Raw genomic sequence first — 60,948 nt, forward strand, 5'->3', positions numbered from 1 at the left:
ATAGTTCCTTTATGTTATCTCATTTAATCACATGTGACTTTACAAAATAAGAATTTTCAGATAAAAAAAGAAGCTCGAAGAAGTTCAGTAACTTTAACAGAGTCAACCACACGCTGGTAAGAAACTGATCAGAGATTTGTATCCAGATCAGCCTATTCCAAAACTCACATTTCGGCTCTACCATTCCACATCCCCAAACAAATCCTGGTATAAAAGAGATGCCACTAGTATCATTGTGTTTTACTCTGCCTCAGCCACTCTGCTCGATGTTTTCACACACAAGAGCAAGGTTAGAGGGGAGAGAACTGAGGCCCAGAGAGGTTAAGTGACTTGCCCGAGGTCACACAGCTTAGCAAGTTGTGACCTGCTTACCACCCCACCTTCCCTTCCTCATCTAATGCTCCACCACGCCACTTTCTCTCTTCTCACATGCAGCTGTTCCTGGGCAATTCGTAAACGCAAAATGGTCTTTCTCCTGTTTAACATATTGCTTAGATCCTTTTAGCATAATCAACAGTATCAAAAGTTATTCACAAAGTAAATAAGGTAGCAATTGTCTGATAATGCATTCACTTCCAAAAAATACATGAAGATTAAGTTAGAGGCACACAACAGTTGCACTTCATTGAATAAATCTCTAGCTCTTCTCGATGCATACAGTTTGTATTTGGTTGATTTATGAATTTCACTCTACAGATTAATTTGGCCCTCTATGAAGAGCACAAGAATTAATATTCAGCCAAGATATGAATCTTATTTTTGTTTTCGTTTTAGTGGATATCAATTTGTTAGAATATTGTTAAGTGCAATTGGTTATTTATTCACTCCCACTTTTCCACTGAAGTCGAGGCATTTGAAAATAACTGTATAAACACTTTCTGTCAATACTACCAAGATTTACCAAGTTACTGTGACTGGTATCTCTGAGAGCACTATGAATAATGCTATGTGATATTAGAGTGTATTGAACTTATGTAATAGAGAACTGATCGATTAAACAAAATTCACAATGAATTTTGTCTGCAGCAGGCAGTATGTAGCAATGACTTCTAGACTGAAGAGATAAACCAAAAAAACCGGATGAACCCTCCTCTTCCTGTTCCCTCGTGTGGTTTGGAGTCACGTTTCCATGTATTCCTGAACAAATTTCCTACAGGGGTCACTAAGCGGAATGCAGCACTAACAATACCAACTAGCCAGACCCTTAGAATCAGAATTTATTCAGCTCAGGCTCTCTCCCTCTGCACCCCCCACCCCTGCTCCCATAACAAAGTACCAAAAACAGAGGAGCTTAAACCACAGAAATGTATCATCTCACAGTTCCAAAGGCTACATGTTGGAATTTAAGGTATTGCCAGGACCATGCCTCTGAAAGTGCCAGGCAAGACTCTGCTCCACGCCTCTCTGCAGCCTCTGGCGGTTGACTGCAATCTCTGACGCTCCTTGGCTTGAAGACATTGCCCCGAGCTCTGTCTTCATGTTCATACACCATTCTCCCTGTTGGCCTATCTGTGCGCAAATTTTCCCTTCTCAAAAGGACACCAATCATATTGGAGTCTTAACTAATCTTAACTAACTACACCTACAAAGACACTATTTCCAAATAAAGGCACATTCTGAGATCCTAGGGCACAGGTGGCAAACACAAGGCCCACGGTTTTATCCGGCCCGGCACCTTGTTTCTACCCCATGGCAGCACCGGGCACCTTGCCCCTAGTTAAGGAGTAGTTACATTTATACAGTCCTAAAATTACATTCGGCCCTTTGAAGGCGACTGCGAGGCTGATGTGGCCCCCGGTGAAAAGGAGTTTGACACCCCTGTCCCAGGGGTCAGGACCTCAACACATGAATTTTAGATGACACTTCAACCCACAACCCTCTCACACTCACTCAATACATAAACATGCTCTACTATCTCCCTTCTTACAAATAAAACTAAAATATAATAATAACATAAGATCTTAATTTTCTCTATCCTTTCATAGCCAGCTCCTCAAAAAAGTAATCTCTTTATTGCTTCACCCGATTTTTCCTAAACCCACTTTCACGTGGCCTGGCACCAAGGTCCTCAGCACTGTCACCAACAACCACCTGACTTTGAAATCATCTTACATTTTAACCCTGATCCTGCTAAACCTCTCTGTGGCTTTTGCAACTGTGAATCACGTCCTCTGTCCTCCTTCAGGAACTGCGTCCTTTCTTGGTATCAACACTACTGCCCTGAGATGTCCTGCTTCCTGCTCCCAGGAGCCCTGGCAGCAGCCCCTGGAGGCACCGTGGGAACTCTGGCCACAGGCCACCTGTCTTCTCGCTACTCTGCCAGACACTGCCCGTTGCTCGATCACTGCCTATCTCCTGTCGATTGATGTCTCCAGCCCAGAAGCTAGCCCATCTCCCCGCTGAGTTCTAGGACATCCCCGAGGATCACCTCCTTCCGTGACTCCTAAGTGACCTAAAATTCAACATATCTAAATAGAAAGCTTTCTGGTCCTGGGACCTCTATATTGAAGAATGGCTCTACCGCTGAGTCCTGGTCAGAAATCCGAGAGTCACCCTGTCCCTTGTCAACCACTCTTACCCCTAAACAGAAATGCACACAGACGCTGGCAGGCCCTCCCCTTGAAAGGCACTGGAAGTGAAATGCACAGTTCAGAACGGGCGGAGAGGGGACTCCCCAGTAGCTTGGAATTTAGATTGTTCTCACAAGGACAAACAGGAAATTCGAGCTGCTCCGGGCCACCCAGTGGAGTGGATAGCATTGTTCCCCCTTGCCTGTTAGAACCCTACTCCTCCATGTGCTCCCCCCGCCCCAAACCCAGCTCCTATGCCCTGAGCCTCCCACCTGGGCCCGGGCTGACCCCACCACTAGGCACAGTTAGCGTAGTGTCTGGAACCACCATCAAAGGAAGGAGCCTACAACACTGTTTTACCTTAATCTCTTTTAAAATCAGAAAACAAACGTGAGTACAATCCACCCTGGATTCTATTCACACATACATCAACACAACCATAAAGTACGTTTTTTGATTTTTGATTTTACTTTTTTAAGGAAGAAGGGGCCCTCAAAAGCAAAAGTGCTTAGGGCATAAAACAGTCCGCCTGGGGCCGCTCTCCTTCTCTGACTACCCTGCCAACGGCCCTTCTCTTGGCTACAAGGGAAAAGATACACATTAATTCACACTGCAGCACCGAAGGTTGATAATTTAACTGGGTAGCCAGCCAAGGAAGATTTGCTTCAAATTTGAAGTCAAAGAAAAGGCACTTCAAAAACTATGCATTTACTCCTCCTTTTCCTTTAAGTACAGAGGAAATACACGAGCACAGTAGAAATTTCAGAAAACTCACAAAAGTTTAAAACTAGACGTAAAGGTCATTTATAATGCCAGAATAATCTCTACTAGTAATTTGATGTATTTTTTCCAGTAACCATGTGTGTGTCTGTTGGTTCTTAATCAAAAATGAGATTACGGTTTTTTTGCTTATTATTTTGCCATGAGCAATTTCCTACCGCACTAGATGTTTGTGTTTTTAATGACATAATTAACATTTTTGTACAAAAATTCTGTCCACAACAGTTGTTCCTTCAGTGCAATTTCTGTTCGTGCACTTCAGTTATGACACTGGGGTGATGATCTTTTCCACTTCTAAGGGCTCCCTATATGATGATGATAGCAGCTCTTATACGATTGCACATTTTGGCCCAAGTTTACATGCTTTTCCATGGGGTATTATATTTTTAACCGTAGAGAAGTTCTTAGTTAAAACTTAATGAAATCTTGGTCCTGCTTTAAAGTTATGCTTTAAAAGCCTTTTACCAACCTAATGTATTTCTTTTCTTTCTAATGTTTTATGGAGTTTTGTTTATACATTAAAGTTTTCTGCAAATGTAATTTATTTTAATATAAGCAGTGAGAAAATACTTTGTCATTCTTTTCCCCTAGGAAGTAGGAAATTATACAAAAATCATTTTTTGAATAATCCATCCAGTTGCTCCTTCATTGATTTTGTTCCCTTTAGTAAACTAAAAGTGAATCTGTCTCTTGACCTGCTAGTCTAATTCATCATCTGCTGCCCGGTTCCTGGCAGCAGAGACAGAGAAAGAGACAGAGAGGGAAAGAGAAGGGGAAAGAGGACACTGAAGATGAAATGGTTCTGGGGCCACCAGTCCCTCCTCCGTCTGACTTGCTCCAGCTGCAGAAATTCAGATTCCATCAACATTCAATGACTGCACTGTGTCCTAAGCACATTCATGTATATTACGTCAGTTCCTTCCCTTGTAGTGTCAATATCTAACTTTTAATCAATTTCATTTTTTTTTTTACATTGTAAGGCTGAGAGAGTACAGACACGGCTGTTATGTTTTCAGGACCATGGAATAAATTCATCAGAGCAGTGACCACCCTAAGGACCGATATTCCTAGAGTTCTCAATTTTTTGAGGTCTGACCAATGTACCTTGGTATCAGGGATTCACATCCAGGGATACAAAGCTTACTGGTGAGCACCCTTAATGTTATTTTATGGATAACAAAGTTCTGAGATTTGTATTATGTAATTTAAAAAAATCTATTTCACACCATAAATATCCAATCCCAAAAGAACACAAAAAGGCCAATGAGTTCAAGTCCTTAACTCAGAGCACTAGGAGCAAGTTTCTAAGGGGTTACCGGACGAGGGGCTTAAGTGAAGACAGGTTTCACAGAAGGCTCACAGGAGGTGACACTTCTCTGTGTTCCACCTAGATCCAGGCTCCCTCCCAAGCCTCCCAGAAAAAAACACCTTTCCCCGGCCTGGGAGATGGCTCGGCGCAGCACAGCAGCAAAGGGCCGGCACTGAGGCCGACAGCCTACCTCTGGCGCTCACCTCCACGGCTCCTTCGCTTTTGATGCCGGGTCAATAGCTCTGCTGTCTGTGATTCAGTTTCCATGTCCAGCACGCGAATAAATTAATGTCAGGTGTTGCACGGCTATGGCGATGAAAAGGGTTAACACATGAAAAATATTCATTCAACACAGAGCAGAGCAGGAAGCAGGCCTCCTACAAGTGATGACTTTTACCTCGGTTTTGCGTTTTCAAGAATTCGTCTTTTTAAATCAATCGCATTAAAAATGCAGGCTCTAGCACATTTTGTCACTCAACAAGTGTCAGGCAACAGTTTAACATTACCTCTCCAGAATAACAAATTTAAACATTCATGAAAATTTCTTACAATATCAGTTTTTAAAAATGCAAACATTAGGTTTTTTCCCCATTCACCATGTAATACAAAGGGAAAGAAGCAAAAATAACAAGTTCCATGAAAAGCAATGCTAATTTACAGTGTGTGCCTTTCAGCCTCAGTGTGGGCTGCAGGGGCAGTCCCTGCCTTCACTATCCATGTCCCTAAGGATGGGGTGTGAACACCCCGCCTGGTTTGAACAGACTTCTGTTCCCACACGGCTAAACGTATCATAAGTCCCCTATGGAACACTCACCTTTAATTCCGCCCCTTTCCTTCGTAGTTAACACAAAGGCCCGAGTCAACAGGCTTACATGCAGATGGCCCTGCTGAGGTCAGAACCACCACCACCTGCCTTCAGACGGGTTTCCATCTTTGTCTTAATGAAGCCCATAAAGTGCAGGAGATATTCGTTTTCTATCACTTTAATTTTGCCACTTGGCCACTCATTTTTATAATACAATAAGCACTATAAAACAATAATTTTCAGAAGTTTTTAAAACAGTAAGAACCTTTCTTTAAAACACACACACACCAAAAAACTCTACCCAGAAGCCGGACATGTAAGACGGATGACGGTGAGGTTGCCCTGGCGGCGGCCAAGTGGGAGACAAGGAGCCCTTCTCGGAAGCGCCGCGCCGGCCCAGCCACCCCGGTCTCTGCCAGCCCCGGCTCTCGAACAAAACATAAGTCAGATCACATCAGAGATGTGATGCTCCGGACCCTCCAATGGCTGCCCCTCCTCACACAGAGATGGAAACCCGCAGTCCGCAGCTTGCTGACTGTTCTGGTCTCTGGCCACTTCTCAGTCATGTATGTCCTAACACGTCCTGCTGCCCACCCACCACTGCCTGCACTACCCCCACCTCAGTGCCCACGCCCCCCTACCTCACCGTTCCTCAGGCAAGCCAAACACACTCGCTCCTCAGCTGCTTCGCATTTGCCGTTCCCCCACAAAACCACAGGCCTCGGATTAAATGTTATCTCCTTAGAGAGGCCTTCTGGGCTGCCTGTACAAGCTGGTACTTTCCCCCCCTGCATGGCTCTCAAACCCTATCATTTTCTCTTCTTAGCACTTACATTATCGACTTACATTATACTTCTCTACTGATGTATATACACTTACGTATTGCCTGTGTCTCTCAACTAAGTGTGAGCTCATTAGGATAGGAAATCTGTTTTGTTCACCGCCTGTTCATAAAACCACACCTGACACAGAGTAGCTGCTCAGTAAATACGTGCTGACCGGATGGACACCTATGCCTGCTTCACGAGGCAGTTTTAAACTTCTGCGATGTGTAAGTCAATACTATTCTATAGACAAATACGGGAACTCTGTTAAAAAAAAAGGCATAAAAAAGAAACACTGGGGGTGTCACAAACACCAACACCAAAAGTACAAGTTGTTTGGACATCCAAATTTTGTCTTAGCTTAGATTCAGGGTGGGTTCATGAATGACGGAAATGAATTTCATGGGTCCAGATTATTTTTAACTCAAAAGCTTCATGGAGTATCAAAAAGGATATGAGAATGACAGAATCAAAGGCTATTGTTGGATGTTTCTTTCTGATGTCCACCAGGGTTGTAGTCCATGACGCGTAAAAAATCCACCAGACCCAGAGATCTCCACACACAGGTGGGAGGAGGATCCTTGGCTTCATGCTTCTACCCACCTGCTTCCGGAAAAGTCGTGTGAGTCCCAGAAACACTTTATTCCTGTGCATAGATAGGACACTCACCGTGCTTATCATCAAGCCGCATCGTCCAGGACTGATGTCCAGGTCTCCACACTGAAATGAGTGCTACGTCTTTCTAACACAGTGTCTTCTTCCCCCGTCATCTGCACCTCAGGATCCAGGGACTTCCTTCTTATGTGCACTTGGGGGCTTCCGGGGGCTGATCCGGCCTACCAGAGCACAAAGCTGACGACCACTTCGAAAACACACCTAGAGAACACGAAATCCCATGGCTTAAGCAAAGGACTAGATTAAGTAAACGACTGAAATAATCAAAACAAAAAAACGCTCAACCAAAAAGTCCTGCCATTCTCATTAATACTCATAGGTTTAACATAAGTCTTACCTTAACATAGGTTTTGCCAGAGTAGGAAGCAGGTGCGAAGTAACGTGGACCAAGTCAGTAGGAGGGAGGTGGGTTACTTTGGGACTTACCACCACCCATGTTTAAACTGAGGCTGACATGCTGCAGCCTGCCATTGTGCTATTGTTACATTAATGTTTTACATATGTTATTAGTCCCTGAAACCTGGATCTTAAGAAATGTTGTTGATTCCAGGGGAGGGGCACAAGGGGGCTAAATGGTAATGGAAAAAAGACAATAAAATTTTTTTGAAAAAAAAGAAATTTTGTTGTCATGTTTTTCTGCCCAGAACATTCTTCTCCTCTGTACTCCAAATAATTCCTACCCACATTGCAGGTCTCGGCCTCCCTTTCAATGAGTCCCACAGGCCCCCCTTGACTCCTTTCCCACACCCCAAGAGGTGCCCTACTGCCCCCTCCCATGCAGTCTCAGGAAACCTGTACTTTTCCTTTAGTGCTCTTAACTCATCCGTAATCAACGTGCAGCATTTACCTGTTCAATGTCTGTCTCCCTCACTAGACCTCAGAGAAGCTCCAAGTGGGCAGGAGCCATGTTTTATCGCTCTCTGCTGTATCCCCAGCATTTCACGTGGGTAAGTGTGCAGGCAATGTATGAATAAAGGGATGAATGCATGGAGCACATCCTACAGTACATGTCGACACTACCATAGATACTTGCACCAGCCCCGCTTTGTTAGGATCATAGGTCCCCTGCACAGGCAAAAGCAGTGAGACTTGGAGGAAGATGTGAGTCATTTTCTCAAGGTTCCCATTCCCAAACCTCCCTAATGAGATCATTCAATCCTTGCAGGTGCACAGACAGGGTCAGGAATCTTGGGCTTGAATTCTGATCAACATACAACCTTAAAATTTTTGAAACATTAGTAGGAATGGTAGAAGTCTGGTCAAACATGATTCCAAAACCTTCAATTAAACAATAAACAAACACACAGCAACCAAAAAGAAAAACCCAAGCAGTGCTTTTCAATGCCAAATGCAGCAATGCCCTTGGCATTGGGCCACTGCCCCACATCTCAGAGGTAAGAATTCCTTAGGCACCAGGAGAACTGGCAGCCTTGGGAGCATCAGGAAGCAGCAGCTCCCGGGGAAACCACGGCCACTGATGAAAATGAGAGTCCGCCGAGGGGCGTCTTGGGCACTGGGTATCAACTACAAAGAGTCAACGCAGGAGAAAAAAACATGGGGTCTGTATCTGACATCCAAGTTGTGGGGCTCACTTTGAGGGTTCCAAGAACTATTGGCTAGGTGAGGTGTTTTCAGGGCAAGAGACTGCAGGGCAAGTGAGAGTAAGAACAGGAAGGCTAAACGGAGGGACGCTGTTGGGACTTCATTTGTAACTGAAAGGTGATGTGCTTGGTAACCTTTGGATAATGCCACTGCATTTCAGGCATAAAGAGAAGGAAAGAAGAAGAAAGTTCAGAAGGTTATGAGTACAGAGTGAGAAGATTCTGGCGTGTAAAAAAGTCCCCCTTTTGGGAAGAGAGAGACGGCATTAGAGTCACCACTATGGGCTGCAAATGCCACAAGGAGCAGGAACTGATGAGTAAGCGCCAAAGCAGCAGTCACATAGCATGACAATGCCGCCTGGAATGTCAAAGGCTTGGAAGTTTTCCTAAGCCTTCTTTAATCTCCCGGGAGATATTTTTCCCCATAGAAATGCATCTTTAATTTTGTAATGAAAATCAAGAGGCAAACAGATTTGAATTTACAGCCAACTGACGAAAAGATATCTATTCCATTAGTGCATGGACGTCTGTATTTATAAAAAGAAGGGGTTCTAGATGTTTAGCCTCTGAGGAAACTGTCTTCAATTCATTCATTCACCAAATGCTTATTTGAGCCAGGCACCAGTTTAGGTGCTGGGAACACAGCAGAATAAAGCTCTCTGCCTCTGTGGGGTTTACATCCTAGTGAGGAGAGGCACCCCACAGACAAAGGAAGCAAGCAGAAGGAGGTATTAGTTACACCGTCTTTGGAGAGCAATCAGGGAGGGTGGTGAGTGTGGGGGCAGTGCAGGACTCACTGAGAAGGTAAAATTTTGATATGTCACTCAGGGATATGCTCTCACTGAACATTTAATCACAGACTTAAAGAAGCTGAGGGAGCAAGTCACGTGCATCCGGAGGGCAGAAAGGTCTAGGCAGAGGGAAGAGCAGGATGAGATGGGGATGCTCCTCACCGGCCCCCAAAACAGCAAGCCTGGTGTGGATGGAGTGGGCTGAGCACCAGAGGGTGAGATCAGGGAGCAGGGGTGAGAGGGGTGGGGCTAATCAGGGTCTTTGCAGGCCTGAGTGACTGGGGAAAACCGTGCCAATCTGCACAGAGAAGTGACACGACCCGACTTCTCTTTAAAGACCATCACTGTGGCTGCGGCAGCACAGGCGTGGGACGTATTTGACCTGACGCCCCCGAAGTAGATTGAGACTGGAACTCCCAAAGAGTTCCTACCTGTCTGCCAACTCAGCTTCAAAATTCCCACTGCGATTTTCAAAACTAGGCTGAGAGGTCATTTGGCACAACTGCTGAAAACAGCAATTGTGTCATTTTAAATACATTGCGGAGACACACAGGGAAGTACAGGATGGAACAGAGCTGCCGCCCCACAGTAAGTCGCTTACACACGTGTCTGAGTCTATGGCTTCTGGACCACACCTAGAACTCAATTTCGGTCCGGTCAGATGTTGGGTCTGGTCAGTGGCCGAGGGGAACCTGGAGCAGACAAAAGGAAAAAACAGAACTGCCCCTGGCCCGAACCCTAAAATTCCGTCCTGATGAAGGAACTAGGGACCAGTGCCCCAGACTGAAGTATGCCCTGTCTGCCAGCACCTGAGCACCTACTCTGGTGTTTGATGGAGATTCCAGGACAATGATTTCATATATTGAGTCCCACTGACCCCACAAGTCATTAAAACGTCCCTGAAGACCTTCCCACATATCTGCAAACAGCAAACATCAGAGGTCTCTGTCACAGAGAGAAGGGAAGGCTGGGAGAAGAGACCCTTCCAAAAGGAACTAACTCTGAGGGGTGACAAGGAGGGGACAGGGGAGGGGCAGGCAGTGTGCGGCGGCTGAGTCCTGGCTGGGACCCCCGTCTGTCCATTTCTGTGTCCCTGGCGTCGGGACCCTGACTAATGAGATAACATGCACGCACCCAGGCACTCAACCAGGCTGGCTCTCTCCCCTCTCCTTCAGTCATCCCATCATCTTTCACAAAGGCGGGAGGAGAAAAGCAGGCTTTAGACGAGTTGTATGATATGACTCCACTTTTGCTAAACATACGCACCCACACACGTGCACACATTAAAAAAGAACATCCAGAGGAATGTGTTTACAGTCACGATCTCTGGGTAGTGGCACTCGGGGTAATGATTTTCGTTGTTGTGTGTCTGTATTTTTCCTTACCCGCAATGAACACAGATTGCTCATGTTTTTTTAGAGGCAGAGAAATATGTATTACATTATAGAAAGGTTTCCCATTCTAGTGGTTTACATGAAAAAGAAGGCCCTGATAGCTAATGTTTTGTCATCTGAACTTGCCAGAAAGTTGTCATCGCAAGGAAGGCAGCTTGGGTGTGGAACGCACGGCCAGCACATCGCCCAGCCCACGGTCTGGCTGGAGGAAGGCATGGACCCTAGGGATCAGAGCGTGTCTGCCGCACCCCCTCAAGGAAGTGTGCTATGAGCACCCTGTTGCTTAATTATAAGCTTGCCAGTCAAAACACTTCAAATCAAGTGACTGGATTTTTGGAGGGGTTCCACTGCCAAGGAAATGACTCCTTGCTGTCTCTGTCTAGCGGGATACAGAAAAGTCTAGGATCGGTGATTGCTGCATTTTGCTTTCCATTTCCCCTTTTTTCTAACTGGGACTTTTTACTGCGTTCTTCTTCTTTTGCCACCATTATTATATGCTGGGTATTTTGGAGATGGTAAGTTATGGGGTTGCCAGTCTGTAAACAGCCACATTTGAACTTGACTTAGAGGAAAAGGCATTGCCCAGAAATGCTACCCTTGGAACTGCATGTAATAACTGGATGTAACATTAGGTTGTTTTGAGGTAGGTTAGTAAAAAACTAGGCAAGTTCCCTGGCAAGTGGAATGAAGAAACTGAGCTGAATGGCTAAACAAATGGCCAGAATGGCTGAGCAATTAACAGCCAGCGAATAAGTCATAAGACCCTATCCTTTGTAAATGAAGATGCCTAAGAGCAGATGGTTTAAAATCGCCATGGTCAGGAAGGTAAATAACAAACGCCAATTAGAGCCAGGCTAATCCAAGATAGAAACTGACCGGAAACAACCCCAAAGCTCATTAGACCATCACTTTAACGAAAACTGACACCACAAGTAGAAGGGGGGCAAAGGGGGACAAGCACCAAGACACTTCCAGAAAGGACCATATTAGAACAAGACCTCCCTTCCTAACCGAAGGCAGAGTCAGAATTTGGCACCACTAAGCTCGGAGATACCCTCCCACCTTGCAAACACATAAAACCCCGAGAACTCACTGGCCACACGTACACCTCACCTGTGAGCTGGTCCACATCCACTCAGACGCGAACTTTTCACTTCTTTCATGGCAGCGCCCGCGCGCTGGCCTCTCTCTTATTCTCTACCAGAATGATACTTGCTTTGCTCTCACTTTCACCTGGACTCGTGTCTTGAAACTTTTCCTGCAAGATTCAAGAACTTGGAGATCACCTGACATGAGTCAGGTCCCAGACCGTGCCCAGGCAGGGCCAGTGCCCTGTGCGGTAGCAGTCCAGTAACAGTTTTTCTCAGACGGAGTATGTGTGACTGTGTTTTGGTTGAACACGGGACAGTTATGATAAAGGTATGCATTCTTGTGATGGTATGATGTGTATATAAGGCCATCAAGGGACGGACTGACCTCGTGGAATTCCCTGGTAACTCCAGTGACAACTATCTCATCCCTCTTCTCCTGGGAACACACTCTCTGCCACTGGTTACAGGAAAGCATCAGACCCGGATCAACCAATCATAATATCCATCCTTTGGCAACAGAGATTGATTGGTCCAAGGGGTGGGCACATGTCCCAGGGTAAAGCAAATCAGCATCCTTGCCTGGGATTCCTATATACACACCAGGTGAGAGAAGCTGAGGTAGAGGGTGGCTGTGTGCTCTGACCGGTGGACGGAGCAGAACTTCAGTGGAAGAGATTGAGGGCGACACGAAGAGAAACAGAAATAAGCAGGGGCGAGGAGTGGGTAGGGAGGGAAGAAGGCCTGCCAGCACTGAGGACTTGCTTCCCGTTGCCACGGCCTTGACTGCTGTAGTGAACCTCTCACCCCTGTAACCTTGCTAGTGAGGTCAGTCACCACGGCCCTTTGCCCCTTCAATGCTGAGTTGGGTTTGTTGGTGACACTTGTACCCAAGCAGTCAGCTACAACAACTATTATCAAAGAGGCATTAGGTCCAAAACGATGTTTCTTTATCATGAAGCCCAACTAGTTTATTTTTCATTCAAATCCATGTTGCTCTTTCACAGTGTCCTGTTCTTAGTCTACCTTCATTGGTGTTAAAAGGCCTCGGGATTACAATGACACATCAGAAAGAGACTGTAAACATTGTGTCATCGGGCCAACCACTTCAACATTTCTCCCAGCAACAACTGTTAAGACAGACTTATGTTTCCTCTGTGGAATCCCCTGGTAACACAACATAAATAAAGAAATCAGCCCTGAGATGGGGGCACCACGGGGCAGCTGGGGCGGGGAGGGAGGGCGCTCAGGGCTCCTACCAGAACCCTGTTTAATGTGTTAGCTCAGATACTCAGGACCTGACAGCAGTGCCACCTTGACAAATATGCAGAGAGTAGTCTCTCACCACAGGAATTACCAAAGGAGCTAAAAGCAGAAACATGCTCTGCATAAAATCTCTAACCTCAGGGGACAACAAAAACAGAGAGCTGCGTGTCAATCTCGCTCCCCTGTTAGCTGCATTATCGTGAGTACGGGCCTTTCTGAACGCCACACTCCGCTAACATCTACCCGGCTCTGCTTTCGGGAATATTAAATTCCATAGTAATTTTGGTTTTTGCTTTTGATCTTTACTATTTTGCTCATTTGTCCATACACATGAGCTACAGAACTGAGTTTAAAATAAATAGTTACGATTAAAACCTGAGTCCACCAGATACGACAAAACCAGTAGCCCAAGAAGGGAATTCACTGTTGAAATGGGTAATAATAATAACAGATGATTAAAATTTTCTATCTTTGGATACGTCCATGTTAGACTATTCGGTAACAGCCAATGTCTTGATTTATCCCGATGCTCTGATAAATCAAGAGAAAGGGAAGGGATTTATACGACATAAGGGTTTGCCTGAGTGTGGATGGAAAGAGCAGTTCTCATAATGTGGATTTTCCAACCCTCTCCTTTCGTCAGAAAGCTCTTCTTACGATTCTGAGGAGGGAAACTGCTAGGACCACTCTGCACAGCAGAGCTCTGTATCACTTGACTAATTTTAAAAGTACCTGTAGTTCATTCAACGAGTCTTGGTAACTGGACTATTATCTGAAATCTGGAATAGCAAAATCTTGAAAGCAAGACAGGGACAAAATGGGAGACTATTAAAAACAAGTCAGAGTGCATTTTAGGGTGTCTTCCACTTACTGAAACATTACCAGTAGGAGAAAAAGAGAGGCTAATGTGTATTTGAACTGGTGGCCACTCACTGATGCTGAGCCTGGGGCAGCTGGCAAACACGGTGTCCTTGATCTGCCCACCCAGCAGAGGAGTGAGTTCAGTGTCATTATCCTGGATTCACAGTGGGACTCAGAGCCCATAAGTGCTGGAGGCTGAATTGGGGCCCAGGGCTGCTGGTTCCAAGGTCGGTGATCTTCTCACTGCTTAGAGTCGGGCCAGGAGAGGAGCCTTGGCTACACAGATCCCTCTCCTGGACTTTTGTTCATTTGGGATTAAGATATACACAAAGGACTTCGTGTAATTATTATCTAATGATGATGAAGCCAATGATCAGAGTTAAACTTTACCAAGTGCCTTCTGTGCGCCAGGTTCTGTCTACGTGGCATGTATTAATTCATTTCGTCCTCAGAACGATACTCCCTAGTGGGCACTATTATCATCCCCATTCTATAGATGGGGAAACCAAGGTACTGAGGGTTAAGCAACTGGTTCAAGGACACCCAGCTGCGAAGTGGAAGACCCAGGCGACTGGCTCCAGAGCTCACACTCCTAACTTCTGTGCTCTCCTGCTTCTGAGACCCACAGATGATGGCTAGTTAGCACGGCCTCCAGCTGCGTGATTCCACACTGTGCGGCGCAGACTCATTCAGAACGGCGCTCCTGCTCCCTCCTGCTGGCAAAAATAAGACCCTTGGGGCATGGAGCAGCTTACAAGTTTCAAAGAAAAAAAGTAAGATCTCTTTCAACTTTACTCCGTAGAAAAACAAATCTAAACTTGAAACCAGTATCTATGCTCTTGGAAACCTGAAACACCTATGACAGTTTCAACCGGCTGAAACCCCATGACCCCACAAGTTCAAGACAGGGGCTCCCCAAGGCAGGGCCCACACCCAGGAGTCTGTTCTTATCTTCTGAATTTGTGGATGACCTTTATTATAAAGCCGGCAGACCCACTTGGAGAAAAAACCAAACCAAACCAAACCAGTAGGCTCTTTCGTTAAATGGAAAGTAACCTAAGTAACAGCTGTTGTTATGCATATTACAGAAAATACAGTACCTGCTTTCCAGAGCAGAATGTGTGAAGAGCAAGTCGGGTCATTGTTTGCACAGGTATATCTGTCCGTGAGCAAACAAACGCAGATCAATCCGCTTGAATTTCACCAACTAGAAAAGACAGATAGCAAAGCATAAAACCATCTGACTCTTGCTTTTGACATTCAAGATTGTCTTCCTTTGCCATTTCATTTTTCTCTTACAATGCCAAAGAAGGTGTTTTTCTTAACTTAAGGAATATTTTTATGCCACGGAAATGCCTTTTAATAAAGGTTGAAAGAGGAGCTTATTAGTTCACTCTCAAAGACACAGTACAGAGCAGCTGCTTCTGTCTACCTAGCATCCCTTCCTCAGGGATCCACACCCCCTGTGGGTACCAGTGGGTGGCCCTGGGACCCAGGCTGGCCCACAACAGACCCTTCTCTCCCAAGTGATAAAAATTATTCCAAGGACAGCATAGGACAGCTGTCTTTCTGTTGTGGATTTTAAGCTAGGAAGATGACACTTTGTCTCTGCTGGTCATCTTTCCTGAAACATGGAGATGCTTTAGGTGGAGAGAGAGAGAATCCTGGAATCAGTGAGCCCCTTTATCTCTAATTCTTGCAGTCCTTTTTCCCTTCCTTAACATTCAACTCGGAGGCTGTGAGATACCTTAACCACCTCTGAGTTGAATGAGCCAATAAATCTCCCTTTGTACTTAATCTGGTTTGAGTTGGATTTCTGTCTCTTGCAACCAAGAGTCGTACTATGAAAGACTAAAAGTTTAAATCGCTGCCTTGACCACTCACAGAAGGTGCCTGCCTGAGCTGAGGGTATTTCCCTCTTACAAAGGACTGAGTTTTATACTCAGCAAACCTGTCGTCTTGCTAGTCTCCACTGTCTTCTGCATTCAATCCATTGTTTCTTTCCCACTCCTCACTTAGCCCAAAATTCAAGCCAATGGGATTGCTCTCTAAATGTAGTAAATTAGTTGTCTTTGAAGAGGCAGGGATGTACCTTGCTTGCTCATAAGCAGCAAAATTCTCAGACACCCCAAAGTGGACTGCTTTTCCAAGTGGTTACCTTGATACTAAAATGTGTTTATTTCAGTCATACTGCCATTGCTTCAAGCAGTGGTGTTCAAGATAGCTGTATATTAAAACCACCTGAAGAGATTTTAAAAACACCAATGCCAAGGTCTCATCCCAGAGATTCCATTTTCATTGGTCTGGGGAAGGGCCTGGGCATAAACATTTTGCAAAATTCACCCAGCTAAGGTTGAGTCAGCCAAGGTTAAGACTGGCTGACCAGCCCTGACCAGGTAGCTCACTTGGTTAGAGCATCGTCCAAATACACCAATATTGTAGGTTTCATCCCCAGTCAGGGCACATACAACTATCCACCAATGAATGCATAAATTAGTGGAACAAGAAATCAATGTTTCTCTCTCTCTCTCTAAAAATCAGTTAAAAAGCAGGAAAAAAGACTAAATATATTATATATATATGTTTTTAATAATTTTTATGTTTGACTTAACTAGAATAACTTGTCTGACCATGCTTTAGCGGGCGGGGTTGGAGAAGGCATGGAAGTGTTAGCCCTGTGTAACTTGCCTTCAGCATTTCCTGGGCTATGTTTGAATTCATTAAAATATTTTGGGCTTTCTGCACACTAACAGGCCCAGCAGGGGGAGCCACATGCTGTGTGGATCACTGTGAGTTCCAAATAGGTTGACCAGGGCCAGTCACGAGCAGCATCTGACAAAAGCCTACACCAGAGTCTTTGCAGATCTACCTAATACATAGAAACAAGTAGAAAGCAGCAGCCAAAATGTGAAGACAAAGAAACAGATCCCAAGTGAAAGAGCAAGAGAATTCTCCAGAAGAAAAGCTAGATGAAAGGGATGAAAGCTATTTATCAGATAGAGAGTTTAGAGTAATGATTATAAGGATACTCAATCCTTATAAGGACAGATACTCAATCCTTATGGATACAGCATGAAAAAAGAAATAAAAACCATAAAAAAGGTCCAGTCAGAAATAAAGAATGCAATATCTGAAATCAATAACACACTGGAAGGAATAAACAGTAGGTTAGATGAAGCAGAAGACTGAATCTGTGATTTGGAAGACAAAGTTTAAAAAAAAAAAAAAAAAAAAACCCAGACAAAGAAGGAGAAAGAAACAAGAATTTAAAAAATGAGGAGAGCTTAAGAAACATTTTGGATAACATGAAGAGAACAACATCCATATCATGGAAATACCAGAAGGAGAAGAGAGCAAGCAAGGGATCGAGAAACTATTTGAAGAAATAATGACCAAAAACTTCCTTAATCTGATGAAGGAAAAAGACATACAAGTTCAGGAAACTCAGAGAGTCCCAAACAAGTTGGACCTAAAGAGGCCTGTACCAAAACACATCATGATTAAAATGACAAGGCTTAAAGACAAGGAGAGAATCCTAAAAGCCACAACAGAAAAGTAGGTAGTTACCTGCAAGGGAGCACCAAGTAGATTGTCATCTGATTTCTCAAAAGAAGGGAGTGGCATGAAATATTCAAGGTGATGAATAGAAAGGACCTACAACCAAGGCTACTTTACCAGCAAGGTTATCACTTAAAATCGAAGGGGAAATAAGGAGCTTCCCACACAAGAAAAAGCTAGTTTGTTAACACCAAACCATGTTAAATGTTAACAAATGTTAAAGAGCTTGCTTTAATAATAAGAAGAAAAATTAAAAAAAAACAGAAGAAAATAGTCTAACAATAAAATGGCACTACATACGAATCTATCAATAATCACCTTAAAGGTAAATGGCTTAAATGCTCCAACCAAAAGACACAGGGTAGCTGAATGGATAAGAAAACAAGACCCACATACACGCTGCCTCCAAGAGACCCACATCAGATTGAAAGATACACATAGACTAAAAGTAAAGGGATGGAAAAAGATATTTCGTGCAAATGGAAAAGAAAAAAAAGCTGGGGTAGCAGTACTTATGACCAACAAAATAGACTTTATTTTTTAAATTTTGTTTATTTATTTTTAGAGAGAGGGGAAGGGAGGGAGAAAGAGAAGGAAAGAAACACCAACTGTGAGAGATACATTGATCAGTTGCCTCTCCCACACCCCCAAGTAGGGACCTGGCCCACAACCCAGGAATGTGCCCTAACTGGGAATCAAACCAACCACCTTTTGGTTCTCAGGCCAGTGCTCAATCCACTGAGTCACACCAGCCAGGGCAACAAAACAAACTTTAAAACTAAGGCTATAGTAAGAGACAAAGAACGATACTGCATAATGATAAAGGGAACAATCCAGCAAGAGGATATAACCCTCGTAAACATTTACGCACCGAACATAGGAACACCTAAATATGTGAAGCAAATCTTGACGGACATAAAGGGAGAGATCAACGGAAATACGGGCATAGTCAGGGATTTTAACACCCCTTTGACTTCAATGGATAGACCGTCTAGGCAGAAAATTAACAAGGAGACAGCGGCCTGAAACAACACACGAAATCATATGTATTTAATTGATATCTTCAGAGCATTTCACCCCAAAGCAGCAGAATATATACATTTTTCAAGTGCACATGGAACATTTTCTAGGATAGACCACATGTTGGGACACAAAACAAGTCTCAATAAATTTAAGAAGATTGAGATCGTATCAAGCATCTCCTCTGACCACAGTGCCATGAAACTAGACATCAATCACAAGAAAAACAGTGAAAAACAAGAAAAAATAGGGAAGCTAAATAATATGTTATTAATCGATGAATGGGTCAATAACGAGATCAAGGAAGAAATCAAAAGATACCTTGGAACAAATGAACATGAGGACACAACCATCCCAAATCTGTGGGGCAGGGGGAAAGCAGTTGTAGGAGGGAAGTTCATAGCATTACAGGCCTGTCTCAAAAAAGAAGCTCAAATAAACACTCTAACTTCACACTTAAAGGAACCTGAAAAAGAACAAACAAAGCCCAAAGTGAGTAGAAGGTAGGAAATAATAAAGATTAGAGCAGAAATAGATGAAAGAGTCTAAAAAAATGATACAAAACTATCAATAAATCCCAGAGCTGGTTCTTTGAAAAGATAAATAAGATTGACAAACTTTTAATCAGACTCATCAAGAAAAAACAGGATAGGACCCAAACAACTAAAATCAGAAATGAAAGAAGAGAAATAATAACTGACACCAAAGAAATACAAGGGACTGTAAGAAAGTATTATCAACAACTTATGTGCCAACAAACTGGACAGCCTGGATGGCATGGATACATTCCTGGAAACATACAATCCTCCAAAACTAAATCAGGAAGCATCAGAGAATCTGAGTAGACAGATTACACCTAGTGAAACTGAAGCAGTAATCAAAACACTCCCAACAAACAAAAGGCCTGGACCGCATGGCTTCACGGGGGAATTTTACCAAATGTTCCAAAAAGAACTAACACCTCTCCTTCTCAAACTATTTCATGAGATTTAAGAGAAGTCTCCCAAACTCATTTTATGAGGCCAACATTACCCTAATTCCAAAACCAGATAAAGACACTACAAAAAAAAATTGTAGGCCACTATCCCTGATGACACTAAAATCCTCAAAATATTAGCAAACCGAATACAGCAACACATCAGAAAGGGCATACACCACAATCAAGTGGGATTTATTCTGGGAATACAAGGTTGGTACAACATTTGCAAATCAATAAATGTGATTCACCACATAAACAAAATGAAGGATTAAAACCACATGATCATATCAATAGATGCAGGAAAAGCATTTAATAAAATCCAGCACCCACTGATGGTAAAAACTCCAAGCAAAGTGGGATTAGAGGAACCATACCGAAACATAATAAAGGCCATATGTGACAAACCCACTGCCAGCATTATACTCCACAGACAAAAACTGCAAGTTCCCCTTAAGATCAGAAACAAGAAAGGGATGTCCACTTTCACCTCTTTTATTCAACATAGTACTGGAAGTCCTAGCCACAGCAATCAGACAAGAAGAAAAAAAAGGCATCCTAATTAGAAAGGAAGAAGTAAAATTGTCATTATTTGCAGATGATTTGATACCGTACATAGAAAACCCCAAAGATTCCACCAAGAAACTACTAGAACTGATAAATGAATTCATCAAAGTAGCAGGACACAAAATTAATATCCAGAAATCAGTCACATTTTTACATGCCAGTAACGAACCAGCAGAAAGGGAAATTAAGAAAACAATCTCATTCACAATTGCTACAAAAAGAATAAAATACCTAGGAATAAACCTAACCAAGGATGTAAAAGACCTATACTCAGAAAATTATAAGACACTGAAGAAAGAAATAGAAGATACAAATAAGTGGAAGCACATACTGTATTCATGGATAGGAAAAATTGGCATTAACATCATTAAAATGTACATACTACCCAAAGCAATCTATAGATTCAGTGCAATTTCTACCCAGACTCCAATGGCATATTTCACAGAACTAGAACAAATACTTCAAAAATGTATACGGAACCACAAAAGGCCCAGCACAGCAACAGTGATCCTGAGGAAGAAGAACAAAGTTGGAGAAATCACACTACCCAATATCAAACTCAACTATAAGGCCATTGTAATCAGAATAGCATGGTACTGGCATAAAAACAGATACATAGATCAATGGAACAGAAGAACACAGAGCCTTTCTGGATTTTACTACACAGAGGAGGAAGACAATGGGGGGCCAGGGAGAGACATGATTATATTTTATTTTTTTAAATGTCCACTCATTTCAAAGCAGTAACAGTTTAAAATTATAAAACCCTTTCCACTGTTGAACATGTTTTACAAGGTGAGGTTATGACAGGGAGGCTGGGCCAGAGGTGGGGGTTGAGGGGTGGGGATGGAGGAGGAAGGGTGGGAGATTGAGGGGTAGAGGCAGGGCAGCAGCTACAAGTGCCCAGCATCCCTCTGTGCCCTTCAAGGGGTATCCCTGGGGGAAGGCCGGGCTTCCTCCTCAGCCTCTAGGCAGTGGGACTTTTGAGTATCTGCCCACAAACGGGAAATTCTCTTGAAGATTTTATTTTTAAAGAGAGGGGAAGGGAGGGAGAAAAAGAGGGACAGAAACATCAATGTGTGGTTGCCTCTCATGCGCCCCCTACTGAGGACCAGGCCTGCAACCCAGGCGTGTGCCCTGACTGGGAATCAAACTGGCGATTCTTTAGTTCTCAATCAACTGAGCCACACCAGCCAGGGCAAAGCCATGATTATATTTTAAAAGGCTCACTCGGTCCCTGTTTGGAAAACAAATGGGCTCCCTGCTGCCAGTCTGCTCCTCTACAGTCCATTGTCAACAAGGCAGAGTGAATCTTGTAAAACACTCCCGGACACTGACTCCCAGACAAATAAAACGTAACCACCACACAACAACATGCCCGGGGCTGTTCAGAGCAGCTTCTTTTGTGATAACCCGAAACTGAACACAACCAAGTGTCCAGCCACAGGTGAGTGGTTAAACAAACTGTGGCCCACAAAGCCATGGAATGCTACTCAGCAATAAAAAGGAACAAACTATTGATACAACAATAAGAATGTATCTCAGGGACATTAAACTAAGTGGGAAACCTCAGAAAATCATATATTGCAGGATTCCACTCATATAACTATAGGTACCAAACAGGGCCCATTGGAGGAAGTAGATGGATGCTAATGGGGACCTCTCTGTACTTACTATCTGAGCAACTTCCTGTGAATCTGTAACGATTTCAAAATCAAACATGTTTTAAAGACAGCATTGTAGAAAATAAATTGTGTTTCAATGGAAAAGTATGCACTGTCTACATACAGCACACCCTTCCCGGTTATCTAATTCCACTCCTTTCGTTGACTTTGAACTATTTTCACAGCTTGGGAAGTTTAGACTGGTAACTGATAGACCTGCCGACTTTCCTGTCTGGTAGCGGTTCCCTTCCCCTCTTCACCCACAGCTCTCATGAAAAAACCCATTTATGCATTCAATTGAACATTGCTTTATTTCAAATAAATCCGTGCTTTTTTGACTTTCTCTTTTGAATAATATGAGGGCAGGGAGCAAGTTAAACAAAATCTTTGGCGTCCGTTCATTTCTCTGTCTGTATGAGGGTCACGGCTGTACCTTTTCTGACAACCACCTTTTGGGAACATAAATCTCACCCCCCAGTGTTACACCTCCGAGGTTCTCATTGGATTTAGAAATCCCAAATATCTCCCCGGTATGAGGCCTGGTGCTAGCCAGCCCCTCCGGCCTCATCTCCTCACTCAGCCCCTGGCCGGTCCCCTCTGAGCATTCACCATCCTCTCGGCTCCCTGAGAACATCACGTTTGTTCCTGCTCATGGCTCCTGCCCCTGCCGTCCCTCAGCCTGGACTGCTCGTCTCACGGATTGAAACAATCTGCTTCGTAGGCTTAAGTAAACTCTCAGCTCAACTGTTCTGCCCACTGAGGTCAACTACTCTACCAAAAGTAACATCCCCACCCTAATGTTTTCATCAGTTAGTTCCATCTGACACAGTAATAGTATTATGTATTATATGTTTTATATATTATTATATGTATTATATAAGTATACTACATTATATTTCTTTTATACATTATATGAACATATTTATTATAGATTATATAAACATATTAAGTGTTCAGTTAGGTACTAGTTTGTTTATTATCTGCCCACCCCAATTAGCTGAGATTGTATTAGTTAGACGTTATTCAGCTAATACAATCCCAGGCAGGAATTGGTGGGCCAGTTACAATTTTAAAAATAGTAGGATTTTGGAATCTGGTTCTATTATATACCCCAGTGCTTAGAAAGGCACCTAGCATACAGCAGACATTGAATAATTCCCTGAGTGAATAATACCTCTAGACGTAGCAAGGTCCCCATCACTGGAGGTTTCTAAGCATGGTTTATACAACCACTTAACGGGGTCATAGAAGAGCTGTCGGCATAAACTCAGTCACAAGAATGAAGGCCTGTTAAGGCCCCTTCCAGCACTATCAGTCTATGCTTCCACGGCCACCACCCCTTTCTGCAATGGGGAACACAAAGGAGTATTCCTCATTTTCCACCAAGTGACAGTACGCATACCCCTGTTCCTGCTGCAATATCATCTCAGCATTAAAATGTTGAAGCTAATCAGACATTTAATTTCAAAGTAGAAGGTCATTATCTTGTCACAAAATTTTATTCCAATTACTTTTTTTTCCTATTATACGAAATGAATTAAAAGTAGCACAAAACATTGGGAGATCAAACAGTCAATCAGAAGCTCATTAAATATCATTGAAATTGGTGCAATAAAAAGCATTTCCCATGGCTGACATTATTTAAAAGCTATATTCTGGATGGCTCAAGAATTGACGTGCTGCCAATCAAAAAATCACCCTGTCCATAAATAGCCACTTGACTTTTAAAAGTTCACTATCTATTTTTCTGAGATAAAGAGTAAATATCTAAAAAGATTTAAAGCATGAGTGCAATTACCATCCTATCAGCCCCTATGAGACCCCAAAGAGAAGGTATCAGCAAAGTCACCATCTGATAACTTAGAGCAGCGATTTTCAACCGCTGTGCTGCAAGGATTTTTAAACATGCAATACCTGACGATTTAGTCAGGAGCCCTGCCGTCTTTCCCCTTACACTGTTAAATTAAAAAAAACTACAACATCCAACACAATAGCCATCCAGTGTGAATGAATCAAAATTATCCTATTTTTTGGTCAGATCGGCAAAAATATATTTTTTGGTGTGCCACAGAATTTTAGTAATTAGTTTATGTGTGCCATGAGATGAAAAAGGTTGAAAGTCACTGATTTAGGCTATAACCTAGAAAAAGAGGCTTAGAAATGCTACCAGTGATTTTATAAACACTTCAATAAATACATTTTTGTACATTGTTCAACTACTACAATCCCAGGCAGGAATTAGTGGGTCAGTTACAATTTTAAAATTGAGTTCAACTCCACACTTGGAATAAATGCCCACTTTATTTTCTAAAGAGTGCTTATTAAAACACTTCCTTTTTCTACGGACCCAGACTTAGGTGACAGCTAGCGTGAGGATCTGAAAGCCAATCCTAGTTAACGTTACAATATTCTTCCTCTAGAAGCACTCCTCCACCCACCCCCACTTTTTTCGAAAAGTTAAACTACTACTTTTTAGCTTTCAGTTTTATAGAAACAACCAGTGTTTGACACACAGACTGGCAGGCCCTTTCAGTTGCTAAAATATAACAGAAGTACTATTCCCAGTACTATTCTCTTAAGGTGATTTAAGTGATGGGATGATGCAAATTAAAAATACATAAGCAAAAGAGAAAGAACCCTACCCCTCACCACTGCTCACACACACTGCCACTACCCTAATTTCTTTTCAAAGCCTGGACTTACTGGCAAATTATCTGGGAGTAAAGTGGGAGGGAAAGATTTCAATGCAAAAATCAGAACTGCTTTATAGAAAGAAAAGTGTGGGGAGGTTTGTTATCATTTATTTCCTCCAGTATATCATTCAATTTCAGCTGTCTCATATCTCAGGAGAAGCTCCTCCATTTCTCACTTATGTGCCTCAGAAACATCTTCCTGGCATCTCATTCTCTCTCCCCGTCTTTCACCAGCATTTCATTATTTTTTAACTGTCCCTCTCATCCTTGTCTCCCTTTTTCCTAGTGATCCACGTGTCCTCATTTAGCAGTTTTCAGAAGCCAGGGAGAAACGTTGCAAATAATGTTAAATATGATTAATATCTTGAATTCCTTGAAATATGACATGCATGAGTTACAATGAAACCTCTTTTATTTCCCCATGAAATGCTTTTGCATAATGAGAAAGAAAATGTCCTCTATGCCCTAATCAGCCCTGACAGTTCCTGGACTCCCAAATACTTTTATTTATGGCATTATTTATTTCATCTCTAATAAATGGAGGTTGGGGAGAAACCACAGCACGATCTGAGGTTGCAGGAGAGTGGGAGACTCTGTAGGGTGGAGGAACATAGCAGCTGAACCAGGAGAGAGAGAAGGCTTCCAAAGGAAGGGAGGAGCTCTAGGAAATGAGAGGCCGAAGACACGAACCCCCAGAAAAAGAAAATGGGTCACTTTCCCAAGATTAAAAGGAAAGCTATGAAAACCAATGTAACTCAGAGTGGAAAGATGAGGGTTTTACATCAAGGAAGGAGATGTACCCAGAATTCAAACCTGAACAATGAAGATTGAAGGCTGGAAAAACAAACCTGGGAGGAGGGTATGCTGGTATTGGAGTTCGCCTAGGAGAGAGGTGATCTGCTCTAAAAAGTGGCCAGGAGAGGCCAGGACAGTCCTCCAGATTTGAAGATATCTCTACCACCATGAGACCCTCCTCCAAACGACAGAGGCTCACTAGGGAAATTGTGTGGCCTCCAGAAACCATAGCCTGGTGGCCCCGGATGCAGAGAGGAACTGGCTGGACAATACAGAAAGTGAGAGAGCTCTCGGGGCTGCCTTAGTCCTACAAGAGTATACACATATATATCAAATGACGGTTTTGAAAATATCTAATCCCCACCCCAAAGGGATGCATCAGATCATGGTTCACTCTCAATTGCTCAGAGCATCTATATGCTATGAGAAGTGAGAATCTGAACTCAAATGCCCTAGATGCATCTGTGTGGGTGTGGGCTATTCCCTCGAGGAACCTCGGTTTTCTCATCTGCACAATGGGGAAAATGATTTTGTTATGCACTCGCAGGGCCCCTATGGGGAACTAACCAAGTAATGTGAAAATCCAACGCCCTGTGCGCTTTTGGGGTGAGCATGAACTCGAAAGCCACTTGTTGGGTATGGGCAGAACCCCGAAGGCGCAAACAACGCACGCCACCTAGGGTCAAGACCTTCGACAGGCGCTTTCCAGAAGCCTGAGGGAGCAATTCCCGATCCGGGAAGAACTGGCTGTAACACCTTCCCAAGGCACGCACGCACGCACGCACTCTAGCCACCCCGCCCAGTCCGTCCCAACTATACCACCAGCCACGCGTGCAACGCCGAGAGTTTGGGGTAGTGCAGGGGGCGCCAGGAGCTCGTTTCCGAAGCTGGACGCCGCCAGGGGCAGAAGCCTCGACTCCATCTCTGGGACTCCGAAGTCTCGTCTTGGTGGAAACCTCACGCAGTTACCAGGTCGCCCCCCCCCCCACCAGTCCCTGCTATCCCCTACCCCCTTCCCGTCGAAGGCGTACACCCGCTGGCCCACCCTGCGGGCGGTGGCCGCGCCAGGCTCCGCCCCTCCCCCCATTATCATTAGCAGATATTACCCTAAACACTTGCTCTTTACTTCCTTTCTCCCTCCAGGCATTGGCGAGGCGGCCTGTCAATCAGCTCTCGGGCGGCAGCCCCCCGCGCGGGGGCTCAGCGATGCCAGGCTTAGCGACAGGCGGCAGTGACGGCGGCGGCGGCCACGGCACAGACACACACCCTCCCACACGCGCGCACTCGGGCAGCGCCGGCGAGCGGGCGGCGGAGGCACCCTCGGAGCCCGGTGCGGGTCGGGGAGGGGGCGTGCGACCGGGGACCGGCCCCGAAGCGCAGCATGGAGGAAGAAATGCAGCCGGCGGAGGAGGGGCCCAGCCTCCCCAAAATCTACAAGCAGCGCAGCCCCTACAGCGTCCTCAAGACGTTCCCCGGCAAGAGACCCGCGCTGGCCAAGCGCTACGAGAGACCCACCCTGGTGGAGCTGCCGCACGTCCGGCCGCCACCGCCGCCCTTCGCGCCGCACGCCGCCGTCTCCATCAGCAGCAGCGAGCCGCCGCCGCAGCAGCAGTTCCAGGCGCAGAGCACCTACCCCCCGGGGCCCGGCCGGGCAGCCGCTGCCGCAGCCGCTTCGTCGTCATCGCCTTCCGCCGCGTCCCAGGGCCACCTGAGGACTCCCGCCCAGCCGCCCGCCGCCCCCGCCGCATCTTCATCTTCGTCTTTCGCCGCCGTCGTCCGGTACGGCTCGGGCCCTGCGGCTGCCGCGGGCAGCAGCAGCGCTGGCAGTGACGGTGCCAGCCTGGAGCTCAGCGCAGGTACCAACTCTTGGGCGCAACTTTCCTTCCCGCCCAGGCCGGGGGAGGGGTGGAGACCGGCGAAGGGGAAGCTAGGGACAGCGGACACCCTCCGGCGCCTGGGGCCTGGCGGGAGGGGCGGGAGTGGCGGGAGTGGAGGGGGGCGGTCACTCGGCCGAGAGTCTGAGCGTCCGAGCGCACCGCGGACACCTCCCCGCGCGGGCAACAAGTTCTGGAGGATTCCGCGGCGCTGCCGCCGCCGCATCCCCGGCTTCCGACGGCGCGCGCGCGCCTTTTAACAGGTGGCTCCGCCACTGGGATCCGGCTTGGCGCCCAGGAAGTGCAGCGGCAGCCAGTCGGCTGCGGGCGTCGTGCGGCCGGGGACGCGGGAGGCAGCCCTGGAGCCGAGGCCGCGAGCCGGGTGTGGGGATCGGACAGCCTAAGGTGACAGCAGCGGCCGCTCCCGGAATAGCTTGAACTGCTTCGGCAGCTCCCTGGGACGCCCTTACAGCCAGTGCTGCCCCACTTTTTTCCTTCCATTTCTTTCCTTTCCCTCCCTCCCTCTCTGTTTTTCCATCTCTTTCCTCTTTGCCTTCTGGTCTTCTCTTTCTCCACCTCTTTGATGCACTCAATGTCGCGGTCTACTCGGCTGGCTTTTATGCGCGCGTGGTCTCTACCGCTCTTTTTCCCCACCGACCCCAAAGTCCCAGTCCGTGGGTAAAGACTCCGGGATCGTCTGCCCCCGCCACGAGGTCGAACTGGCGCTCGCCCCTGCCGCCGACTTCGGGGAAGGAGACATCCTGCCCCTCGCCCCAGCCCCGAGAGTCTGGGCGCTCCGGGCCCTCTTCCCACACCCGCCACCCGCCGGGTGGGACACTGCTGCTCCGCGGGGGTCCCCCACCCCGCAGTATCTGGGCCCGGGCCTGCGGAAATGCCCCGTGGGGCGCATCCACCTCAGGGAATGAGATTCCTCTTCTTTACCGGGAGCTGCGGGCGGCCCTTAGGAAAAGGCCAGCCCTCCTGTCCCTGCAGCGTGAAGAGAGAAGGGCTGGTGGAAAGGCCAAGGCCTGGGGCCTGCGTACAAGGGCGCGCTCTACTCCCCGAGGACGCGCAGCCACGTTTTTCTGGCTCCTCAGAACTAAAAGTTCCTGCCTCGGGCCTTTTATGGCACCTTGGAGCCTATCCCTACCTCCGTCCCCCCCAAATTCTGCATATCAGTGAATCTAAGGCTCTATTTCTAATGCAAATAGGAGTATTGTCTCTGAGTTATAGGTTCCAACGTTAATGTTCTGTTGTTTGTCAATATTTTGACACATGAAGAATTGGTTTTGAGAAAGAAAATCTGATTACAGGTTATAGCGAAGACTTGTTCGGTTACATACCTCACTGATTTGGAGGTGTTTGCTTTGAGTGGGGTTCTTACGTGGGTGTCCTTATTTATGATGTGGGGTTTTTTTTTTTTTTCAGTTGCTCTTGGCCCTTTTCTGTTGTGTTTTTATACTCATTCTCAGGTTACTTGCCCACTTTTATTTCTCCTTATTTTTCTTCTGTTTTACCCCCTTAAGGGGTTTGTGTGCCTTCTCCCTGGGCTTGTTTGTGCCCATTTGTATTCCCCAACTCTGCTTTTTATCTTTCTATAATTTTATTTTGTGTTTTAGTGGTTTGGGTCCTTTTCCCATTTTCTATATTTTGCTTAACTCATTTGCATAACCTCAGTTCCACCGTGTTTATCGGGGTTTTCCCCGTCCTTTTCTGTCCATTTTAGTCTTTACTCTTCTTGCCTTCTCCTTTCAGTCTTTGCTGAGTTTGTCTTTTACTTCCTTTTATACATTATCAGTCTAATCCCTTGCCTTTTCCTTCTTTTCTCTGCACCAGTCACTTGCTATCCTGTCCACCGTCTTTCCTACTCTGGCACATTCCATGCTGCTTTCATTCATAAGCAGTTTTCCTTTTCTTTCTCGCTGTGTTGTAGATGCTCTTTCAGTGTTTGTCTTGACATCCTATTTAGTCTATTTTGTCTCCAGGTGGAAATCACATCACTGAATCTAAAGAAGTGAAAAGGGGGCTCGTTGATGGCCCTCGAACAACATGCATTGCTTACTTTCTTTTATTGTCAACTCTTTTTTTGTTGTTTTTTAAAGAGGTCAAGTCATAGAGAGATAATCTTAATAACACGAAGGGCAGGATGCTACATGCTTGTTGGAAAGATGAGGATTAAATGATAGGTGTCTTCCACGTAGGGAAGAAAATGGTCAGGGGCAAAAAAAAAAAATTGCCCAAAGTACTAGACATCATGAAATGTGGTCATATTAATCACTGATGGACAAAGCCATCTCTTAACAGACACAGTGATGTGAGTGGCCATCAGAGGGACAGTACCAGAATAGCTGATTGGTTCTTTGAAGAACTAGTGGTTCCACTTTGAACCAATGAGCTTGTGCGCACAGAAGGAGGGCCAGTTCAGCATACTGGGTGGGGGTGGCGGGGCGATTTGATTGTTGCCCCCTCACAAAAGTGTTACTGCAGTGTCTCACACCACCTGGTAAACGGAAAGTAGTCAGAACATCAATGTGATTAAATGAGTCGAGGATAGAAGAAGAGGGATAAGGGTGTCCAGAGTAAATGCAGTGAGAAGATGAAAGGGTTGAAGTGAGTCTTGTTTGCCATTAAAGGGCCATAAACCATTGAGAGGAGGAGAACTATGTGATTAAAAATAGATTTTTTCAACATTCTTATAAAATCTCATGAACAGTATAATTTTCCTTAAAAGGGGTAATATACCATGGTTTTAAAAGCATATTTTTTCTCTGTGGGAGGCTTAGAGTTAAAACCCACGTAGATCTTGATATGTGGCCTAAATTTGGCATCAGGAAATGGGAAATTGCATCTTTAAGCAGAGTACAATCAAAAATGAATTACAATAAATCCTATATAATTGCATAGGTCATTCTCTTTAATGAGATTTTATTAACCTGACTGTCAAGCTTTTGAGTCAGGCAGATATTTTATCTTCTTCAACTGATAAAAGTGTCAGCTATAAACCACCATATAAATATTCATAAATCTACACATCTGTGGCAGCCTATCAGCATCATTCTTTTGGACATTAAAAGCATTCTAATTACTTTCTGTCTAGCAGAGCTGAAATGCTGCCTGTTATAGTATGTGCTTGGCAGGCATGATTGCTTTTGTTTGCCATCACAAATAGCAGCATCCTATTTTATATACCGATGGTCCAGAAAATATTCAGGGATTGACTGAGCAGGATGAATATTAGGAAGCACCATCTGGTTTTGAAAGCACCAAGTATATTAACTCATCTGTTAATTTTTGACACATCATTGATTTATTTATTTAGAAAAATTGCATCCTGTTTTGCTGTATTGATGTTTGCCATTATGAAAAAAAATGGGATGGCATTTTTTTTTTTTAAAAGACATAGTTCATTGATTTAACTCAAGGGTGATGCTTCCAAAGAGGCTTTCATTTTCTGACTTCTGTTTTCGATGCCATGGAGTCCTTTCTTGAAAAGAAGTTATATTAATGTTTTAAGGAAATTATCAATTTTGAATTAGCTGGAAGTCCTTTGGGTTGATATACGATATGGCTACATGATAGTAGGTCTCAGAAATTTTTTCTGCTTCTGCATTTTTAATATTAATATATTTCACCCTTTGCTAGGCTAAAATCAAAAGGTTACCACTAATCTCCACTACTGTGATCGCCTTCATAGAAACAGAATACTCTTGGGGATATGCTATGATGGGCAAATTCCATTCAAGGCTTTACTTACAAAGAAGGACATTAAAGTAGGGAGCCAGTGTTTGATTGCCGAGTTCCCTTCCCTCTTCTTACTCACTTACCAGATGGATTAAACCACTTAAGTTCAGAAAAAAATGTGTAGACGTGAATCGTTTCGATTAAAAAAATAATCATGGGTTCAGATTTTGGAGTCAGACTAAGTACAATTTACAGTGTGATTTTATCTCCCAATAGACTGTAAGATAAGTTAGAAAGAAGTGGTTATTTTAGAGTGGTTTGTGACTGACATTTTGTGTGATTTTAGAGAAGTCCAGACACATAAGTATTTTAAAGCCCTTTTATAAACTGTTGACTTTGTACTTCTCTGCCATCATCTGAGTGGAGCATTGTGTGACTAGGGGGCAAAGCAGTTAAAAAATTTCAGAATCCATGTTCACACTTCGCACAATTAAGAATCATCGATCAGTGGCCATTCAGTTGCGTTTGTATGAAAACAGAACTTTTCTCCACTTCTTAGCGATAATGGGCACCACGCAATGCTTGAATTTCTAATTATATGCTGTCTGGAAAGCTGAAAGCATTGCTGGCTGCAATATGTATTAAGTAGAAAGACGTACTGTTTTCTCCCAACTGTAATAGTGATATTTTTCATCATACTCTTCAATGTATCGATGTTAACATTCTATTCAAGTATTTTAAGATACTAAAAAGAGAAGAAATTCAATTTTAAGGCTTATATTTGCTATTTTTGCATATGTCAATTCTGAGGATAAAGCATTTTTTAAAAACTGCTAGCCAGAACAGTTTTATGATTGGAACTGTTCTCTGGTATTCTGAGTGTGCTTTAGTTAATACATTATCTTCATAATGTAAGTTATTACATAATGATTTTTTTCTCAGTATATTACAAGTTTATTCTTCAATTAAGAAAACAAATTATACTTGTCCCCGAGTCAGATTCTTTTCTCTTAATCTATACCCTAATGTGATTCATCAATATGATTAAAACTACTAAGTGTTTTTTAGGACTTTGAACAAATGTGTTGAGAATTCTTTCTAGACAATTCTACTTTAGCCTTTCCTTTCGTATTTTGTTCCTTTTATCAAGGTTATGGTAACAGTGTGTCAGCTGTAAATCAGTGGGGACTGTGCTGATTAAAATGCAAACAGTAAATACAACTTCAGGTCTAGAATGGGATTATAGGATTAAAATGCATGAAAACTGTTAGTGTGTTACAATTGAAAATTCCCAATCAATATCGTCCTTTGATTTGACTAATAAAAGAATAAAAACCTGGAAGTAAAAAAATGAGAGGACAACATCTTAAAACCTCCCCACTGTTCAGCTGTTTATTCTCTTGGTTTTTGTTTTTGCTTCTTATAAAGAAATGATGCCCAAACAGTTGAGGTCTTTCCCCGTTAAGTTTTGGGTTAAATCTTGAGCTCAGTCCTTTATTCCACTGGGCAGGGGCAGCGACAGGGGCATCATCAGTTCCAGTAGTTGGTGGAAGAGATACTTCTCGTATCTACATTCCTTTTTCTCCAAGGTCATACACGGACTATTTTGGCAGCTTCTTCAGCCCAGTTCTCAGTCCGTGAGTCAGTTCTAGCCTGAAACGGTGTCTGGCATGTGGGTCCTCTGTAGCACTCAGAGTAATTGTGTGAAACAACAGGCCCTCACCTGTTACCTGTGGGATTCAGGACAAGAGCACAAATGCAGGCCCATCTGTCGTATATCTAAGTAACCGAAAGGCCTGGATCAAGCTCTCAAACTGTTAAAATGCGTTCTGTCCACCTACCCTGACAGAGACACTGTCATAGTGATTGCATTGGACTTCGGTGCTGTCACCCAGCCTGGGGCCTTCTCTGAGCACCTCCAGCTTCATCTTCCTGTAGGAGGGACCTCATGTGCACACACACACACACACACACACACTCACACTCACATATGTGGATGCCCCAGTTCAAACTTCCAAGCTGCCAGAGCTTGGAAGACCATGGTCTGTCTGCGGGAAGATGACTCAGGGAAGAGACCAGCACAGGCCTTCAGAGCAGTTTGAGCAGCAGATTCCTGGGTCTGGGACAGCTCACCCTGGGGAGGAGCAGGGCCCTCCTGCCCGGGTCCGGGGCAGTGCTACTCCCTAAGAGTGAGGAGACACCACGCCGAGAAGGAAATGTGGTGGGTGCACATCCCCCTCAGAGTGGTCCTGCCAGCCCCACGCCAGCCACGTAAACCTGAAACTGCTGTGAACTAAGACCCTCTGCGTGCAGCCACCCTGCGCGCACTCAGTGAAGATTTCCTGGGGTGCTGTGCTGGCCCGCAGACTGCTGTGCCTGTGGAGGTTCCGTCTCCCTTCCTCTCCTGAGCCAGGGAGCACTGGCCTCCGCGTGCTGACTTCTCATTTCTTCAGAGGGATTTAGGGACGGTGGCATTGCATAGGTTCAGGATATGTGGAGGGTGCTTCCTGTGTGCCAGGCACTGTGCTCTGTGCTTCATGTGTGTATTATTAAATCATTGAAAAAGGAGACTGGGCCCCCCGCTCCCAATACCTTAGTTGTTTCAGGAAAGATTCAAAAAGCACAAAATGGAATCTGAAGTGCTGCTGCGAGGTTTCTGAAAAGGCACTTTCCTTGGTCGTACATCCTGGGTTTTCTGGAGAAATCTATTTCTCGTCACAACTAGTCTAGGTCCTCGTTCCCATAGAAGCCGTTGAGGATTTCGCCATTTTTCATGTTAAGAGTTACAGGTTTTTTTGTTTGTTTTCAGAAAAAGATCCAGCTAGTCAACATTTTCGGAGACAGCAAGTAGTTACATTTCTGTCATGAACGATCGTTATTGGCACCAAAAATCTACACTGTTTTGTTTGTTGCCATTATTCCGGGGTGGGAGGCATCCTCCTACCACTCTGTGAGCCCTAAAATGTGCCTCTCTCTGTATCTGTAAGTAGCTCGTTCTGGGCGGTGCTCGGGAAAGAAGGGGCTCCGCCTTGTGACGTTTATATTGAGGGTACATTTTCAAGACCTTTAGACTGATAATACTAAATCACACTTTCACCATTTGGGTTTTCCCCCCTTTGTTTTTTGCAGTGAATTGATTGCTTTCTGCTTGCTTTTTGCCTCTGCCGATTAACAGTTAATGTGCTTCACGATTCATCTATGTGAACTGGCGTTCTCAGCACACGCCATTTGAGGAGATTTGACAACCTAATGGGAGAGGCTCTACTGCTTTTCAGATGTTGCTGATATAGATCAGCCTAAACATTGGCCTTGACGAGAAATCCAAGTGGGCAAATAAATTGAAAGAGTCGTGGACACGGCTATTGGAGAACACGTACAGTTTTGCTTTGGGGGTCATCGTCTGCCCGATGGGCCCACTCTTTGTTTTACCTTCTATATCTAGTGAGCTCTTATCTTTTATTCTCCAGTTTGCATCTGGGAGCAACTACTCTCGGCAGGGATCGTATCAGCTGATTAATAGCAAGGGCACGAGGGCACTCCAGAAATAGAAGTAATGATTGCTCTAAGCCCACCTTTCAATGAGGAATTGAGTCGGCAGTGGCTGGCTCGATTCATTAGAGTAAAGACATTAATGAAGCCATAGGTGTGAGTTCAGACCTGTGCAGGCCAGTTACTGCCACAAAGAGGGAAATCTGTACAGTGCCCAAAGTCACAGTCCAGCCACTTCCCAGAGTTAGGGGCTGGGGCAGCCCACACGGTGCCCCACCAGCCAGAACAGCAGGAAGCTATGCATCCTATTAAAAGGGGATTCTCCATACCACCTTGATGTGTTTTTAAAAAGTGCATTTTTTAAACATTTTTGAATGTTACACTCCAAATTGAGGACTTGACTTATCCTTCGTCTTTGGCTGTTGGTCTCTGATGTGTCCTTCCGTGTGTTTCAGAGAGTCGCATGATCCTGGATGCCTTTGCCCAGCAGTGCAGTCGAGTTCTGAGCCTCTTAAATTGTGGAGGGAAACTTCTGGACTCCAACCATTCTCAGTCCATGATTTCTTACGTGAAACAGGAAGGCCCAAGTTATACTGAAAGACAGGACCAGTGCCACATCGGAAAAGGGGTCCACAGTCAGACCTCAGACAATGTAGACATAGAGATGCAATATATGCAAAGGAAACAACAAACTTCTGCCTTTTTGAGAGTCTTCACTGACTCCCTACAAAATTACCTGCTCTCTGGGAGCTTTCCAACTCCGAACACCTCCTCGGTCAGTGAGTATGGCCACCTGGCGGACGTGGACCCTCTGTCAACCTCCCCAGTGCATACGCTGGGGGGCTGGACCTCCCCAGCCACGTCCGAATCCCACGGTCACCCGTCTTCCTCTACGCTGCCGGAGGAGGAAGAGGAGGAGGAGGAGGAAGGCTACTGTCCTAGATGCCAAGAACTGGAGCACGAGGTTATTTCATTGCAGCAAGAAAATGAAGAGCTCCGAAGGAAATTAGAGAGCATCCCAGGTACAGGCCAGCTGCACCTCATTCCTTTCCATTGTCCGTCTGTGTGTATGTGTGTGTACATGCATGCGTGTGTGTGTGTGTATAGTTTGTGTACTTGCTTTTGGCCAGTGAGGGTGAAAAATTGGAAAAACAGGTATGCACAGGGTACCCTTTGCCTGCCCACACGTAACAGAATTTCGGGATGAGCCACCAGCCTCGTCCTGTGTTTAAGCCACATTCTTCTTGGGTACAAGCCTGAAGAGCATAGCCCCATTAAAAGGTGTCTCGCCCTGGCTGGTTGGAGTGTTGTCCTGAAAACAGAAGGTCACTGGTTCAATTCCCAGACAGGACACATGCCTGGGTTGTGGGTTGGAGCCCCAGTTGGGGTGCATGCAAGAGGCAACCGATCAATGTTTCTCTCTCACACTGATGTTTCTCTTCCTCTCTCTCTCCCCCATCCTTCCCATCTCTTAAATCAATAAACATGTCCTCCGATGTATTAAAAACAGTAATTTAAAAAAGATGTCTCTCATTAGTACACGTGACCCCTAGATGAGGAGCAGTGAGGTCGGAATAGGACCAGGGCTTTGAGCCTGAGATTCCTTCAAAAAAATGGCCCTATTCCTTTAAAATGGCTTTTGTATTTTTAAAGACTTTGATAATGTGTGTTTTATTAATCAGTGATAGAAATTAAAATGAAATGATACCTTCAGAGAGATAGGACTCAGGTAATAATGAACAAATGATCTCTTCTATTCCATTAACTTCTCATCTTTCTTATTAAGTTACAACAAGCAGAGTCTGTCTGTTTTTAGTGCACAGACCCCACCCCCCTTAAAGTTCATAAGCAGCTGTAAACTAAAAGGAACAGATCCAAGACAGACCAGTAACCAGGCTGATCCCAGACTGTTTGTGCCCCTGGCTGAACACGAGGCCTTTCCTGCCTCTTAGAGACACTGGATTTGCAGAAAAGTAAAACTCACCTTTACGACAAGGTCTTCCCTGGGTTGCAGGGCCTTTTTCTTACTAGTTGCAATAGTATTGATTTTGCTTATTTCTTTGAATTCATTCTTGCATGTCTGTGGTGGCTGATAAAAGATATTAATATTAAGATATTTAGCTAGAACAATGTCTTCAAGCCTCTAATCATATAGCCATTCATAAAAGTTTTTGAGCATGTACCACCAGCGTACACATTTATTGGTGTCCACTGTACCTAGTAGATGTTCTATACTAACATATTATGTTCAAAATAAAGCTTATGTAATAAACCTAAATTTTTAAAAGCTGATACATAAATATAAGTAGAAGCTACTTTTTTTCCTAACTCAGTGTCTTTACCGTCCAGTTAGGCAGCTGACCCAGAAAGGACTTGCTGAAGAGAGTTACCCACTTGTTTATTAGCACACACAGGAAACGAAAACAAGTGTTAAGAATTGCCAGATCAGAAATCTGTTTTCCTTTCATTTAAAAGAATTTTCCAAACAGACCTCAGGTCTGGTTCAGAACGTTTTGGAATTAGATTTAGAGCAGTGGTTTTAAGGGACAGAAGCAAGAGGCCAAGTAAACCCATCCTCTCCTTTGTGTTTGAGCCTTGGGGTTAGATGCAGAGTCGGGTGTCTTCCGCGGGTCCAGTACTGACTGCAGGAAAGTGACTGGCTGGAACCCGCAAAAGTACGGTGACCCAGAGCATGTCCGGCTTCTCCACGTCAGAGAGAGACGGGCACAGCGGGCGCACTGTGGGGTTTTACGGCCCATTGACTGGGTTTTACCCCCACGGGGGTGTTTTCCATGTTACTCCCCACACCTGCTCTTTCATTGGGGAAGAAGATAGTGGCCTGGAGACCAGCTAACTGTGGATACTTACTCAGCTCTTCAGAACTGTGGGTGAGAGTTCAGAGTACAAGGACAGGGACATAAATGTCCAGAGGAGTACTGCCTCATTCCTAACCCTAAATATTTGACAGACCATTTGTCCTTGGTAAGTTCTAAGCGACTGTGGGCTGCCTGTCCACCTCCCTCAATCTGTACCAGATGAGATGTCTCCGTTAGGAGAACGCATCACTGACCGGCCACTAGTCACTGTCCTTCTCTCCTTCCCAGAAAGGCAAGAAAAAGGTTTCTTGAGTCCTCTTGATGACCAGACATTGAATGACACAGGTTGATACTGGGCTAGTAACTATCACTGTAAACATTTCAGCCCTGTTGGTAATCATGAACTTGAACCTGTAGACATTTTACATGGAGAACCACGATTGCTTTGAATGATTTATACCAAAACCCAGCTGTATAGCTGGAAAATAGTTTGTCTGTTATGAATAGGAAAAAAATTAAAGTACAGGAAATACTACTTTATTTGTGATTACTTCCTACACATCCTCACTACCCAGGGACAGCTTAGCATTGGGCATCAGGTTGAATGTGTCACTTTGAGATGAAAACCTGACATAAAGAGACATCGTTGTCCTGTTGCCCTCATTTCCCAACCTCCGTTTTGGCTGAACAACCAACCAGATCACCCAGGAACCCACTTTTCACTCTTATTAGCTGTCTCTTTTGAGAGGGGGAAGCTGTTATTTTTAGTTGCCCATTTGAAGAAAAGTACAGCAGGCAACACTCTGGTTTTGCACGAAAGGAGTACTTCACGAGCAGTAACTCCCTGGTGTCCTGTGGGCTGGATTTCCCCTCAGCCCTGTCACGGCTTCCCAGGGGCCCCCGTAGGCCTCCGTTGTCCTAGTGGCCAGCACTTCTCTGTGGGAGGCCTGGGGCTTTCTTCTATGGGACCTACCCTTCTGTTGGGGGCCATTCTTACAGCCAAGCAGGGTGGGTGATTGCAAAGGAGAGGGTAGCGTCCAGCAGGGGGCAGAGGCGACAAGGCTGACAAGGCGACCGGGGCCCCTGCTGTAGGCCAGGGCCAAGACGCTGCTCCTCAGCCACTTCTCCACCCTCCGGAGTCATGCTGCTGAGCACCTCTGATATTCCTATTGCTTTCCCCCCCGCCCCCCCGAAGTAAAGCACTCATACCTGAAAGCAGTCCTTGAAGTAAAAGTTCAAAAGCAGTGAGCCTATCAGTTTACCAGAAAAAAAAAAAGATTTCACTTGGACAGCTATAAAAGGGGGAAAGGGAGGTGACAGACCTTAGCAAAAATAAAGGTTCTTTCCAGGGCCACTTGAGAGGGTCTGTGTTACTGTATTATTTGTGAAACATTCAACAATGTCTCCCTAATTATCAGCTGCGTGCAAGCAAGGGGCTTCCGAAGAGTACCTGCTAACTTACTTTGCAAAGTTAACTTGCAGATGTAGGCAATTGAATGTGCATCCCAAAGAAGCAGCGTCAGCACATTTTCTTCTGTATTAGATTATCTCACTAGAAATTAGTCTGTTTAAAACTTTAAATTTTTTTAAAGGAAGTGAAAATAGGTCAAAAGAAAAAAGCCACAAAAAGAAAAGATACTTGGATCAGGAATACGAAGAGCTGTGAGACTATTAAAGGAAGGACAGAGCTGGGGAAGCTGCTCAGTGGGGGAGGGTGTCAGGGCGGAGCACTCATGTTCAAGTTGAGAGAACCTGCAGTCCGCACTAGGTGAAGAGAGGGTGGGTGTAAAATACCATTACTTCATCTAAGTTTCAGCCCCCGGTGAGTGTGAGACACACCAAGGCTGTAGCTTCCACTAAGAAGAAAAACACTGCAAGTCGTAATTGTGCATTGTAATTATCTTTGAACACCAAGTTCAGAGATTTTAAAATATCAAGAATATAGGTCTTAGAACTACATAAGGTGGTCATTTAAAAACAATTTCCTAAGTAAAATAAGTGTGACACATTATAGGGAAGATAGACTTGTTGATACTATTAAATAACTTTCTTCTCTTTTTTTTATCCTCACCAAGGATATGTTCATTGATTTTAGAGAGCGAGGAAGGAGAGAGAGAGAGGGAAACATCAATCGGTTGCCTCTCGCACGACAAGGGAATAAATCTGAGACCTTTTGGTTTACAGGACAACATGCCAACTAACTGAGCCACACCAGGCAGGGCAAGAACTTTTTACTTTTTAAAAAGTATCCTTATGATTCATACTTCAGTTTATCCTTGTCACTCCAGTATTTCCATTTCACATACAAAGCGGTTGAACCTGGGCAGGTGATGTCTGTGGCAGACCTAGGAGTATAATTCAAGCCTCCTGGCTCCAGAACTATTTAGTCCCCCTTCCACCCTCCAAAACAGTTGATTCTCATTATTCACGGTGGTTACGTTCTGTAAAGTCGCTGTGAACACTGACCCATTACTCTAGGGGAAATACAGAGCTGGGTTCCTGTGAGCCTCTGGCCACAGAATTTTCATCAACCGATCGATACATAGCCATGTTTTTATTTAAAGAGGCCTTATTTAATGTGTAGTGTTGGTTGATTAACATTGAACACAGCACTGTAACTAATGCCTGAATGAAACTTAACTAACACATATTTTCTCCATGAGGCACATCGCAGCCTTCTTGCATTTGGGAACACTAGACGGCACTCAGTTGTACATTTGGAGTACGTTTTAAACAGCGAAATCACCAACAGTGAGCACAGAAATGGGAAAACCGTAGCACTGAATAGATTACGGAAAGGATACTTGCTTGTGGTACAGGAGATGAAATAGGGCAGAGCGTTACCTTGTTCAGCCTCAACTGGGAATGGGTGCATCAGGCTCCTCTAGAGTTTTCAGTGACCTGCAAATGACTCCCAGAGCCCCACAAATACTGATCTGACCGGGACAAATACATTTGAGCGAAAAGGCACGTTTTGCAAGTACAGAATCCTCAGACAAAGGGGGTCGACTGCTACAAACTAGAGAACTAGCCTTGGAGTATGCAGTTCTGAGGCTGGTAGTCCACAGTTGTCATTTTCTAAGCAAGATGATTTTTTAAAAAGAAATCAGTGTCAGCTTTGGGGTCATAGTAGTTTTGCCCAAACAAAAAGCCCTTGGAGTAAGCGCAGTGCAGATTCACTGGTACCCACCACCACCATCCCCACCCCCCAAACTCACACGGGCCGGAAGTGCCTGTGGGAAGTGCTCAAGTTGACACGGGGTGTGAGGACATGTATTCTGAGTAAAACAAACAGAGCAGATGCTGGGAACAGAGAGGAATAAAGAGTTGAGTTCTGTTACTCAGAATTTGGTAACAGTCCTCACGAGTCCTGTTGCAGCTGCAGGTGCTGCTGAGGGAGACAGAACGACGTGAGGGGAAAAGAATGGATTTTGAGTCCAGCCAGAGTTTGGATTTCCGCTCCTGCTACAGGCTAGCTGTGACTTCCAGCACATCACTTAACCGTTCTGAGCTCAGTTTCCTCTTTCTGTGTGGGGAGGTTAATCATACTCCAGGAGTGTTGGAAGTATTAAGTGCATGAAGTAGCAGCTGAGTGCCTACCACGTCTTCCAGTAGGCACTCAAGAAATGGTGGCCTTCAGAAAGAGAGGGAAACTGCTGTGCCTAGTGATACGGAAATCTGACGTGGTTTTCTTAGATTGGAAGTGGTATTCTTACCTTGTTAAGTGCTCACCAGTCAGGTAGTTCCCCGGGTTAGAAACCTCAGGTCCATCCATAAAGCATCTCTCCCGGCTGTTGGCAGTCAGTCTCTTCTCCTGTGGATTCCAGCTCTCAAACGTCTATCAGTCAGTTTGGGTTCCTCCTCTTGCCCCTCTGCCTTCATCTGGGCCTGTCTTACAACACGGGCTATGGCAGTAGCCACTCCACTCCACTCCTCTCCCAGACAGACGCCAAGCTGTCCCCACTGAAAAGCCCTGGAACACCCACTGCTAAAGAGCCTCTGAGGGCCTCACATGGTCTGTGGGATAAGGTCCAGCACCCTCCTTGGGGCACACGAGGTCCTTCACTGCCTGGATCTTTCCCTGCCTATTTTCGTAGACTTCACCCTGAGCTCCCACCACAAGCCAAGCGTTCCAGCTCCATGGGGCAACTTGTGATCCTGAGTGGCCACGCACTTTTGCTCCTGGTCCACCCTGACTCCTGCTCCTTCTAAGAACATATTGTCCTTTTCCTCACTTGAAAAACACCTACTCATCTTTCCATATTCAGTTCAGGTGACACTCCTCTGTAACAAACCTTTCCCCCAGTCTCCAGACGAGATTAACCACTTTCTATAGTACATCAGCGTATTTCTGTTAATGTTGGTATCAGGGCAAGGTTTTACTTTCTGTGTGTCTGTCTCTCCCTATAACTGAAGGAGGAGAGGCAGGCCCTGTAAAGCCCTTGATGGCAGAGATCGAATCATCTTGGAGTCTCCAGTTCCTAGCCCAGTGTCAGGCATGTAGCATCCACATGTCAGTTAAATTACACAGAACGTCGTCATCATCAAAAGCATAACCATGCCTGGAGTGTTGGCTGAGTGACACTTCAAGCTCATCGTTTATTTCTGGGTATCTACAGTTCAGGAGCTTACACTTCACAGACGACACCAACAGGACACTTAAAGGGGAGATTGGCGCCCAGCTGGCGTGGTCGTCGAGGACCCATCAACTGTGTGTGGTGTGTTTTGAGATAACGTTTTGAGTTTTACAAGTATCTAACAAGGCAGATTAAATAACACGCAGGGAATGAGAAGAGAAACTGCGGTCGAGATTGTAGTGCAATGATCTGCAATGAAAAGTAGGCACTCGAAGCCCAAGTACCCTTCACATAGGCAAAACCAGACCTGGAGCAGTGCCTCGGAAGAGCCGCACTTAACAGTCACTCACACAATTCAGCAGCCCAGACAGCAGAGTCAATTAAGTGACCTCTCTGGGGAATGCACTAGGCTCCTAGCCGCAAAACAGCAGTAGCTTACATTAGGCAGTATCTGCTGGGCGCCTTCTGCTCCGTTTGTGTTATTTCAGTTAATCCACGCAGCAACTATATGCAGTGGGTGATATCCTTACAGGTGCGGTAAGAAAGGGTAAGTAACTTGGCCGGGATTACACAGTTCAAAAGTGCCCGAGTCGGTACTAAGAAAAATACATACTATCCAAGAATTACTTTCGGACCCATGCCCCCGGCCTTTTTGTCAGTGAGCTGTGATGTACTAATATTCTCATAGACTGCCTTAAAGACCCTGTCTGTGCGGGCTCAGCTCACTCCCCCGACCACCGTGAAATGAGCCTTCCAGGCCAGGGGCCGCCTCTGTCTGAGAGCAGCATGCTCATTTACGGGGTTTGGGTACTTGATGGAGAATATTTGCAGTCCATCCTCTCAATTTTTACTTTATAGATGCAAAAGAACTTCCTACTTTCTAATTTTTTTTCCTCCCCGGTATTTAATATTCTTTCCAGGATCGTCTAATACGCATTTTAAAATGTCATTACATAAATATTAACATCAGGATAGGTACTAGGGGCATTTGGGGTACCTTCGTTTTCTTGCTTTCCTTTTATTAGGAAATCACTACAGTTTGGGGCTCCTCCTCGATTTTCTTATTAACCCTACGAGACAGACCCGGCTTTCTTTGGCCGAACACATAAGTGGATGAGTGAAACCTACCCAGTGGGTCTGAGGTGGTAGCTTCTCCGTCAGCAGTCAGCAGCAGCGCCTTGCTAAAGTTCATAGTACGCACAAGGAGACAATTAGGTGTGAAGGCCTATGGAGCACTAGTCGGCTCCTGGAGAATTCTGTTGGTCTTTTTGCTGCCGTAAGCCCTGACTTCCCTCCCTTTCGGTGAATGACCTGGACCACACATGAATCCCTGCCCCTTACTCCCCATCGGTGAGGACCCCACGTCTTCACTCAGAAATTCCACAGCGTGTCCACAGGACTGTAGGTTGACGGAGCAAAAGGGCAAGAAGACCGGTTTCCCACCACTCTGCTCGGTGCCCTGTGCCTCTCGCAGGCAGGCAGCGTGGTGTAGCTGTGCGTCAGAGTAAAATTTCTTCCCCCTTTCATCTCTCCTTAAACACAACTATCTCCACTCTCCAGACTGACTTTTCTTCCCCCCTCCACAGAAAGCATTTCACTTACTTCTGCAGCTGCCCTGTGTAAATCTAGGCAACTCCACAGAGCCCTCCGTTGGGAGTGCTGCTCCAAACCCGCCACGGCAGGGGCTCTGGGCCTGAGAGGGGCCTGGAGGCCTCTGCATTCTAAGGGGCGGGCTGGTGGAGAGGCCGGAGGGAGGGGACTACTCAGAGGGCCCAGGGCAGTGGTGATTTCAGTTTTTGAACAGCTGGCTGAGTCTGAGCCTTATCTTCCTGACCTTCAGCCTGGTGCCCATTTATCAACCTACAGGACCCATTTCCCTCACTAGAGCCCCTACAGCCAGTAAATGCAACATGGTTGAATCAGCTGGCCTTACTCATAGCTTTGCGCTGCTGCCTAAATATTTTGGGGTGTAAAGAATGGGAGAGTCGACCTCCAAGCCCTTTCAGGGCTGTATGACCAATGCTGAGGGTAACAGAGAGCAAAGGAAGGGCTGGCTCTATGTAACATTCTTCAGACAACTTTGAAATTCCTCTAATACATGTCCACTGTGGAAATCTTTTAAAACTGGTTTTTACAAGCATGATAAAGGATAAACATAACAACTGCCCTCATCTTGCTACTAAAATATAATCATGGTCAATTATTATTACCACTCACTTCTTTCCAGTCGCTTTCCTACACACATAATTACTTTTGCTTTCAATCCTTACTGAGGATTGTAGGGGAGGAGGGAGCTGAGCTCAGGGTGAGAAACACTGGTGAGCTGCCTCCCGTACACACCCAGCTGGGGATCAGACCCGCAGCCTTTTGGTGCGCAGAGTGACGCTCTGACCAAGCGAGCCACCCAGCCAGGGCCCCACGTGATTCCTTTTAACATGGGGGGGGGGGTGTTGTAATGAATACTCAGGTTTTATTCTATTTCATTAAATTTATTGGGGTGCCATTGGAAGATGAGTTTCAAGTGTGCAATTCTGTACACATCAGGTGTATATTGCATTGTGTGCTCACCACCCACTGCCTGGCCTCCCATCACCACGTACTTGACCCCTTTACCCTCTTCAGCGCCCCCCCCCATAACCACCACACAGTTTGTGTTTCTGCGTTTTCTGTTTGTTCATTTGTTGCTTTCTGTTTTATATTCCGATATGAGTGAAATCATACGGTTCTTGTCCTTTCTGTCTGGCTTACTTCGCTTCGCATGATACTTTCAGGATCCATCCCTGTTGTCACAAGTGGCAGTATTTCATTCAGTTTTGTAAGCATTTTTGCTTCATTTAAACACTTTTTCAGAAACATCTTAATGACTATAAAATATGGCTAAGGGATCAAAAGAAGTTTCATTGGAATCCTAATCAGTCAGTCAGTAATGACAAAGTTTGCTAAAACTTCCCAACTAAATCCAGCGTAACACCCTGCCCATGTCCCAGAGCAGCGACACACATACAGTCGCATCAGGTTCTGACCGCAAACCCAGAGGACAGAGCGCTGCTCCCTGAGTCCTCCTGCCCAGCGCTGTGCAGAGCAGACTCAGATGCCGCTCTCAGGTGGACCCCAAAGGCCTCGTGGGTAAAGACCAGAACTCAAGCACAAACCTGTTTTCTGCCTCCATTGGCTTCCCCAGTCGTCTGCTCTTTCCCCGTAATTGATGCCCGTGGCCAGGAGTTTCCATCGCATGCACTGCGGAATCAGTAAAGCAGACTAGACCTTGAACACAGGCGGGCGACACTAGGGGTAGTTGACTGGTCTTACCAAACTCGGGCTTTGTCAAACTCATCCAGGTACACCTTTGGTCGACTTCTGTGGTGGTGCAGCAGCTGCCTCTTCGGTTTGAGGAATGTATTAAATGACAATTCAAGAGTGGCCTGTGGCAAAGGACTAAGACACAGATCTAAAAAGATGGTTATTTAAGAAAAATCTTTTCTGGCTACAAGAAAAATTTCCTAAGCTACTCCTACTTCTATCTCCAAATTCTTCAAAAGGATGTTGATGGAGTTTTTGATTTGCTCTCACAATGTGATGTTGCCTAAAACTCCTAAAGCTGTGAGCGGGTAAAGATGATGATTTCTGTTTGCTCTCCTTAAAAAAAAAGTGGTGAGGAAAACACAGTAAAGAAAGCCCAGTGGTGACACTTTAAAATTGTGGTTTCGGTTAAACATTTATTATTATCTTCAATATGACAAAAACAGCTTAAGAAAACACACAGCTAAGACAGAGTAGCCGTAATTCACGTAAATTAGGCTTTTAACTGAGCTACCCAGGCCTCGAAAAACAGTTAGTTAGCACTCCTGGAAAGACTGTAATATAAATCTTAAGATGTAGGAGTTATTTATGCAATGCTACGAAAAATGTCAGGCTCTATTTGGCCTAATACCTGTTCAGTTTTATTTTAATTATTCAATGATTCTATAAGAGTAAACCTCAAAAAATAATCAACAATTAATGAAATACACAATAACCAAACATGAACTGGACCAGATCAGTTAAGTTTCGAGAGAGAGAGAGAGAGAGAATGGGACACTTATGGTGGGAACTGCGTGGTCAGGTGTAGTCTGTTGGGAAACAGGACTAAACTGCGTGGCATTCCTGCTTCCTGAAGAGCTAGGCATAGAGCTGGCATTAGAAATGAGTATTGCCTGGCTGATGGGGCTCAGCTGGTGGGGCTCGGCTAGCTGGTGGGGTGTCATCCTGCAAACTGAAAGGTCGCAGCTTCCACTCCTGGTCTGGGCACTTGCCTGGGTTGCAGGTTCGTCCCTGATTGGGGACCAATTGGGCCCCATTTAGGTATGTACAAAAAGGCAGCCCACGGATGTTCCCTCTCACACTGATGTCTCTCTCTCTCTCTCTCTCTCTCCTTCCCCCTTTGTCTAAAAAGCAATAAAAAAAATCAGGATAAAAAAAATAAATTATATTATTGATTGAAAATAGTGAAACATTAGTTTTTCAGCATTTTAATTTTAAAAAGCATCATTGGGTACTTCAGTTATAACTTGAGTCAAAGAGGACGAATCATGACTCTTCTGTGAGCTGTTCCTGATCATTATTGTTGACCCAAACTCATCTTAGATTTTAAGTTCGTCTTGAAAGTTTTCAGGGACTTGTGCCGAGCCAAGGACTTTCCCCCGAACCGAGGCCTTTGTCTGTATCTACAAACTGAAATAACTACGGCTGTCACATGTAAGAAGATTCTGTCTCCTTTAGAAAATAAGGTCTTCTTTAGACGTTTGCATCAAAAGTCTTTTTTTAGACCATGTTTTGTCTTCTTGTGGCAGGATAGCTAATGCTATAATTGTTGCAATTCCTTGCCCGCAGTGCCCTGTCAGACCGTGTTAGATTACTTGAAGACGGTGCTACAGCATCACAACCAACTCATGATCCCACAGCCGGCTGACCAGCCCACCGAGGTAGGTCTCCTTTGCAAAAGTAAACGTTGTTCCGTTTGAAATTTCCTTAAAACAAAGCCCTTTGATGGCTTACGCACATACATCAGAACAGATTGGCTAGCAAAACACACTTTTACTCTCCGAGGCTTAGGGGTCTGTTACCTGTGAGCTTGTAGACTGTGGCAAATGATGATGCATGTATTTAACTCACAAAGACTCAAATGCGTATTCAGGGGGAGTAAGAGCAAGAGCCCTAAGTAGTGTGGGCAGTTTTCCCACCATTCTGTGGGCACAGGGGGCTGGAGATGGGAGACAGCCACCTGTCATACCCTCAGGCGGAGCCCGTGTTCCAGAATGCCCTTCTGTGACCTGCCCCACACAGAGATTCTCAAGTGCTTAGAAAGGGTTTTCCAAACATCAGGGCCCCTGAACATGTACATTTTGTACCCCGGACCACCTGTTTCTTCCACCGTGTAAGAGAAGTGGTCTGTTCTGGTGGTGATGGTGTATCTGTTCGACCACAGGACACTCACAGGACTTTCAAGGCTCAGTCTTCTGTGTATGTTATTTCATCTTAGGAATATCAGAGCCTAAATTCAGTGGAAGAAGTAACTGCACCCTACCTTACGAGGGTTATAAATGTATAGGGATGATAACAGTAGATCTGACGAGTTGTTTGATGAGCTGCTCACGCTGGTAAGGGTAGGATGTTGACGCTCTGTATCCGGCGGTCAGTAGTTGGAGTAATACTGCAGTCTGTCCCCGTACTTACCGTCCAGCAGCTCCACCTGCACTCCTTCCCACCAGACCCCATGCCTCTCTGCCGAAGAAACACAAGAACACACGACTCCGCCGTTTCCTGCTCACAAGAGACGAGGTGAAGAGGGTGGAGTCAGTCTGGTGCAGACTGAGACTGTCACCTTCAGTGTGACCTGAGACTTGGTGGGCAGTTGCTCCCATTCCCTGTAATTGGAGGAGGGATTTCAAAGGTCTGATCCTTTCCTGCGGCCCAGTGTATCCCCGGCCCCACCACACTCCCTCTCTTGAATTTAGCAAAAAGTAAGTTACCAAGTTGAATTCAGCCTGCTGGATTCTGCCACACTTACTGCAGCCTTCTTGCGTGCCCCACACCCCCAGAGGCGGCGGGGCCTCCTTCTTCAGGACTTATGCCGTCAGTTTCTCCTTGTCTGGTGCACTGACTTCTCTCCTGTAACTGGGTCGTCCCCCTGAGTAGCACACGCTCGAGTCTTCCCACCCTGAAATAAGCCTTCCCTTGATGCTTCCTCCCTCCCTCCATCACTTACTGTCTTTTCTTTCTCCTTCCACCACCCTAAGAATCCTCTGTCAGCACTTTCATTCCACGCCACGGCACATCTTGCTCCTTGAAGGTTAGGCCCTCACTCATCCGCCATTAGCATCCCCAGTGCCTACCATTGAAGGTGTTTGCTGAGTGGTGACCTCATTTTTTCAAAGGGATTGAGTACTTGAAAGACTGGTCTGTATTCGTCATCTCCACCCTCTTAATTCCCACTTGCTCTTCCACCCCCTGCAGTCTGTCGCCACCTCCACCACCTGTCAGAATGCTCTGCAGGTGGCCTCGGTGACTTTGCCCGTTGTTCAGTCCAGGGGCATTTTTTCAGCCTTCGTCATCCCCAGGATCTCTCCCTCCCCTCCCCTTCCTCCTCCTCTTCCTCCTCTGTGATCTCTCTTCCTCTTCTGGTTCCCTGCCCTTTTCTTAGTGTGCTTTAAGAAGGTTTCCACCCACTGCTCTCCCGAGTTTTATCCTGCGTCTCTTCCTCCGGCTCTCTACTGCCTTCCTCCGGTCTGTCATGTTCTCTCTCTGAACATCATCTGCGTGTAGGCCATCAGTCCCCAGGGGTCAACTCTAGACCAGAGTGTCCAGGGCCAGCAGTGGAATGCCCATGCACCCTGAACTCGGGACACCTCTGAACACCCGTCCAGACTCCTGCTTTCCCCACAGTAAAGGCGGCACCAGCCCTGGGCAGAAAGGTCTGGGCATCTCCGGCTCCTTCCTCTTCCTCATTCCTGACATCCACAGCCTCACTGACATGCATAGTCTCACTTCTTGTCTCTAGTTCACTCTCGTCACTTCTCACCTGGACTGTGCGAGTGGATTCTGTCTTCTCCATTCTCCACACTAAAGTTATTTTTCTAAAGCAAAGATCCAAAATACATGTCACATACTTAAAATCATTTGATTACACCTTATAATAGTATAGTCTGCAGTTTCTAACTTTGACATTTGTTACACAAAAAGCACATCTGAAAAGCCCACTTTCTCCAAGAAGCCCTCCCTGATTACCACACCTGATCTGTGCTCCCAGAGCACATTGTTCATGAGATGCATTCAGAACTTACTGAAAAGTTAGTGCACGCCTGTCTTCCATGTGGTTATGCGTCTGTGAAACATGAAAGCAACACCGTTCATCTTGGCTTTTTCAAAGCTGGCTCAGCAATAGGTCAGAAGAGGTGCTGACAGGGACCATAACTGAGAAGATGATTTTAAATTAAGGGTGGTGGAAGTCCTCTGTCTTCAGTAGCCCTTTATAATGGCCCCCTGCCTCCTTAAAGTTCTTTAATTTTGTCAATTTATTATAATCAGAAGCTCTTCAAGTGCCCGAGTGCCGCAGTGGCTAAAAAGAAAGAAAGAAGGAAAAAGAGCGCTTCGTTGCAGCACCGCTGGTGGGTGTCCGCTGAGTGCCCGCTGTGCGCCGCTCACCGCCATGTGTCCCGCCTCAGTCATTCGGCAGCGTCTGTGGCCCCTGCGCTGCAGCCTGCACTGTCCTTGGCCTGGGGGAAGAGCGCCACGTAAAGCAGATAGTAATCCCAGCCCTCGTGGGCTGATGTGCTGGTGGGAGATGAGTGGACTCCTCACCACAAACCTGCACACTGGAATTACTGTCCTTATTTTGACCGAAGAGCCCTGAGGTTTAGAGAAGTCAAGTCACCTGCACGGGGCCTGCCCCAGAGCTCACCTGTATCTTGGCCTGTGAGAGCAAAGAAGCCAGAGGGACAGAGTGCATGTGGCCAGCTCAGGTTGCTCATCCGTGGCTCAGTGTATGGTGACAGTTTAGTCAGGGTTTTCCACAGAAATTCTTCTGACACAGTTCATGTCCTGAGGCAACCAGCCCTGGATCCCACCTTCCCCAGGCCCCAGTGGGCAGCCCTGAGGGGTCAAAGAATCAGAACCCTGGAAGCCCTCCCCTCCCTGGGCATGGGAGGTGGGGGAATCCCCTGGCTGTCTGCCCCTGCTTCCTCTCGGTCGTACCCGCTGTTCCTTACCTGTGCAGAGGGCACCGCCGTTTCTCCTGGGATCATCTTGACTCCTCCATACCCCACACCCTGGCTCTCTGAGTTGGTTGCCTAACCCCCTTGAGTCTGCGCCTTTCATGCTCGCTTCTCTGTCTGCTCTACCACAGACTCACGCCACTGCTCCTTCCCACCTCCTGCCATGTGACAGCAGGCTGGGCTGTGAGCCGTTTGGGACCTGGGGGTCCTGCCCGCCGTGTGATCACCTCTAGTACACAGAGCCTGGGTTGATTTATGCTCCCAAATACTTTCATTAAACCCATGCTCATAGAGTTAAATCCCTTTTGCAGACAGGCAAACTTGGGTTCAACAAATGGAAGTAATAATTTGCCCGAGAAACATGACAGATGAGACCCAGAACCAAATTCAGTTCACATCCAAGCTGACTCTAAATTCAAAGTACAAACTTTGTGCCTCAGCTTCCTCCCTTAAAAAGGAAACCGAGTCACACTACTGCTAATTCAAGGAAGGATGAATGCTGTGGAGATGAGCTTCCAGGGTATGACTTAGTGACGATGTCAGCCAAATCTGGCTACCTCTTCCTGTGGGCTTCTGTGCCATCTGCCCTTCAGTGCTTAGCTGAACAGAACCCTTCTGGAAATAAAACCCTAATAGCCCCGAACACTGCCGAATGTATAGCCTGTAGTAAATTTGCAGAGTTGTAAAACTGACTGTGTTTTCCCTCCTTTATTCTGTGCACCTTAATTACTGGGGAAGGAGTCCGTTAAAACTGAGATCATGGGTTAATTAATCGTCCTGGACTGTAGAATTTTATGGACAACCAGAATGAAAGTAATAGTTGTGTAGGTGCAATTGACTAAACATGGCTTATAAATGTTACAAAATTCCCATAATTAGTCCCTTTGCAGCTATTTAGCTTGGGAATTTTATAGCAGACATAAATTACGAAGGTGAAAAGTAAGAAAAATTTTGAGTTGACATAGTGGCATTTGCAAAAGCTATAATTTGAGAAAACCTGTTATGCATTATTATTAATGATTTTTTTTCAGTTTCCACAGTTCCCCCCTTTTTAAATTTACTCTTTAATGTTGGTTGTTTCCACTGTAACATAGTGTCTCTCAAGTGTTAGGTGCATAAACACAAGTAATACTTGATGAAAATAAGACCGACCACCAGAATCATTTCTAAAAGTACGTTACTGCCAACCAAAGGATGAAGAGACCTATTTGATCACGCTCTTCAAAGTCATTGCTGCATATTTTAATAGATTGAAAAGGAAAGTTACGGCTTCTATTTAAATAGTGTTCCCTGTCATTGGGTCTTGACACATTTTAACCTACCTGTTAAAATGCAAGTTATAAATAGCTCCTCTTTCAAAGGTGTTCATTATACCCCATTGGCTCTTGTTATAGAAAATGCAAATGTAATTTGAAAAGTGCCTGTTCTGAGTGTGAGCAATTATTTGGTGTGCTCTCCGATACCTGGTTCATTGTCAGCACCCAGCCACTCAGTTGAAAAGCAGGTTCGTCTTTGAAATGGAGATCGCCTGGGCTCCTGGCTGGCTGGCTCAGAAGGTAATGAGAGACTGTTTCGCTTTTCCAGGGAAGCAAGCAGCTGTTGAACAACTATCCTGTCTACATAACAAGCAAACAGTGGGACGAGGCTGTAAATTCTTCAAAGAAAGATGGGAGACGGCTCCTTCGATACCTCATCCGATTTGTTTTCACAACCGATGAGCTTAAGTACTCATGCGGCCTTGGGAAAAGGAAAAGGTCAGTGCAGTCAGGAGAGACAGGTCCTGAAAGACGCCCTCTGGATCCAGTTAAAGTAACATGCCTCCGAGGTACTGCATCCTTCCGCTCAGTGTCGCCATCTGTGATCTCATTTCACCGCATTGGCTGTGGCCCCGTGCAAGTGTTCAGCCTTTACTGTTTTTTGGTTTTTTTTCCCACTGAGACCGTGTAGGCTTCGTGTGGCCCATCTACTCGGTATCGAGAAGTTCTTTCTAAAAATTCTCGTGTGCTTGTAGCCTTGGTGTTCTCACTGAATGGCACATAAGCATCGCATAGCACCTCATGTTTCACGCTTTAAATTCAGACTTTACACGCTGCCAGCGAAGGCCACCTCCAGCAGAATGGAGTGCTGGGAAACGCACCAAGGAAGGGAGATGCGGGTTTCTTTTTTACACATTAGGGAAAGGATATGGCCCATTTCCTTTTATAGCCGGTGGCCCACCCCCTCCCCCATCCCATCTAGCTTCCTTCTCAAGAATATGTGCCCCCTACTCCTAACATTTCTTTAGAATTCATTTTCCTAAGTGCCTGAAGTATTACCCAGTCAGCCTTTATTAGTTTTAAAAAAAGCTCCTGTATTAAAAATACTGCTTAGGTTTTATCAGTATTAACATTTTGTCAGTATTAATAACTGATAACTCTGCAGTAGACCCACACTTAGTGGCCAGGCCAGAGGGTGAGGAGGAAGAATGAGCAGATACATAGCTCATTGAGCAGGTTCCCAGCAAACAGACACAGCTAGGAACGTTAGTGCCAACAGAGACATCGTTCACACCTGGAGAAATTCATACCAAAAAGCTCAGCTGTTACCTGTAGAGTTCAATAGCAATTTCATTGGTTGGCGCGATTTGACAGTGATTTACTCTAGATGTGGATCAAAGCGTCCTCTGGCGAGGAAGTCACAGGGAAATACGTGAGCGCTAGTCAGGCCTCGGTCGTCACACAGGACAGCCTCTCTTACACTCCTCCTGGGATGGCCGCTGGGATTTGTGAAAAGCCAAGGCTTCCCACGCCCACCCTGAGCTTCTGATTCAGCTGGTCTGGGTGGGGACAGGGAGGCATGTGTTGCTGCGCCTCCAGACCACGCCAGGGGATCTGATGCCCATACTTCAGAAACCCACCCAGAATGAAAACACCCCCAGGGAGTAGGCACAGGTGCTGCAGAGCACCCCCTGTTGGCCGGTCTGGAAATTCCACTTGCTCAGAGTGGGTGTGACGGAAATCTTCAGGGTCTTTTCTGAGCAAACTAGCCATGGTGTCCCTTCTTTTCCATCATCATCAGAGGTGATGGAGTTACTCACCAGGAGCACCAGAGGCAGTGGGGGGCCTGGGAGCTCCCCTGAGAGTACTCTTTCTTAGTGTGAACTCCAGAAGTTGCCCTAAGGCTTCTAAGGGACTCAGGATAAGGGCCTCACAATGGTTTCCCTTTCCAGAAATCCTTACTAAATGTTTTATATTTTAACTGGCAAGTTCGTGGAGCTAGGGGATTAATATCCATCCTGAAGCTCCAGTGCCACTGTCCCGAGCGTGCTGCCAGGCCCTCCGCGACACCCACGCAGCCCAGGCTCGCTGCCCAGAGTCTGCCTGCTCCAGCTCATGCCTCTCCTGGGGACATGACCCACAGGCTTCCCCTGGAGAATACACAGGCAAGAAATGGTGATGGCCTGTGTCCAGGGCAGCTGGTTAGAGCATTTCCACATCTGTCCCAAAGGCTGAAATCCTGGGGCTTTCCTGTGACCTAGACAGGATTTCTTCCCTAAAGGCTTAGGCCTGGTGACTCCCAGGGTGGGGGTCCTTGTTTTGAGCAAGATTACAGTGGCCAAAGGAAGCCTTAGACCTGGACACTTTGGGGAGTAGAATCAAATCCTGGGCCACTTGCTCCCAAAGGTGCCCTGAGGGAAGAGGACCTGTGAAGACAGTGAGCTCTGCTTTCAGCTCTGAGTAGGCTCACAGTGTTGGGGAAGTCCTGTCGCAGCAGTAGATGCTGAGGAGGGGGAGGTGTCCCAGAGCAGCGCATGCTCCCCGAGTGCCACCTTGCAGCACCCTCGTCCATCAGCCTTTATTCCCGCTCGTTGAGTCTTTGAGTCTTCCGGTGCCTTGTGCTCATACGAGAGGGTGTGGACAGAGACGGGAGATCACTGAAACAGGTGCTGAGTACTCAGTACAGTAGGGACTTGAGGAGGGCAGAAGAGGAGCAGGAAACAGTCCTTCGCTTTGGTAGCTAACAGTCTGGCTGGAGATGATTGGAGGGCACTTGTGAAGAGCTGAGAACACAGGTGAAGTAATAGGAAGTGTAAGTCTTTGAGCCCTCAAGGTCCCAGAATATCTCCTTTCTGTCTGTCCAGCATTATAATGAATGACGGTTACCTCGGGCTGAGAATTACCCTGTTTGCTCCTGGCCTTGCTCCCCAGGATAAGCCGTCAGGTTCATGGCAGTTTGGCAGAGTGAGGAGCTGAAGAAGCAGTGCTTTTCCCAGGGAAGGCCACTGGGGCTGGGGCTCAGGTGAGGCAAGTGAGTCTCTCATCTCAGGCACAGAGTCAAAGGGATGCCAGCAATCTCGGAGGTGCCCTGCTTCTCTTAAGCGAGACTGGACTGTGATGGGCCCAGTTCCATTCATGAGATTTCTCTGGTCCAGGTCCTTGAAAGCATTCGCTTCTCTCACGGGCAGGTAGAGCATGCATTTCACAAAGACACTGCAGACAAATCCAGTCCCACACTCAGAACTGCTGTCTTGTCGGGGGTCACTGTTGGAGAAAACGGTGTGTAGATAGTAGTCGTCCTGAACTCTCAACCAGCTGTGCACACCTGTTCCCACGGAAATAGCTGCGTAGGAGTGATGCATGTGCCCGCTGCCCCTGCGGGAGGGAGTCTTAGCTACTTTTTATATAGTCGCTCTTCAGGTCTGCTCATTGCTTTCTGGTGAAGGTAAATATCTAGAGGAAATCTCACCTTAAAAACATTTGTCAGTGCATATATAGACACCACAAGTAGAGAAATAAAGTATAGCCTATAGTATCAGATTTTAAGATTGTGAAAACCTCTTCTGAACTAAAATTCAGGCAATTCCTCACTTGTTGAGATTGTGACATTTTCTTGCACTTAATCTACAAATCAGTAGCTGGTGGAAGAATACCACATGAACGATACTTATTATGCTTCTGGAGATAGTTAACATTCTAAAGCTGTGAGGCAGTAACAACAGGGGAGGGGTTTTGAAAATAGAACTCAGTAACTTACCAAGCATGGCATCAACCGTGTCTTGCGAATCAGCTTTACCTTTGATTTCAATAGCAAGTGTTCCTTAGAAGGGTCACCCACCCGCTAGCGTGATGCTCACTCTTACACACGAGGAGGAAATAGGTTTGAAGTGTCGGGTCTAATAGTGGCATCATCATGGCATTGCATTGGAGTTCTCATGAAGCTTTTCTTACGGCACTTTTGTTAACGTTTAAGCCGTCTCTCCTGCCATCTTCTGCAAAAACCAGCTGTTCTTCTTTCCTCTCTCTTTTTATTGTCTCGTATATTCCTGCAGAGTTCATTAGGATGCACTGCACCTCCAACCCCGACTGGTGGATGCCCTCGGAGGAGCAGATCAACAAGGTGTTCAGCGACGCCGTGGGCCACGCCCGGCAGGGGCGCGCGGTGGGGACGTTCCTGCACAACGGGGGCTCGTTTTACGAAGGGATTGATCCCCAGGCTGCCCAGGATGAGGTCTTCAACAAGAATTCCCAGGACGGGTCTGGGGATTAGTGGACAAAGCTTCTCCTTGGTAGCCGCCGGTCCTCCCAAGAGTTCCCATTCCAAACGTCCTATTCCCATCACTCTAGAGGCCAAAGCACGGCATTCTGTCACGCATCCTAAATCTGAGCTCTCTTAGCCTAGTGGCACACTTCCCAAATAGAAGTCCATTTTAGGGTCGTTGGGGAAGTCTGCGGAGCCTACCACAGATTTTCAGAATATTATAGAAAAAAGCTACAGTTGATTTTCAAAGATTACTACTAGCTGGATGATGAGGGTGGAAACAAAAAAATAGGCAGACTCCGAGTCTCCTGTCTGAAATCAAGTAAACTGCTTCCTGAGCAGAGCTGGTCCCGTGGGAACCACTTAAAGGGACAAGGAGCAAGCATTCTCTTTCTTTCACTAAACTCATCTTGATGTTTTCCAAAGACTTGAAGTCATACTTCTCAGCAGAGACGTAAGGCAGGTGAGATCATATGCTGTGTCTGCGCTGACAGAGCCTGTTATTGACTAGAAACCAGGGAACAGAGGCCACCTCTAGACAGTGATTAATGGGAAGTCGGCTGTTGTTTTTACCAAAAAAGTCCTACCGTGTCGATCAGGAAGGCACTGTGTGATCTCGGGAGCTTACAAGTAGTAATAGTTTTCATTATGTCAGTCAAGAAACATCCAAAGATCCAAAACCATCGTTCAGTGCTTGATTTGGTAGGCTCCTAGACCCACAGTTCCCACAACCTTAAATCTGGCTTTATTGACACAGTGCCAAAGTGGTGGGTTAAACAAAGACTCAGTCAATTAGTTGTTTGATGCACTGAGGCCAGACAAGTGGTGTGACTGATGATGATCCCTGAATTGACCAGATGTTCTGGAATTGTGTACACGCGGCTTCAAGACCATTCTGACAACTATGCAATGGGCTTGCCTGTAATTTCTCTGAAATTCAAGGGTCTTTCTGTGCTCAGCTGGTCTTTAACATTTGCATAAAGCTTGTGTTTCTCGTTGTTGCTGATGAAAATGTTTCATCCCACTGTGTGCCTGCCTCCCCCAGTTGTCCTCTGAGCTGCAAGCGCTGGTTAGGTTACCATCCACTTTCCCCAGTTTCATCTGTTGAGTTCCATATGTGAAACCAGTAGTGTCTTCGGAACCACTTCTTACCCACAAATGCTGCAGAGATGCTAGACTCCATTTCTGAGGGCTTCAGGTTTGGATGTCAGGAGAGACCTTCTCACCAGACTAATCCAGATTGCTACGTCCTTTGTAAGCAAAGGGCTAAATTGGCAGCATTTACTGAAGGCTATTAATGTCATCTACAGACATAAGTAAGGATTTTGAAAATTGATTGGAAATTCATTTAAAGTTTATGCGTGTCCATTTATATAGTGTTCTTTTTTGCCATTTTTTTCAAAGTAAGTAAATTGCCCTTTATGTTCAATAATTAGCACCAACTACATGCACAGGCCTAGTTTCGTATTTATAGAGATGGTCACTTGTCGGATCTGTTAAATGGTGTGGGGAGAACTGATAGTTTGGTCTTAGTTTGGACCAGTTAGCTAAAATTTCGCGTTTGTTTTTTTTAAGAAATATAAGGGCAGATGTGATGTTGCTTATGGGAACTAGGAGATTAATATCTTTGGCTATCCAAGGGAAAAGATAACTTCTTGAAGAGATTTGGAGGTCTAGGAAATTGATATATTGTAAGATTTTTTTGGTGGCATGAAATCTTGGCCAGAAGAAAAATACCACCATAACCTCATCTGTCTATCCATTTTACTTTTCTTTCTTTTTTTTTTTTGCATTGGGCTTTGACTATCTGTACTGCTGAGGACCTGTCCTTCTTGTATAGCAGCAATATCTGACCACTGCTTTTAAGAACCAAAAAGAAAAAACCCTTCAGCTCTTACGGTTTTCCTGTAACCTTGAGCGTTCAACACATCTTCACGTCTAAGCACATCTTGGTCTGTGTTTGTCTGTGTTGTGTGCTGGCCTTGGCTGAGGGCAGCTGACCCTTCAGTGATGTGTATTGGAGGACGTAGGCCAGGAACCTGAGGAGGGAGCCTGGAGTCTGTGAGTATTGTCTAAAGTCACTTTTCTCACTGTCTCCGTGAAGCTGCCCTGTTCAGGAAACTTACGGTTAACCCCAGTGCTAAGTGCTTTTGAGATACCATCCCTTTTTACTTGAAAATGTGTCATCCAGCCCTTGAACCTGCCATCACTTACTTGCGTGTTCCTCATTTCCACCATGGCGTTCGGGTTATCGTCACTTTTCATGTGTCCCAAGGCTTCACTAGGAATGTAGAGGATAAGATTAGAGCATGTAATTGCTGTCATCTCCTTTGGTAGGGAAGCGAGACGTACATGTAGCTACTTCGCAACTGCAGAGCAAGAGGGTGATTTTATATTCTGGGTCTCTCTTAGCCCTTCATAAGTCAGGAAAACATTGACCTAAGAGTTTCTACATTGGGATCATGGGGAGATAGAACTTACTATAATATATTTGATTGCTAGTCCACCTGCCCAATGTCGGTGGAATGGTTTCTTCAGCCCAGTAACTACTCCTGTATTATCAGGTGTTTTTCCCAAAACCTGGGCAATCCTCCAAACTTGGGAACCTACAAGTTCATGATTTCTACTATTTTTTTCTGCCACCTTTAATGGCTTTTCCTCCCTTCTGTTGCTATGAGAATACGGATGGAGCACCAAATGAGATGAGACGCGCACTGTTTTCAGAAAAGCAGACATAACATTGCCTTAGTTTGGATCCTGCCGGTTATTGCGTGCTGTAGAACCTAACCCTAACACCCACTGACTACCTCCTTCATTTTTTCTTAGATTGCAATTATCTGAAAATCTCATCCTTCGGTAACTTCATTTTTAGAAAAGATTTAGATGTAGAACTTTCTCATGCAATGCTGTGTCACTTCACAGTACAGAGCTGTGTGATTTTTGACAGCTCATACACAGATTTTTAGAAATGTAATAGAAAATGATTTTTGCACATATGGTGCAAGTCTGGCTGATGTCTGTTTAATGTGGCAACACTTACCCAAAACTGCACGCAAAACATGTCAGATAGAAGGCTGGAGTCAGAACTCCAATGCGAATGTGTCGAAACAGCGTGTGTGTCATTGTGATACACTTTTGTAAACATGGTGATGGCTTCTTCCAGTGGTGTGAGTGCTGGATAAAAATAAACACTTCACTGGGAATAATTAGGGAAATGTCACCCAGCTGAGGGCCCTCTGCAAAGTCGTTCGCACTGTCAGCCAGTGGCCTTCGTTCCTCTACTTGTGGTGGTTTTTAGAGGAGAGGGAAGAACTGGTACCAGACAACGTGGAGTGCAAAAATAACCCATCAGCATTCGCCGCCTACTGCGTAAAATTCAAAACTGTAGCTGACACGTTTACACACGAGACCGCACTCACATTCAGTTCTAAGTAATACTGAGTGGACTGGGCTTTGCTCACCTGATGGCTGGCTTGATCAGCTTGGCTACTGAAAGCACTGAATTACCAGCATCTGTGGTAAAAGTGACCAGATTAATTCTCCTTGTGACCATGCATAGCTGGCTAATGCAAGGACTAGGTTTTCATTGAATCACAAGTCCCCCAAATCACCGTGCAAATACATCTGCCAATGAAACATTCGAAAACCTGTTCGGTCTCAGAATAACTGCACCAATACAAGCGGCCACATGGGTCTCCACCACGTTGGGAAACTGTTTCCGCCCATCCAGAACCACTGCCAGCAACAGTAGTGACGACAACTACTTTGCCTTGAGTTCTCCTGTGCCAGGTATTTGCTAACACTCTGCACCACCCTCTAAGGCTGTTACTGTTGATTATCCCCACTTTACTGATAAGGACGCTGCCCAAGGTACTGGCTAGTCAAAGGATGGACTTGGGCTCAGTAAGCTTAACGGCTAGTTCAGTTTTCCCCACAGGCAAAGCGAAGTTCTCACAAGCCCATTGACACTTTGGAAGAGGTTTGTTGTTTTATTTACGTCATTGAGGAAAAATTGGTATTTGTGTCACTAAAAACCACTTTTAAAGTATGTTGACGCTTAAGTAGGAGCATATAAACCACATATCCTTGGGGGAACTGCTGAGGTTTCTGCCTAGGCTTCACTTACATAAGATCCAGTGATAAAGAGTAAAAAGTCTTTTGTAGTGAGTAAGTTAAAATCAGTTGTTGAGATTTATTTCATAGGTTCCCAGTGTAAAAATGCAGGGATACAAACGCAAAAATCTACACTGAGGGAAGTGATATTTCGGGGAACTCCTAGACGTCAGAAATGGCATCAGTTAGCCAGTGTTCTACGCTCTTTTCACATTTGCTGTAGCCCTAGAATTGAGGCGTCTGGGTTGGAAGAGAGGGTTTTCATTTTTGGTGTCACTGTGAAAACTTGTGAAGATTTTGTAGGAAAATACAGTGATCTGTTGATTCTTTCCTGTAGTTGTGGCTTTAACATCTCAGGCTGTGTTTAAGTTCAAGAGCATGCCAAGGCCATGAGGGCCTAGCTTTGTTTCTTTGGAACAGGGCGTGCCAAAACCGAGAGATGGGTCCTGAAACTCTGCAGGCCACTGGCCCGCCTGACCCTGCCCACTTTAAGCATTGCCTTTCTGCCTCTCCTCTGGAACTTCATGTAGCAGCCTAACCCCAGGGCCAACTTGCCTTTACTCTATTTTCTATAATGAGCGTTCATGGAGAAACTGTGACAAATCCATTGACCCTAATATTTTTACTGTTGGAGTCTTGTTGAATTCTCTGTGAATAATTCCTATTTGATTGTACTGTGTAGAGTTGATACCCACTAGGGGTATGTTAATAAGACTCTAAATGCATAGTGTAATATAGAATAGCAAGATTTTTTGTGAACAATTTATATAGAAGAGTAAGTTGTTTTTTAAGTGTTAGGCACATTTCTTTTAGGAACTTAAAATGTTATAAGAGTTTTTTAAGCATTCAATATTTTTAATTATAAGAAACATTTGTTACTGGAGCTGATTATTTCGGGTGTTCTAGTTGGAGTGTTGATTTATTACCTCATATACCTCTAGAATGCCACGTGTTCTGTTGGAGATAAAACTGCACAATAAATGTCAAGTCTCTGTCTCGTGCTTTCACTCGCTTTCTTGCATCTTCCTCCAATTCTTTGAAAACACTTTTCTGGGTGTGGGGGGTTGTTTGCTTTTTGGAAAAGAGAACGTTTTTCTCCCTCACACTAAGGCTTTTTTCCTAAGGTGTCTCCAAATGCCAAGAAAATGGTATATGCTTAATACACAATTAAAAGCCACTCAAGTGTCAGGGAACTGGCCAGAAGTCATCCAAAAAATTCACTTGATCCCGTGAGTGAAAGGGACCACCAGCAATGACCCAGAGCGGCATGAAATCCCGGATTCCCACCCAGTGTTTGGTGCTTCCTGCTCACGGTACCGTTGATCGGGGAGGGGAACCCTTCAGCACTGCTCCTGACCTTTAACAACGAACAAATGGTGGTTTACAGCTTCTGGA

General features: G+C 45.3%; 1 protein-coding gene across 2 annotated transcripts; it reads left to right on the top strand.

Moving 5' to 3' along the window:
• The first annotated feature begins 26,133 nt into the window (after positions 1–26,133).
• Positions 26,134–60,606, top strand: BEND4 (BEN domain containing 4). 2 transcript variants are annotated; one of them, XM_053923234.1, is made up of 6 exons: positions 26,134–26,209; positions 26,381–27,093; positions 34,737–35,303; positions 46,544–46,635; positions 51,508–51,748; positions 55,232–60,606. In XM_053923234.1, the coding sequence occupies exons 2-6, from the start codon at positions 26,619–26,621 to the stop codon at positions 55,447–55,449; spliced, it is 1,593 nt and encodes a 530-aa protein (XP_053779209.1). In that variant the 5' UTR covers positions 26,134–26,209; positions 26,381–26,618; the 3' UTR covers positions 55,450–60,606. The 2 variants fall into 2 exon arrangements, with proteins under 2 accessions (XP_053779209.1, XP_053779208.1); XM_053923233.2 differs by having other exon boundaries at positions 51,508–51,677; positions 55,232–55,371.
• The last annotated feature ends 342 nt before the right edge of the window (positions 60,607–60,948 follow it).

The sequence above is a fragment of the Desmodus rotundus genome, chromosome 4 (genome assembly GCF_022682495.2).
Source record: "Desmodus rotundus isolate HL8 chromosome 4, HLdesRot8A.1, whole genome shotgun sequence".
Lineage (NCBI taxonomy): Eukaryota > Metazoa > Chordata > Mammalia > Chiroptera > Phyllostomidae > Desmodus > Desmodus rotundus.

Bases quoted from the DNA above. Each gene is read 5' to 3' on its own strand.
- BEND4 (XM_053923234.1), top strand. From the start codon at position 26,619: ATGGAGGAAGAAATGCAGCCGGCGGAGGAGGGGCCCAGCCTCCCCAAA. The intron at 46,636-51,507 runs GTAGGTCTCCTT...TCGCTTTTCCAG, and splicing joins CGGCTGACCAGCCCACCGAG to GGAAGCAAGCAGCTGTTGAA. The intron at 51,749-55,231 runs GTACTGCATCCT...ATATTCCTGCAG, and splicing joins TAAAGTAACATGCCTCCGAG to AGTTCATTAGGATGCACTGC.